The sequence below is a fragment of the Coffea eugenioides genome, chromosome 4, assembly GCF_003713205.1.
Source record: "Coffea eugenioides isolate CCC68of chromosome 4, Ceug_1.0, whole genome shotgun sequence".
Classification (NCBI taxonomy): domain Eukaryota; kingdom Viridiplantae; phylum Streptophyta; class Magnoliopsida; order Gentianales; family Rubiaceae; genus Coffea; species Coffea eugenioides.
This window is the reverse complement of record NC_040038.1, coordinates 10,365,938-10,430,427: the sequence shown is the minus strand read 5'-3', so window position 1 is coordinate 10,430,427 and position 64,490 is coordinate 10,365,938. Positions and strand designations below refer to the sequence as shown.

Genomic DNA, 64,490 nt, shown 5'->3' with positions numbered 1-64,490 from the left:
AGTAGGAGTAGAAATAAATGTATAATAGACTATTATCGAGCGTCGAAAAAAAATATCATCAAATGATGATAAGACTAAACAAAAGGATAATAAATGCGAGTGTGTAGGTAATCAGGGCAGTAAATTAAATGTAATTCAGTCGTGCTGTGCTAACGAGCGATCATAAAAAATTAAAAAGAAAATAATTACTTCTTCTATTAATTTGGAGTTTTTTTTTTGAAGGATCTATTAATATAGGGTTAATGCAAAAGTCGTCTAAAAAATACGGTCTCAATTTTGTGAGGATTATACTTCTTTTTATTTCATGAGCATAATTTAGCTGCTACATCTATAGTTGCTAATTTTTAGGGCATTTGAAAAATTAGTACGTGTGAATCGGAGAATTTTGTTAAATTTTTTAATGCATAAAATATTTACTTATACTATTTTATAGTATGTCATTGTATTTGTTGTTCCTATTCTAAATCTTGTTCTATGCTTTCTTTAATCAACTTAATAATATAATTAGTGTGTTTGAATAACAAATTATTTACATAAATTTATCTGCTTGCATCATAAACATATTTCTCAATCACCTTTTTCTTTCACATACATCACATAAAAAAAGTGCTACAGTATTTTTTTCAAAAATTATCCCAAATAATGTCCTATCCAAACATAGTATTTTTTTTTCTTTTCACATGTCTGACAAATTAGATAAATAAATAGTATATTCAATGTATCGTGTTTTAATAGGATTGAACTTATAAACAAACTGCTAAAATCCTAGAATACACTAGAAAAGACTAGCCCACGAATGTAGAAAACTCCAAATTGGTTAATTCAAAGATAACAAGTCCCAAAGCTTACATTGGCATTTTGAGCCATCCAATCCTTGTCTTACCACTGCTAATTAATCGTGAGTGTGTATATTCTTAGGATTTTACTTCTTTTAATCGGGTGTTTATAAAAAATTCAAAGTGAAAATAGTTATTTCTTTTAACCTAGATTTAATTAGTCTAACACATATGGCCACAATTTACTATCTAACACACTCCTTTTTGTAACATATACATCATACAAAAAAAAATTACAGTAGAAATTATTCCAAATAATTTACTATCTAAACACACTCCTTACTTTAAAAAGTAGAAATTATCATCATAATGCATCTTAGGGCTTGTCCTTTAACATCAGCATAAAAAGTCAAATTCAACCTTAAAAGCAACAGGGAAAAACAACTGAAAAAATCGAAACAATGATTTCTTTTCAGAAGAAATCAAGATGTGACAAGACAAAACAGAGCAGACGTCTTCCATATCCAATATTTTCTCTCAAGATCCAGCTTTGAAAACTGCGGCGCCGTTTTGTGGCGCAGCCTTACAGGCTTAAGATAGGGCGAGAATATGGGCCTTAGCTTCTTACGTGTCCGTTCCCGCAGCCAATTGCAGTCCATATTGCATCGAGCGCCGTCCAAAAGTGGTGGCCCAGTTATCATTTCCCCTCTGCTTTTACCGACGTCTTTTTTTAAACCTTAATTTGCTTACTTTTCCGTCAAACTAAATCATTTAGTTTATAATTTTTTAGGCATTATTCAATTATTTCGGTTGCTTTTTAATTTTTATTGCGACAATATCTGAACAAATAAAGTTATGTATTGATATTTTTTTCTCCAAGAAATTTTTATATTTTACATAAATACATTTTCAATTTTTTTATTTCACGTACATCAAATCACTGTGTTACATTTTTTTTTATAAAAATTTCAGAAAATAACAATCTAAACGGGTTCTTAATTTAAAATTTTTTAAATTAACTTTTGGAGGTATTTTTATTTTTATACGAATTTGAATTTGAAATGACTTGTTAAAATATATCTCATATAATTACATCAAATGTTGCAAAGAGAATTTCTTTTAAAAAAATTTTTCACTTTTATTGAATGGTTTTCAGAAAGGATAATGCAAACCTGCTGTGTCGGTAATATTTTGTGGCTATTATTTTTCTTCTTTGGCTGCAGTCTCAAGTAACGAAAGCCATCTCCTGGCGTGACATGACATCTGTCCCTTCTACAACTTTCATGCAGGCTACTTATAAGAGCTGATGAATCACGTGCTCTTAAGGAGGTTACTGTTAAAAATTCTGCTTGAAATCAAGAAAAATAGAAAAGAGAAAGAAAATGTGCAGAAATTCTTTTAGTGGCTGTCTCTAATCTTGTCTTGTCACTTGTGTCAACGAGTCTGCATTTCTTCAGAGGCCAAATTGAACAGTGAACACTTTGTTTTGTCTATCAATGGAAGAGGTAAATAGAGTGTTAGAGTGACGTTTTCTCATTCACTTAAAAAAAAAAAAAAAAAAAGGCAGATGTTTTTGTCCTCTGTAAAGACTAGTAAGCTAAGAGGAAGATTAGGAATTAAATCCATTGAGTTAAGAGTTCGAGCTCGAGCTCTTTTCTTCGGGTCATAAGATAAATATTAATAGAGGAATTAGAAATTTGGTCTTGCATGTGTACGTTCCTTTTCTTATTAAAAACGTGTGTTTGGATGGGAGATTATATAGAATAATTTTTTAAAAATAATATCATAACACTTTTTATAGTGCGATATATGTAAAATAGAAAGATGATTTAAAAAATGAGTTATAATGCAATCAAAATTTTTTTTTTTTGCAGATTAAAACATACCAAAATATAAGCTTTTCTTGAGGTTTTAGCTCAGTCAAAATTGTGTTTTTTTTTGGGGAGACTTTGAAAAAATATTATTATAATATGTAGTATATAATTGATATATGCGTAATGAAAAGATGAGGAGAAAATGTGTTTGGAGATTTTTTAAAATCTAAAAAGAAGTATTTGACTAAGTGCAAAATCCAATAGTTGAACCCCTTTCGGTTCTTCGATCATTTTTGCAAGTCTTTTATTTCAATTATTTCACGAATCGCTTTTTCAAGTTGATTTCTCTTCTTTTTCTATTTCTATATATTTTAAGGGCACAGTATTATGCTGATGCCGACTTCGTTATGCCTTATCTCTTTGCTTTTCTTCATATACCTAACTCTCAACCAAATGCTACATTTCGTCTTCATTTTCAAAAAAGAAAAAAGAAAAAATGCTGCTTTTGAAGATCATCCTTTCTTGAAATTCTTGCACACATCTTTTCTGCCTTCATTCAGTTTTAATTTGCAATAACAGCCAAATTAGAAGCCAATTTTGACTAAGTAACGTACTTAAGGTCAAATCCAAAAAATGGACGTAAAAGAATTTCATAATCTCTGTCCAGTCTCCAAACTTGCCGACTTACGCCGCTGCTCTTTCAGCCAGCCTTCGTAAACCAAAAGTTGCAGGCCATTACTCAACCAAAGTCAAAAAAGCATTAGGATCTTACCACTTTAAATAAAAAAGACAAGATTTAGGGGAATTTAAGACTGGTTGACTGTTTCATATGAATGTCAAACAATCGACTCTTGGAGCTGATGAATCAACCAACTGCCGTTGACTTTTTCTATTGGAAACTCCACTATAGTTAGACATTTGTACCCGGGGATAATTTGACAATTTCACTAACCTCCCTATAGTAAAATGATTATAATATCATTCACTTATAAATAATTTTTACAAACAAAAAAACTCTACAATTACAACTAATTTTTTATTTTAAAGCAACTGCTGCCACACAAACTAAACTCTTGTTCTATCTCTCCAACTCTTTCTCTTATCTTCTTTCTCCTACGTCTCATAAACCACTATTTTTTTGCAAATAGACATACTCTTTTTTTTGTATTCTTTTTTTTTTTATAAGTATTATTGAATCGAAATTACAAAATGACAAGTTGTCGGATTATATTTGTTGTCAAAATAAATGAAGGTGCAAAAGATGCAGGTGATACTGAGTACATACAAAAAAATAAAAATGATAGCTAAAAAGGGAACGTGGATTAAAGAAGGTTACGGTATTATGCCCAATTGAGTAAAAAAGAATTTTGAGATATAAAAACTACAATCAGATTTGCCTAGAGACATGGGATGTGGTTTCTAGTGTTACTTTTGGTTGCTCCATGTTGGTATTTTTGGTAGGTTACATTATTTTAGTAAGGGTTAAAAACAAAAAAGCCCCCTGTGATAAACCTAATACACAGAAAAGCCCCCCATGGTTTCAAAATATACAACACGACCCCTCATGCTTTGAACTAAATTGTAAAGGTGACGGAATCCGTTAAATTTAACGGAAATGACATATTGGAACCTAAAAAAAAATTTTTATACCTAATTTTTATCAAATATACCTATTCTACCCCTTAACTCTCAATTCTCTCTACTTAGAAAATAAAATAAATGATTTTTTGAGCTATTTTTTTGTTGAATTATATCAGGGTATTTTGGTCATTTTGACCATTTCCGTTAAGTTTAACGGATTCCGTCACCTTTACAATTTAATTCAAAGCATGAGGGGTCGTGTTGTATATTTTGAAACCATGGGGGGTTTTTCTGTGTATTAGGTTTATCACAGGGGGCTTTTTTGTTTTTTACCCTTTTAGTAACAACAAGATTGAATAGTAATATTGGTCAATTCAAACATTGAATTTAGGCAAAAAAAAGGCTAAATATTAGGTTGAATGCAAACTTTAATTATCACAGTTGATTTGCAAGGGAAGCTTTGGGGTGGCAATAGTAGGCTGTCAAAATTGTAAGAATATTGGAATTAAAGTGAAGTGGTTCATTAAATTCGTTAGAGTGGTGGTTATGTCGTTTACAATAGTTGCAATATGAAAGAAATTTATTAGTTTGTTTTTCCCCTTTCTAAGTAACAAAGGGGTATTTTAGGATTTTTGAGGAGAAAGTTAGCATATTGGGTTTATATTGTTACTGAAATACTAATAATAGGGGAGGTAGGTGTAATTTTTTAAATTAGAAGCGAGCTTCCTGCAATAGTCAGAAACCTCTCCTGAGGTTTCTGAAATTATCCCTTGTACACGTAAGAACCCAACAAACCCTTTTGAGATCGCAATATTAATAAGAAATCAAGGATAGCCTTGACCAGCATAAGGGCCAAAATTGTCGACAACTTTGCTAAATCGATGGTGCATCGTTGGGGGTTGGCGGGTAGCATTCACATTAGACATGGAATGATACTCAAGCAATCAATTTCTAGTGTTCTTCCAACGTTCCTTTTATAGTTTTATGTGTGCTTCAGGCATTGCTCGATGAAGCCCGGAAGCATCATGCAGAGCAAACCCAGAACCCAATGAGACTTCATAGGAATGGAAACTTTAGGAAGGGCAAACAACACTAAAGCGCTATAAATATTACTACTTGCTTGGAAGAAGAGCTATAAATATTACTACTTGCTTGGAAGAATTCGATCAATGACAATGATATTACAATGATATAGTACAAAGTCTTAAAATTACTTGGAATCGTATTTGAAATAATTACCATCGCATCTTTGTGATATGATACATGCGAGATAAGAAGTTGTGTTGAAAGACGAGATGCGTTTGTGATATAAGCAAATAATTTTTGGTCAAATAGTTGCTATCCAAACACACCTCTAGCACTGACTCAATTGTCTAAAATCTATCCAATTAGGAGGGCACAGTAAACTAGTTATATTATTTCTCTTTTCACTCTTCATTTCCCTATTTTTCCCTGTTCGGGTAAGGGATCCTTTTCTTTTGCCCCCTACACCAGGCAATGCGGATTATGAAATTCAAACGGATAGAACATGAGGGCGATTTATTTGCAGGCCGTAGACTACAGCCATGATCAACCTATGTGAACAGATGACAAACTTTAATAGCACTTGATCGACAAGTCTAAGCAATACCTGGCAAACAAAAAGGAAGAGGGTGAACCTAAAAGGGATGTCACCATCAACTGCGGCAAGGATGATAAACCCACCATGTTACATTGGTCAAAGTTGAGATATCTACTACCAAGCATCCCACTCCACAATTATGAGAGTTCCATGATAATACAACACACGGAGGCAGTCAAAGCGGGCAATTGCAAGTTGCATCACGACATCTCTTTCAAAATTAGTCCAGAGTATAAGAAAGTTACAACAAAACCTAGATTCTGCCAGCAAAAGTTGGTACATGTAGGTGCGGTCACCTTCCCAGCTTTGAAAAATCATGCATTACTCATTTGCGCCTTTCAAGCGGGAAATCAACTCATCCTGTACAGATAGATAATCACAAATCAAGCAAACATGCAAGAGAGATTTCCAGACAACAATAAGCAAGCTATTTGGCTACTAATCCACACAGCCCAACTTCCAAAAACCCAAAATTTCAAGTCGCAAAGCAGAATATCCATAGATTGCATCATTACTATTTCTAGAACGAAATCGTGTTTGTTTTCTCACAACAAAAGTGGTAGAGCTATGCCCATTTTGAGGTGATATCTAAGACACAGAGTGGATATCCAAACTCAAATAACTACACTACATACATGTGCCTACTCACTGTGCTATGGCTTGGAATGAACATGACTTTATCTTCTACAGTCACTAGTCGAACATTTATCTCTACTTCAGTATTAGCATCTAGTATTCCGATAATCATTCAGAATCTAAACTTCAAAAACAGGTCTCTCAACCAAAATGCAAGAGATGGACGATGGAGATGACACTGAATTCTAGGCGAGTCAGACTTTATTTCAATCAAAAGTAAAAGGATACTTGCCTTTCTTCCTTTCAGGGAGAGACCTCTCTCCTTCAGAAGAGCACGAATTCTCTCAACCGTTAAACTCTGCAGATCCCTCTCAGGCAAGCGTGATTTTGATCCCTCTACAAGCTCACACAAGATAAGGTTCATCAAATGTCTAACATGAACCAAATAAAAGAGCAAAAACCCAGCCTTTGTATAACCTTCTTACAAGTGAATAATAATAAGAATACTAATGACACCAACAACGATAATAAGGATGGTAGAGTACAACATGACAAATAGCTTTGCAGAAGGCATATTCCGTAATTGACACATGCCTTCATCTTCTAAACAATGAAAGAGAAATAATGGGCACATCTGCTAAAGGAACGTGACACTCTTGCTTAATAAAATACATACGCTCTGAAGACAATAAACATGTCTGTTAAAGGAAAACCTAGTGTGGACGTTTGGTGCATTCAGTGATGCTAAAAAAGCCGAGGCTCTTGGACTGCAAGGCAGACCAAAAATGCAGTCTTTATTCTTGATCACTGAATTCCTCAGGGAAAAGGGAGCACAAACGCAGCCACTAAGCCTATCACCAAAATGGTGACCATTTTTCACTCGCAACTTCATTTACTGCCAAACAATTTCGTAAGTGCATTGTACCAGCAGAACATTCTCATTCTGTAGAAGTTATCTTCTGGTCCTGCATTTTGCTAAAGATAATAAGCAACTGAACAATTCGTACTCACCTTGCCGAGAAGCAACCTGACTGATGGTCATTGCCCTTTTAGCCCTGCTGTCTAACGCTCTATCAGCAGTCCTGAAATTAGAGATCGCGTAAATACTGTGACAAACATTGTAACCATGAAGTGATTAAAACACCAAGGAGCAACCGCTAGATTTTATCCAGAGGAAGAAAAAAAAAGCAACTGCAATTGTTATAACTGCAAAGCAACTAACAAAATCCTGAGAGAGGAAAAGAGTTAACCTTTTTCTAGAAGATTCATTTGATGCATTAGCCTTTCCATCTTTTGAACCGGAATCACCCTTTTGTTTCTTCAGCATTAATGACCTAATTAATATGTTTGTTTGGTTTGTCTTTATGAGTTGCTCCGCTGCATACATAGTAGTAACAGAGTCAACAATTCGGTTATACTTATATGGCTCAGAAAGCACAACTATAACAATGAAATCATGCAAAGCCTTTTCGAACACCATCTAGTGTCTAATATAATTAAAGTGGAAAACCAATGCAGCAGCTTCTCATAAAATGAAAGAAGCTATGTCCTTGACTAAGATACGTAACAATCGAATCTTCATGCACCACACAGAATCTTGTCTTCACATGCAAATTATGTAATAAAGAGTGAACTTTGTGTTAAATTTGAATCAAGATCTAGGCTTCCTGAACATATAAACTCGACTTAGCTAAGGAAGCTACAATCCTTTAAGTGTCCACACCAAAGTTAGGTTAGCCTAAAAGTTCCTTACTCACAATGCAAACAAGGCGAGCAGAGGAAAATCCATTGGACAAGATATTGAATCTTCTAGTAGTTTAAAGATACATCATGTACCCATAACAGAATATTTGTCACTTTCTACCACTTTCATTCCCCTATTTTGTTTGTACACAAGGCTTAAATCACCTAATTCATCACAATCTTCTACAAATATTTCTGTTTTTTGGTTCACAAGTAATACCATAAACTAATAGTCACTCTCCCTTAGAAAGTCAGACAGTATCGGTACTCCTTCCATGAAGTAAGAGTATTAGCCATCTAACTGGGCAAAAAGACCATGGTGTAGTTTCAACAGCTAATATAGATAAGCTAAATTCAACAAACCCTCAAGGAAACTGTCATGCGAGTCATATTTCTTGCTCTAACCTTTCTAGTGTAACATCAACTATGGCCAAAACTGTCACATCATCTTATCTACACGATAATTTGGTTTTTGAATCCTGATATATATGCATTTTTTAAATAAGAAAGCAGAAGTCCATCTCATCTTAATAGTCCACTGCACCAGCTTTCAAAAGTAATAAACCAAATACATTCTATATAGTTAACGAAGAGGACCTGGTGGTGCTGTATCATGATCGCATATGTAGACTCGCATGCCACCCTGCACAAGTTTCTTACAAAAGTAAATAGTAGAGTTTAAACTGAAAAGGAGAATACAGAATACGGATGCATATTAACATTGTAGAACTGCATGTCTCATGTCTGGACGTCTACAAAATTGTAAACTACTGGATATGGATATTCAAAATGTGATATACCAACAATTAAAGCATAAATGTAACAATTCTTCCTGCAATGTTTAACTTTTGAATGAGTAAACAACCTTGACTTTAAAGCTGAATCATCTATTACAACCATACATAGTAAAATACTTCAATTTTACTCTGCCAAGAGCCTCTCAAAAATTGTTAACAAACCCCTAAGTTGCAGTCCTATCAGCGCATATCAGAATTGCAGTATCATCAGTTAAAACAACAGTGTGAAATACTTCAATTTTACTCCGCCAAGAACCTCTCAACTATTGTTAACAAACCAACACTACCTAAATTGCAGTCCTATCAGTGCAGATCAGACTTGAAGTATCATCAGCTAAAACAAAAGCGTGAAAACAAAGTCCATCCTTCTTGTTCTCATAAAACACGCCACACTACTTAAGACAACCTCTATTACCATAAACAAGGTAAGAATCACAATAACACAATTATTTAAGCACACAAGGCCATGAATTAGGTTCACTACCAACTAAAAACACCATAAAAATGGCCGCTAAATACCAATGTTGTGAATCAAATTCAAACCATGAAATTAAAAAAAAAATCCCTTTTTTTCCCCTCCAACACTGATTAAAGAAAAGCACGTAATCAAAATCCCCCACAACATCAAACACAAATAGCATACTCTTCAAACCTGAATAGCAAACAGTTAGCATCTAATTAACCTCCCCAAACCCTTAACGTCAATGGTTACCGTCCCTTCTTAACTCCATTTTCACCAACTAATTCTCACATTAGCAAATGCTATACAATTTTCCAGACTTATACGAACTTAAGCAATTTTACTACATTATACATTTAACTTTAGTACCTTAAATTACAAATTTTTCCAATCCAAAAAAAAAAAAGAGAAAAATCAAATGCTTAAAAAGGGAAAACTTATGACGAAAAATTGAAGTACCGGATTGGAAGAGAGGACAGTGGAGGAGAAGAGGCCGCGAGAAGGAAGGTTGGAGAGAAATTCGGCGGCTCCGCCCGTCGGATTTTGATTGTTGGAATCGGACGGCAGAGCTGAAGAGCCCTCCATTTATGGAACCAGGAAAAACTACCAGATGAATTAAATCAAACCTTCCTGCAGAAACTAAAATTAAAATTAAGGGGAAATAGACATATATGAAGGGGAGGGGCAGAGCCGAGGGTTAGCAGACAAGAGTCATTATGTGTTTACTATAGAAGACGACGATGATATGTGGAAAGACTATTTTACCCCTTTAGATGCATGTTGCCAACTCATCAAAGATTGGCATGTTGGATAGTTGACATGGTGGTGGGGACTTCTCTCTGATGATGTGGCAGTGGATGACATGGATGTGGGCCAACCTGAAAACATCATAATTGGGCCGGGAAATAATATTAGAATGACAATTTAATTCATCTAGTATTCGATTCGATTTGCTTGTATAGGTTTTGAGATGAAAATAATATTAGTTACATGTGAATTAGGTGGTCGCATTTCAATTTCTTTTGTTGTTAGACAGTTTAACAAAAGAATGAAAGAGAACTCTTAATTTAAAACTTAAATAATATGATTGAAAAATTGAATGTAAGCATATGATACATATGAGCGATATATTTTTTAAGAACATTAATACGAGTTAAAGAGTTTTTAGATTCTATTTAGGGAAAATGACCTGTTTCATTCCTCACATTTCGTAAAAATATTCTTTTCGTCTCTCACATTTAAAACGAAACAAATTGGTCTTTCACATTTAAAAATCCAAGTTTTTACATCATAGAAATAAACTCTCAGTTGTGAATCAAACCATCTAACAACCCGATTACAAATTTTGAAGGCAGAATTGGTAGATCACTCGCAAAAACATATTTCCAACAAATAAATTAAAGCAATTAAAAAATCTTAATTAAAACCCATTTGTTTCTTCAAAAGAACGAAATAGTGCTAAAGCTCTCAAGCACTAAACCCTTACTGCAACAAAACTGAGGAATATGTCTAAGGGTTTAGTGCTTGAGAGCTTTAGCACTATTTCGTTATTTTGAAGAAGCAAATGGGTTTTAATTAAGATTTTTTAATTGCTTTAATTTATTTGTTTGAAATATGTTTTTGCAAGTGATCTATCAATTCTATCCCCAAAATTTGTAACCGGGTTGTTAGATGGTTTGATTCACAACTGAGAGTTTATTTTTAGGATGTAAAAGTTTGGGTTTTTAAATGTGAAGGACCAATTTGATTCGTTTTAAATGTGAGGGACGAAAGAATATTTTTACAAAATGTGAGGGATGAAACATGTCATTTTCTCTTCTATTTAATTTTAAACTTGCTTTATATAGACAATGTATAGGCCAATTATCAATTTGATAACCTTTTTTTTTATTTAATGCACAAACTAATAAGCCTCTCGTTTATCTTTTGACAGTATATTCGAACCAAAAAAAAAAAACTCACATTGTATCTAAAATTTTGCACATTCAAGGGCTTCGCCCGAGGGGCTGTTAAGTCCAACCCTTACTTACCTCTTTAAGTGTCTAGTTGGGCTCCTTGTAATTAAGATCACATGGCTTGCTAATCACTTGGGTTTAACTAGGATAAGTTGTTAGGCTAGTTGTGCTCAATAAGAAGAAATTACATTTGTTTAGGGCTCACAGAAGATGTATGTACATAACGTATTTATGATCTTATATGTTTCAAATAAGCTTTTTTATGTCAATTGTTATCTCAACCCGCAAATTCACCATGTGATGATAGGAGAATTTTTGTGTACATTTACTGCAAACTCAACTATGCCCATAAATCTTGCCAAGTTTGGAATGATAGTGCGTTGGGTCATTCTAACAAGGTTTACACATCAAGAATGATCATAGTTATTAAACTCGGCTTGGAGCTCACCTTGAAAAGGTGATTGAGTCATCGGTTCAACCGTAGGTTGCATAATAATTATATTATATAATATAATAATATAATTTAAATTATAAAAATAGTAAAATTTTTAGTTGGCGGTTCAATTGGAGGTTTTTTCTCAGTTCATTGTTTGAACCGATGAATCATTGATTGATCAATGAGTTTATTGTTTAACTAGTTTAATTAGCAATCCAATCCGATCTTATGATTGGTTCACTGAATTAATTGGTTCACCCACCAGATCGAACCAAATTTTATAACTATGGGAATGATAATTTGATCATAACCTAAATGACCTCAAATAATATTTGGGTAGATTTGATATACATGCTACATTATAATTCATATGGTACATTCAAGAGTCACATATTTAGGATGATGTACGATGATATAAGAAGAATGAATGATGGTAAGTGATTAGTAAAGTATGATGATACAAAAAAAAATTATAATGACTTTTGAATATATCACATGATCTACAAGTGATCCCTATATCTTATACAGAATTTTCCTAAACTTATAATCTTGTTGGAAGTTTGAGTCAATGCTCTTTATTAACTAAATCTAGCTCGAACAACAACATTTCTTTACAAGATATCATCGACAGAAATCAAGGTCGAGACAATGATCTGAGTCGACTTCATGCATATCAGCTCAAATGATGTTGGTACCAAGCGTGAACTAGCAAAGTCTACAAAGATATTTTTGCATACACATCAACTTAGAATAGATATATATATATATACGTATATAATACACATGTCCTAAGAAGAAAAGAATTAACTTAGTGCCACAAGAGGAGTGGACATGATGCAAATCCGGATAAGTCGTGGCTTTAAACTAGTAATACCGTGGGTGGTATGGATAAGAAGAAGCCGAGTAGGACTGGGGAAATTATAAGTGAACTTTGACCATACAACTCCATCACAAGTCATGGATCTTGGTATCAGATTTTCAACACGTGTAACCATATGAAATGATGAACGTCCGAGATTTTACTTCAAGTTCTAATCCTTGATCTGAACTCGTGTGAGTTGCGCAGGATTCAGGAACGTTCCTTTTTGTCTTAAGTCTCATCATTATTTTATGCAATTATTGTCACTACTCAATACCTATGCTACGAAATGTGTCAATGTTCCATGAAAGTAACAAGTATCTAATTCTTGTCTGTAACTATCTGATTGCTCTGCGGAGTTTGCAAGAATTGATAGATTAAGAGGAAAAGAGGAGGGTTGTGGGTGTGTTTTAGTGAAGATTAAGGAAAGATGATGATTGAAGAAGGTAGTTCAACTCCAAGAAGCCCAGAAGCCAAGGTGGGGATGCAAGTGGAGGATTTATGGGATGTTCAAGAACCTCAGTTGAGTCCTACTGAGAAGCTTAATGCTTGTTTTGAGAGCATCCCAGTTTCTGATTTTCCTCCTGCTCCATCTTCCCAAGGTGATCTCAAACTCCCCTCTGATTAATAAAGAAGTGAACTTTATAGTCGGGTACAAATTTGAGAATTGTCTGTGCAAACATTGAGGTCCTTAGAAAAGTGTTGATATGAGTGGTTTTTCGTTGTTCTTTGATCCCTTTTGGATTAAAGACAGAAACTTGTAGCATGATCTCTAAGTTTACCGTTAATTTTTGAATTTCAGGATCAGGGTCTTTGATCTCATGCTAATGACTGTTGTCTGATCGATTGAATAAGTGGAAATTGTTGTATGTGAGAGGTAGTAGTTTTTTCCTTAGGTTAATTCTCGTTTATCTGGTTTGGTTTCTAAGTCAAAAATGGGATTGAATTGATCAATAAAGGAATTGGAACTGATTGTGTTGTTTGTTATGTATTCTCAGTTGGTATTCATCTGTTTTATGCTACTTTGTTGAACAAAGGTATGAGGTAATGTTTGAAAATCTACACAGGGTCATGTTTCTTTTTTGGTTGCAAGATGATTGTTTATCACACTAACAGAATACCTAATATAATTACAAGAGCAAGATTGAGAGTTGGAATGCATTGCTTTTAGCAGCAGTGAATGCAGGTCCTCCAATCAACCTCATTTAATATTTATATTGAGGAAACTCAAAGGTTGCACCTTCTGTGCAATACTGGCTTAATCCATAATGTCCTTGGAGATCCAGTGATTTTATGTTTACTTCCATTACATGCCCACACTCTGCACCAGGCTCTAATAATGAGCATTTTTTCAAGAAAATGAATGTGAGAAAGAAAAGTAGGTGGCACTACACCTGTTCGACTTATGTCTTTATGCACTTATCTGCCTTTAAAAATGCTTAGATAAACAAGAATACCCCACATTTGATGGATGCCAAATTATTATGCTTGTGCTAATAATGTATGTTATCCACCAAAGCATAAAAGAAAGCAATTTGAATGATCAATTAATTCTCCATAACCCACTTCCAGGTCATCTATAGTCCTCCTAACCATGCTTGATTTCAGAATACTAGTTAAATACTTGAAATGTCGAAGAGCTTTAACCCAAAAAGAAGATGGAACATAAAAAGATATTTTGTAGGTTTCTCAAGTAAATCAATAATTTTAAAATATTTATGATCATGATAATAGAGATCAATTTCCACATTCAGTAACTTGTTATTGTAAAGATAAGTATGAAATTCATCACTTTTTATAACCAGGTGCTCTTTGAGACTGAAGAAATGACATTGCTTGGATGATGGAAAAATAGACACCATACAACCCTAATAGTTGTATATAGAAAGGTTTTTTTTTTTGTTTGGAAGGGGGGGGGGGGGGGAAGTGGACGTTATTTTTAATGTTCTAGATTATGCCCAATCTCCTTCCATTATGGTGCATCCACCATACAATTTGATGGCTGCTTTAGAAGCCATTGTCTCCCATCAAAGCACTTACGTTATCTGTTTCATATTTGCGTATTTGTGATGGTCCCAGCTTGGTTTGACTTTATCAGCCTAGGGGCTAAGATTTTTTTCTCCTTCTTGTTTTAGTGGTTGAGATAAACTCAGATTCCAGCTTGGCTGAAGTGGTCAAGTTACTAGCCCAACATAAAATCCTGAGTGCACCTGTCGTGGATGTTAAAGCTCCTGAGGATGCGAGTTGGATTGATAGATATATCGGAATTGTTGAGTTTGCTGGGATTGTTGTATCGATCCTACATCAGGTTTGTATTTGTAGTCAAATTGCCTCTATTATGAAATCATATGTTTCTGCAAACAACTTAGGTTTGGTGTTTCAATGGAATTTATCATAGTCAGTTTTATCGAGCCACTAATTCTTAGGAAATGGAGTTGTGGACTTAATTATCATTCAGATTTTGGAAAGTTGTCACTCTTAGACCTTTAAACTTTTCTCTTGGAATAATCAAAATCCTCAGTTTGTCTCTTGGTTTAGTTTATCATTCTGAGGCATGACTCAAGAAAGGGCGGAATCATTTTCTTTGAACCAGTAATTTTCTGTGAACTGTTCCATGTCGTTCTCAGATAATAGGTTTAACCAATTTCTTGGTTTTCCAACACATTAAATACTACAATAATGAGCTTGTCTAATGGTAATAGTAGCAATTATCCCCAAAAAGAATAAAAAATTCAAGATAGACAGAGTTCTTCAGTTACTGGAGTTAAAATTTGTTGTTTCTTTTTTCTTTTTGTGTGTGTGTGTGGGGGGGTTGGGGGGGGGGAGAATGGGGTGAAATCATTGTTTCTTGACGTTGTGCAATATAATTCAATCTTTTTCACCAGAAAGTAAGGCTTTTTGGGGATTTGGCGGTGTTGTTAAGTGTTTTGGTGATCTTGGGTCCTCTGGCTCCGCTAATCTGATTTGCCCCTGTGCCTTGAGCAAAACTGCAGATTTTAACTTTCAGAAATTTTTCTTTCCATGGAATATTTTATTATATTTAGCAATGAGCTACTGGAAAATTTTTCCAACTGGATTGTTCTTCAATTTGATCTTTTTATTCCCTTTGATGTTCAATAATGTTTCCGTAAATTATTGTCACCTGTGGGGCATAAGTTAAAAGATGTATGGTCTGCGCTTCTTTCTGCAGTCAGAAAAAATGGATGGATCTGCTGCATTAGCTTTTGAGCTGTTCAGTGAATCTGAGGATGGCATTGGTCCTGCTGTTGCTGCGGCGGCTAATGGAATGTCTTCCCCAAGATATAGAAGTTTGCACCCTGAATCTCCTACTGCAACTTCTGGGGACTTTTTTGAGACCTTGACTTCTTCTGACTTCTATAAGAACACAAAGGTTGTTTTTCCTTCTTATTTGAAGTTGAATCTTTCAGCTATTATTGATTATAGTGTAGTTCTCAAAGCTTTTGGTGTTATTCTTCTTGAGACATTTCTACTTGCATTAACTGATGATTTCGCAGGTTGGAGACATATCAGGGTCATTCCGCTGGGCTCCATTTCTCGCCCTGCAAAAATCGAACTCTTTCTTGACAATGCTTTTGCTGCTATCCAAGTACAGGATGAAGAGTGTTCCTGTGGTTGACCCAGGGGAACAAAAGATTGATAACATCATTACTCAATCAGCTGTCATTCACATGCTTGAAGAATGTGCTGGCCTTCATTGGTTTGAGAGCTGGGGTTCAAAGAAACTATCTGAACTTGGTCTCCCTCTAATGAAGCCCAGCCACATTATTAAGGTACCAGACTTGGTTACTTTACTCGATGACATCTAGCAGTATATAGTTTTTGTCAAGATAGTTGATATTTTCTTTCCCAGTATGTGTGTATATATATACATATAGCAATTCCAGATTCGGCAAGGAACAACAATGTATTTATGAATCTTAACATTTTTATTCAACATATATCTTCGAGTAAGTTGTCCTTTTGCAACATACCTGCTGCTTCTTCCACTGTGCAGCACAAGAATTTAAAAGGAAACAAGATATAGGTTTTAGCAATGTGGAATTGGTTTGGTGTATCTGAGAAGAATAATAATTTGGACTGTATTAACTTTCTTAATTTTTGTTCTCTTTGGTTTCTTTCAATTCCAAACGATGACATTTTTGGCATCTAGACATGGATGCATGGTTGGCAATAAGAATACAAGCTAAATCAGACCATTGTCTGTTTGAATTTCTCTTTAAAGTTCACCTTTGCGTAATTTGAACAAGAGATCTTTTTTTATTCATTTTTTCTTTGGCCACAGACATTACATTTGGTACTTTTTGAATTGCTTTTTCTGGTTTACTTCATCTGGACTGAAACTTGGACTCGCTCTCCTTTCTTCATCTTATTTTGATGAAATTAGTTGTATTTCTAATTTTCCCACATTAGTTTCTCCCTTATAGATGACAAGCTAAGGTCACGTTCTAGTTGCACTACCCAAAACTCATAGTAAAAGAAGATTTATGCCTCGCTTTTCAAAGTTTTTCTTCGTCTTCAATGACAAACATCCAGTTTTGTGCAAATATATGGTGCTATCTTTTACGTACATTTTTCCTCCTCTTTTTGTAGGTCTATGAGGATGAACCAGTGCTTCAGGCTTTTAAATTAATGAGACAAAAAGGAGTTGGTGGGATTCCTGTTGTTGCAAGTAATGGAAGAAAGGCTATTGGTAACATAAGCATCAGAGATATTCAGTTCCTTCTACTTGCACCAGAGATATACAAAGAATTCAGGTCTGTGAACAATTTAGTGCGTTTTCTCTTTACAATGTTCATGTTCTTTATTGCCTGAATTCTCAGAAAAATTATAAGATGGGGAGAAATTGTGAGGTCTGGAGTTAATTTTAGAACATGTATGGCAGTACAAACTTGCTTTTGTTTTGTATGCTTCAGTAAATGGAAAGTGTAGAGGCTGTAATAGAGCCGAGACTTTGGGCAGGTTGGCAACTTTGGTCTAGCTTAAATATTTCTACTAGATATATTGGCATCTTTGTAGTGCATTTACCCCATAGTTCAAAATTTGAGAACCTATACAAAGTAAAAACATATACACACATTAGTAAATTGAGGTTGAATAAAAGGTTCATGTATCTCTATTTCTGAGGAAATGACTAAATTTAAAAGCTGTACGGGGCGTCTACTTGTTCATGGAGCGAAGCTTCAAATAACATGAGACTGAAGATCTACTTCAATTCTGCTTTCATATACCGTAAGTTAGCAGTTTGGTCTTAAAAGTGTACTCTACTAAGCAATCAAAACTATTGGACATTCAGTTTTTGCTTTTTGGTTTGGTTTATTAATATTTGAGGGACTTTACTGGGTGCTTTTCCTGTTCAAGTGTTGGTACACAAGTGACTTTACCCCTATTTATCAAATACTGATAGTGTATGTGCTATTCCATTTACAGATCTATCACGGCCAAGAACTTCCTGACAGCAGTTCGAAGCTATCTGGAGGAGCATCAAAAGGATTCCCCACTCTTGAAGAACATGGTAACATGCACAAGAGACAGTACACTTAAAGATGTTATTATGAAGCTTGATTCCATGAAAATCCATCGGATATACGTCGTTGATGATCTGGGAAATCTAGAGGGGGTGATCACGCTAAGAGACATCATTTCAAAGCTAGTGCATGAGCCCCGTGGTTACTTCGGGGATTTCTTTGATGGTGTCTTACCATTGCCAGCAAACAGCAGGGTTTAACATCAGGAAATTCACTGGCAATTCCTCGATGGTGATACCTGTCTCTCTTATGGAGGATTTCAGAATCTAACATCCTTTGGCATGTTCATTTTCTGTGCTTTTGTTGCTCAAAAGCGGCTGCTGAAAGTGATGTTTCCTTTTAGACGAGTTTCATGTAGTTAGTGACACCTTTATTTCTCTCTGACGTGTTGCATAGATGACTTCCAGCGACTATCTTTTCTTAATAAATTGACGAAAGATTTTTAAGTATATTTTGAGTACCAGATTTTTCTTCAACACATCTTCCTTTTTCATATTTTCATCAGATTAACATACCAAGTAGCCTACAGGCATATCAACATCAAGTAGTTTTACCTGTTGTAGTTTTATCTCCATAATAATCACCATACCATGTGAAGTAGAGGCATATTACCCAAGCCCTGGAATTTTATCGCCTTATCTGTAGAACAAGGTGTTGCTGCTGTGGTAAGCAATTGTGTGGGAAAGAATAGCTATCCAAGTATAGGCATTCTTCAAACATCACTGTGATTTTCAATTTGAAGGGCGTGTTTTCTTTTTCAAGAACAAACAGAACAGTACCTTTTAATGACATGTTTAATAGTTAGCAGTTTAACCATACTGCGTGGAAAATAAAACTGTAAATTGAAAAGTATGACAATGAGGAGATGATTGCTGCAGTTGATACAACTTGAGTTTATGAAAGCAATGACTGAAAAAGATTAGTACAAACCAAAGTTAGTCTATGGATTAAGAGTAAATTATAGTAGCTGGCATGCTTGAGAGAGAGAATTTCTTTAAGGATTTGGGTCAAGTGTTTGCCCCAAAGGTAAGAAATAAGAACTATAGATGTTCCTACGAGTTGGCAAAAAATGCCCACAATATTCGAACAAATCCAATCTGAAAACTAGGGTTCGTGATTGGCGATCCGCACTATTTGATCGGATCAAAAGAGGGTCACGTACCGGCTTATATACAGAGCAAGTTGGGGTCAAAAAGAATTAAGAACCTACGGGTATCCAACCTGCCCCACACATATATATTTTTTATATTTATACACATACTACAAAATAATATTTTTAAAGCTAACTAAATAATTTGATAGAAAAAATTGCGCTACAAATATGAGAGGCTATAGTTTGCTTAGAAGATTTATTTGTAGATGTCATGATCTAATATTTTTTAGAAAAGAGTTTAATTGCTATGAAATGTATATTTAAGAAAAAAGGTACTACTTATTTCAAATTTTCATTGATTTTGAATTTTTTAATTTTTTTTCTTTTTCTTGTAGTCTTTTTACTTGTTTGTTTCTCAATAAGAGACCATTTTTTTTTTAGAAAAAATCTATGTTGAATTTTAGATGAATATATAAAATACAAAATTAAATTAGTATAAATTATTTTTTAAAAACATTAAATGATGAGTAGGAGAGCAGATACCCATTGACCTGACTCTCTTTCCGTGAATATCCGATAATCGAGTAGTCACTGATATATGAGACGAATAAAGATCAAAAAATAACTAACCTGCCAAGTGCGAATTCGGTCAGCCAAATGGTGCACGGAACTAATATCCAACCGTGCATACCCCAAAGATGTTCTTGAAAGACTTCCACACTACACGTTATTGAATTGCCTCACACTTGGATACACTCGGTTTTTAAAGATCGATGACCTAGATTGTGCCACATCATTTCACCAAATAATATAGCACAATCTGGACCATTGATACTTTAAAAACTGGATCTACCAATTTTAATGCTATTGAATTTATTGATGCTTTGAGGTGGTTAAATCATTTGATTTCAACGATTAGGGGAAAAAAAGAGGAAAAAAAAACTGAAATGAAATGTTAATTTTAATCTGTTTTATGAAACAAATTGTCAATAAGTCCTGCAAAACAAGTATCACGTTCGTCTGTGGGATAAATAAAGCACTCAGTAGCATATCAAACTGCATCATATAGACAAAATAGAAGCAAATAAATATTAATAATGCAATAAGACATTGACGACAGAAGAGCAAAACGGGATAAACACAGCTGCTGTTTGTTCTGTATTAACACTGCCACTGGCATCTATATCCCGGTTACAATCTCAGCATTCGAAAAATTATCACGAATACCAGTTTGCAACTTCGTGAATCCAAAAACAAGCCTGAGAGCTTTTCTTACAATTCACAGCTCCAGACAATGGCACCCACAAAAATTGTATGGCAGGCAAAATAATTACAACCTTTTGGGTATGAATCTACTTGACGCAACTGCACAGCGCAAGCCACCGTCAACTCGAGTAAATCTCAGCCACTGAGCTCTGAAAAAATAAGCGTTGTTTTGAAAATCTACATCGCAGCTTAACTTCTTGTAAGCGTTACTTGCCAGATCTCCTAAAAAATGCTAATACGCCTAAACCAGCAACTAGAGCAGCTCCAGCTGCCACGGCACTGTACGCTGACGCCCATGCATCTTCATGAGCATAGTCCATACTGACGGAGCCAGAACCTTTCCTATGACCAGGTCTTCCTGAGTAAGCTAAATGTAATCTTAGTCCCTGTTGAAGTTAAAAATGGTTAGTGTCATTAACTGCTCACCGTTGTAATGAGGAAGAACATCCAGAGTCAAAATGACAGAACTGTCTTTCTAAATGGTAAAGGAACCTATGTGCCACACCAATTACAAGATTCTCAACTTCAGATTTTCTGACCCTACTATGAAAACCCAAGTATACCTTCCAACCAGCCGACCTTGCATGGTCCACAGCTGCTACAAGATCACTATCTGATGCAAGTACCACCTTGTCATGGTCTTCATCTTCATACTGCGGCACAATTATTATATAAGAATAAGAGCATTCAACAGAGACAAAGAAGAACTAATGCGTTCACTGAAGGAGATTAAAAACAATGGTACTTTTTTAGCACCAAAGAAGAGAACAAGGAGTTGAGCCTACCAAAATCTGAGGAAGGTTTTTGCGGTCAATGTCATCACCCACTCTTTGAATAATTGAAGTTATAAGATCTGTTAAGCTACGTGTATCTGAACTCAAAACCAGAAACAAAAGGTTAGGTCCTTGGAGAATTATACGTCTAATTATATTTGTAGAAGTTCATGTGTGCTGAACAACTGATTTATGTATACATGATTGAGAGCTAAGTATGTTTACTTTGTTATCTTTATTCCTACTACTTGTCGATAACGATGTGAAAGATGCAGCAGGGATTTAACTGCTTAATACGAAGAAAAGGATAAATTTAATGGCTGCTGTCAATTTCTCAAGACCTTGTTTTTTGTTCAAAATGAATAGTAGGATTATCACTTGACAAGCAATGAATCAGCAAAACTTTCATGTGACAGCAATACTGATTTCCTTTTCGTCATCAAGAAGGATTGAGCCATTTTAGTTTCTTTACAGATAACAAATTCACAAAGGATCCATGTTAAACTTTTAAACATTTCCTGATTGTGAAGCGAACACACATCTGGCCTAAGTAGAAGACAAATCCACATAACTATCATTTTTGTAGATAATATGAGCACATGAACCCAGACAAACTAATGTAGCCAATTTATCTTTTCCCACAAAAATAGTGATTTGAGTTTACTTGTCATCACCTTTATACCTAACTACAACATTAGAAGTCTAAATCAAGTTCTAGTATATTTCAATTAAGTTATAAACGATCACAAATAAATATAAGTAGGTGTGCAATGGATAGAAGCTAGGTTACAATAAGATTGGTGCACTAAGGGCATTTTTTGGATTAAGGCACTGAGTGGGAAACTAAAAAGAGAGGAATAGGAGGGCTTTGGTCTTCTTTCTCTTGATTGACTTTCGAGGAAAATGAAAACATAGAGAGGGGGGGGGGGGGGCAAGGGAGGGATTAGGACTAGTTATGTTGCTTGTGTTTGGTTCATCCAAAAAAAAAAGAGTTGGAGGTAAAAGAGACCTATTTGTAATGGAAATTATATTTACTGCTAAATTAACAGGGAACTTTCTTTCCCCTCTCCAAACACTATGTTACTGTTTGCTTTCAAGCAAATACATAAAAAATGAGGAACAAAAACCAGTAACAGAACTAGGCAACTAAGCTATCCAAACGGCATCGAAGGAAACCTACTTTCCTTTCCTTTCTTTTGCACTGTAGTAGTACCCAGGGTGTCTTGCTAAATGTGAAACATGATCTTCAAGATAATAATTGCCATGAATGGCGTCTATTGAATATGACAAATACATACCACAGTTGAACCGATGCATTCTTCCCTTCCTGTCCTGAATTTTGAAAGCAAATGTGCCTGGCATGCTTGACGAAGGACAGGGAAGAGATCTCCCTGTGTCTGCCCCATCAGAAGCCATCTTTAAGGAACCCTCACTGAAATGTTAAACAAAAATATAAGAGAAAAAGTGTAAGCAAATCCTTATATGTAAAGAAAGTCGTCCACCTCCGGGTTTCCTCCTCATCATCAGGAGCAAGTGCCATGGCAGAATCCCAAAATTTTTGCATCATAGTGTTTGCAGCCTCTGTACTAACTCCAGCAGTATTTCCCACCTAGTTAAGGTGCAAACAACAAATATTAACATTCTTGCCACAAATAACAAGAGCACACTTGAGGAAGAGGAATTTGATATTCAAAATGTATTCTTTCAATTCCACTAAATCTACTAAACAACCAACAAAAGCAGAGATCTCTGTTCCATATAAATCATATCCTTGAAACAATAAGTATATAACTGTTGAAAATGAATTGCACATAAGATAGGAAAGGAAGTTCTTGTACAGCCTAGTTCTACTGAGTTCTCAGAAATAAATGGAAGGAACAAGACAAGAATATGCAACTAAAACGGAAAAGAAACAATCCTACAGAATTACTAGTTCTTAAGTTTGTTTCTAATGTACAAGGAACCATTGCCATACAACCATTCATGTCAACCTCATCATAACAAAGGGAATAAACTGGGTCTGGATGGAATAAAGAACTAGCAAAATGAAATTCTGGAACCAACTAAAAGGAACTCAAGGACTTCATATGACAAGAATTTGAGACATTATATCATCTCTTACTGTTCTAGCAGAAACCCAATAAACTATGCCTTCTCACCCTGGTGAACAACAATGAGACTGTGAGAGATAAGACACTCAAATTACTGATATAAATTCTCTTTATTATCCATTAATTTGTTGATCCAAGATGTCCAACATCACATCAGGTAACAAATTTAAGAAGAAACCACACCAATTCCAGAAAGACAGCATTCTAAAAGTTTCCTACTTAAGAAACCGGGGAAATGTGGAGTGAAGATGATGAAAAGAAACTGCAGTACTACGGCTGTCAATGAACCGAGCTGCTGGGTCAGATGCTCACTTGAGCTTGGTCAAAATTGAGATTGAGTCAAGCTCAAGCATGCTATTTTGGGTTCCACAAATATATTCTCCTTAACACTGTAGATGATAGTATTGCATAACTGGTGATTATAGTTTAGATCATCTTTTGCTCCCAATCTGAATAGGTAATAAGGATTATACAAAGGAAACTAACAGCAAGGTGATAACAGTGAACTCTAATTACTACCATGGGTCTTTAAGTGTAATGAAATTTAAGTAGACAATTTCAATGCAACAAAATCCAAAATCTCAAGAAGACCTAAGCTGTCAAACCCATCGAGCATGGTACACTGGAGAAAGGTAGAATAGAACTTACAGTCGCTACTGCTGCATGAGTAATATGAAGCACATCTACAACAGCAACTACAATTCCATCTGATTCAAAATTTAAAATGTCACAAAACTTACAAGTAAACAACAGATTATTTACTCGCATCAAATTTATGTGACAAAATAGCGTACATGGATAAACTTGTAAATGATCATTATGTGGTCATTCATGAGTATGAATTTACCTCTATCAACAACAGGAAGGTGTAAAAATTTTCCATCATGCATTGTATGCAATGCATCAACAATAGGTGTATCGACTGTTGCACATTCTGGATTTGGTGTCATAACCTATATCACAAATTTCACAGATTTTCCAGAGGACACATCAAGAGTCAGACCACTTTATTGAGACAGAGAGAGAGAGAGATAGAGATAGACCTTCTCCACTAGAGTTGAATCAGCTGGAAGATCTTGTGCTATAACACGCATCAAGATGTCCTTTGAACTGAAAAATTTTATAGGGACAAATCAACTTAGTGTTCATTAGTATATACCAAACCCTATAGTTAAAACTTGAATCTAGAAAAAGGAAACTCACGTAAGAATTCCTCTCGGTTTATTTTCAACTGTTATAATTGCAGAGTTTGTTCGCAATTCAAGCATCTTCTTTGTTGCCAACAGGACACTATCAGTTGGTTCAACTGTAACAACCCTAGCAATGAAACAATCAGCATGATAATGTCACCAACATAGAATTAATGTGTGTAATAATTAAAGCATTCAATAACCAAAGGTCCAAAACATAACTAAAATATGTAAGTAAAAGTATTACCTACTTTGAATTCTCAGGAATAATTGTAGACAGGGAGGGCCTAAACATCCGCTCTCGAATTGTTTCAATGAATGTATTAGAGCCTGTATGTCAACCAAATTAAAAGAGTGAATCAAATTATCACAGTGAGGGAACAGATTTGTTACTTGAGCAACCAAGAAACCAATGCTCGACTCAGGACCAGGCAGATGTTTGGCCAAAAGAAACAAGAAAAGGAAGGAAGGAAAAAGGGCACACAAAATAGACATGAAAGTCAAATCTGGTGAAGTTCTCATTGAGTAACATCCTGCAACTAACCAGAAACAGATGCTCCCCAGTGCTTTTCAACACCTTCAACAGCAGCTGCAATTGCCTTTCCCTTCTCAGCTGCTCTTTCCATCCGAGCAATAGCATCATACAAACATTTTGCTATATCAAGTAAAGCAATAACTTCTCCATTTTCCACAACAGGCAAATGCCTAAATTTTCCTTGCACCATCTTTTGCAATGCCTCCACAGCAAGTGTGTCAGAAAGCACAAATACTGGGTTTCTTGTCATAACTTTTGAAACAGGAGTCTCCTCGAGATTAAGCTCACGAGCAATTACTCTTGTTGCTATATCCTTCACTCACAAGAATGAGCAGTTGTTAAGATATGTGAAATCAAATAGAAGTCTAGATTCAAGTGAATGTAAAATTTAATTTATTTTATTAGTAATTATACTTCGTCGTACTACCTAAGCAACTATGTTCAAACCTTATCTGTCAAGATTCCACACAATAAGGCATTTGAGTCAGTAAGTAGTAACGCATCAACTCTACGAGCGGCCATACGCCGGCAAGCGTCATAAATACTTGTAGTATCAGGTACTGTCAGAGCTTTCGACAACCTCAATCTCTTTACTGTCCGCTCACCGGTCAGCCCCCTGCTTAACAGGCCGTTTCCAAATTATATCCAGTGATACTAGCATCAAGCAGAAGGCAACAACTCTTAAGGAAAAAAACTCAAATCCCTTGATTTCATATTACCGAACTTCAAAAGGACACCTCACAAATTAAACTGCCGAATGAAATATGCAGCAGAAGACATAGGATTTAAATATCGGATGTTTCAAATTGAATTAAAAAAGCAGCCTCAAATACCAATCAGGATTTCATCATCATTCATGTTCCAAACACTCAAGCAATTTGCGATTATAATTTCTCAACAACCCAACAACAGCCAAAAACATTTTTTTCCCTTGCCTTTTCCATCTAAAAACAATGTGGCAATGACAGCTAAAGATAAAATTGCACAAAACGCAATATTCAACCATATCCATATCCGCCAAAGTCGGAACACGAAAATGGAAAATTAAAAATAGAAAACAAAAGTACATACATGGAACGAGAAGACGACAGAGATTTCCGGTGAGGAGATTCGGAGCCTCCATTATCGAAACCCGCTCCGACAGCTTTCTTCCTCATCTGCGAGCTCAAAGATAAGCTTCTCCTTGACGATGATCCCCCGCCTTGACTCGTCGTCATTCCGATATTGGAAAACCCTAATTAATCAAAACTCAATCCCAAAATGACTATCAATCTTCCAAAAAAAAAAAAACAAACAAGCCCAAAAAATCACATTTCAAAAGGATAAGAAATACATATTCTACCTGAGAAGAAAGTCAACGATCAAAGAATAAGGATTGGATGAGGGGGGGAGGGGGACGACCGCCGGTGAATTTTCCGGGAAATTCAAAATATTAATTCAAATTTCCGGGGAAATTGCAGCTCTGGTTGCAAGGCAATAGCTATGAGAGGGAAAGGCTGGAGAAGGAAAGAAATGGGTGAAATGAATAATTTTGCTGCTTTCGTGGATGCACGCGTGAGTTCTACGGGTGCGGAATTGTGCGAAATTTTCGATTTACGGAATTTTGGCCAATGGAGATATGCCAGGTGGACGAATCTGGTCTTCCAATTTCATTGGACTGACAGTTAGGCTATGGTTGATATGTGTTACCGTTCAAGCATCTAATTCCAATTCGGCCCCTCCAATTTTTATTGGTATAATTTTTATTTGCGTTGATTTGAATTTTGTGTGAATTGCTACATACATGTTTTGGTGATAAGCTATAAATCAATTTTGGAAAATATTGTAGTAGCATAATTTATACTTGGGGTGATCTAAATTTTGCAGGAATTGCAACATATGTGTTGCGGTGATAAGTTATAATTCAATTTTACTAATATGATATATTATCTAACACGGTTAGGGGCACAAGCTTTATAAGTAGAGCATGAAATTTTATGATTTTAAGTTCGATAAATTTGTGAAAATTTTTATATCAATCCAGAGCATTATTAGGCATAGCTATTAGTTGTTCATGAACCAATGATAGAGTTTGACGTTCACGTATAAAGGTTTCATTTGATTTAATTTATCATATTAAGTGAACCCCACTTAACATGTAAATTAGCATGTGAATTGCTAAATACGTGTTTTGGTTTTGGTGATAAGATATAAGCCAATTTTAGTAATATTAAATATTAGCTAACACAGTTAGGGGCTAACGTTTAATAAGTAGAGCATGAAGTTCTATAATTTTAAGTTAGCTAAATTTGTTCATGTTCTTAAGCGACTATTAAAAGACAATTTAGTCATTGTATATACTATTTTAAATGATTGTAAGGACTTCCTAGTAGTATACGTTATACATTAACATTAGCGAGATTGGTGAGCAAAAATAAGGAGAAAGAGCTACGAGAATAGAGAAGGAATAAGGGGAAAAGGGAAGTCCAATAAGGAGGTAATTTACTAATTTAAAATTCAATAATTTTTATTCCATTATACGTGCCTAATGTAATTTCATATATTTTTTATAAATTACAGGTTTCTACATTCATTTTACGGTTTGTGATTAATCATGTTCGAATTGAGTTAGACTCCTTATAGAAAAAACTCTTCCGATATCATCTTTTCCATTTTCATGAGTTTCAAACTTAAGACGTCATGGTTAAAGAATCTTGCACCAACATCCGTTGGTCAATTCCCAATTTGTTAAGACGCTAAAGAGAGCATATGATATTGTATATTTATGTAGCATTATAGACCTGCATTAGGTCACCATGAGAGTTAGGTTTCAGAGATTCCGTAAGAAAAAGGAAAGAAGGGGTTGGAAGGCAACCGTGTCCGTGTGTACAGACGGTAAAGCCTACAGCAGTTGACTACGCATGCCTTGAGTCTAATAAAAATTTCTGAGAATAGCAAGCTAGGATTGACCGGATAGCATTAAAATACCTAATTTATTAGCAGTGTAATCCGTACTGTGTATGAATTAAAATTATAAATTATAATAACAATAATAATAAATAACTTATTTAAAATAATTCTACAAAAAAGGTTAAAACTTGAGTATTAAGTGGGTAGATTTGGATCCCCATTTAGACCGAATCATACAATAATGAGTACTACCATTAGTGACAAAGAAACAGAAAAAATCTGCCCAAATTCAAAATCTATTTTTGCTCAAATAAATATTTTGGCTCTACTAATAATAGTAAAATCAACAAAATATATTTTTGCATTGAAATTCTTGACCAGAGAAAACTAAATTACAAGTGTGAAGTTTGGGATAATTTTTATCTTTTGGTAGATTAAAAACGCCTCTGAAATAGAGCTTCTCATTGTTATGCCACAAAAATAGAACTCGTCAAGATTATATATTTGCATTACAAGTACATGTGGCACCAAATACATTAAATAAAATTATGCTGACCTAAATCCGATCATCAAAACCTAAACCCTACTTTAGCCACCTTTGCCGTTGCCCATTTTCAGGGAATAATTTTAGAAACCTCCCCTAAGGTTTATGACAGTTTCACTGTCCTCCCCTCAGATTTTCAAAACATCATTAACCTCAAACTAACGTTCTTATAACAAATTAGCCCAATTCAAAAAAATTAATAATAATAAAAAATGATTTCAAGAGTAAGAAGAATATTTCATACCAAACATACCCCTTAACTTATTACTAGTTGATTATCAAAAGGAAGTATTAGTTAAAAATAGATAATAAAGACTAAACTCTAACATGAGTGTAATAGAGTTTAATAACAATGACTATTTTTCATAGTACTATATAAAATAGCAAAATCAAAGTATAGGAGAGGAAAACTTGCTAATTTGGAATCAAGATTTACACGAAAAATTTCTAAACTCTTATAGTTAGTTTAGGAGCTGTGATTTGATGAGAAAAGAAAAAAATGTGACAAAAAAGACAACACTCTTTCTAGCGTTTGGAAGTTTTTGAGGGGCAGAAAAGGATAAAAAGTGTATAATTTGGACGGATGAGCTCTTACTATTATGGTTATCAAAGTTTTCCGCCCAAATGTGGGCGGAAAGCATCGGAAAAAGCTAAGAATGCCTAATAAAATTTTCTAAGTACCAAAATTGTCCTCAAATATGTATTGAACAAATTTTTATTGACATATATATATATCCAAAATCATCTCTTTTCCTAGCTTAACTTCCAAATAACATTATCACCTCTTCTCTTCCTTTCTCTTATTTTCTTTTCTTTCATGACTTAACATTTCCCATCTTTTCTTGTCTAACCTAAACATCCAAATTAGCTATTAGTATCAAAATTTGCAAGATTTTGAAAAGGAATTAAATAAGACAAAGTATGACCTTTTTAAGAAAAAAATCACAATAGATGGCTAATGATAAAAAATATAGATGGCTAATGGTTAAAAATATAGAATATGCTAAAATATGTTATGTTTTTTTGAATTATTTCTTTAACTTGCGAGGTCTATTATTTCACGTGATTAACAAGAAATTTCCATCATTTGTAATTAAAAAGAAAACCAACTCTCAAGCAATGTTTGGATTAATAAAAGGTATAATTTTAATGGAAAAGCAAATAAATCAAAGTAGAAATTTTTTTTTCTAACCATCTTGTTTGGATTACTAATACAAAGAAAAGAAAAGAAAAGAAACACCCAATATTTTGGAACAGAAAGGAAAGAATATATTATGTGCAGTTATATTTTATCTATAACTTAATAAAATCTAATTGTAAATATATTTTAATATTTTACCTTCTTTTTGTGTATTTTCATATTTATCTTGTTATTCTTATGAAAAATTTATGAAATAATAATATTTAAATAGGAATTTTAATCTTTTTTTTAGGAGAAAGAAATTACATGAATTACTAAAATATAGAAAAATAACTTTAAAATATTAACAATTATCATTATAAAATTTAGTATTCAAGATTTCAAATTTTTTTTATATTCAAAATCTTGGTTAATTTAGTACAAGTGACTAAATTGCTTATCTCCATATAAATATGTAATATTTCCGAAGTTGTAAGGATAATAAAGTCATTTGACCATCCCTGAAGTAAGTATTAGACCCCAACTGGCTTATGGGGGAGGTAAGTGATATGTTCAAAAATTTAGGGGAGGGTAGTGAAATTGTTAGAAACCTCAAGGGAGGTTTCTGAAAATTATTCCCTTTTTCTGCTTCCTATAGATAGAGGAACTTAGGGTTTTGAAGGAGACTCAGTAGGGTTTTGAAGGAGACTCGGCAGGCAGCAATGGCGCTGTACCTTTTGTACGAATCAGCGTCGGGTTATTCACTGTTTTTAGCAGGTGGGTTGGATGAAATTGGGCAGAACACGGACGCTGTTCGGAGCTCCGTTACTGATTTCAACCGCTTTGGCAAAGTAGTACAGCTCGCAGCTTTTAGCCCTTTCGAGTCCGCTCTTGAAGCTCTTAAACAATGCAATTCCATTTCCGAAGGTGTTGTAACAAACCCAGGAATCTCTTTTTCTTGGTCCTGAACTTTTGTGTATTGGGGGAATTTAAATATCCGATTTTTATCAAATCTTGAAACTTTATTTGATTGCAGCCGTATGGAATGTGTATTGGATAGTTTAGGGGAATCTTTGCAGTTTCAGAAGCTTTTAGTTTTGTTTTCTTGGTTTCTATTCTGTTTGTTATTTATGGAAAAGGATGCAAATATGAAAGTGTATTGGTGTAATTGTTTGTTAAATGTCAATAATGAAGAACGGGAAAGTTAAAAGTATGTTGTATCCATGATTTTACAGAAGTTTCTTGCTACATTTTTCTGATGAGAAGGAGTTGATGGTAACATAGAGCTATGTGTTATCCCCACGAAATGAAGCATAGCCACTTGGGACTTTGTGAATGGAGTTTTGGAAGTTTTTAACTTTTAACGATTTTGGTGATTTAGGTGTTTGATCGTTGGTTTTAGTGAAAGTTGTTGTATGCTCTTGAATGGAGTACGGAGAATTCAACGCCTTGTTGTTGGTGATTATTCACCAACCAAGTGGCTAAATATTCTCATGGTGGTTGGAGTTTAGAGATTTAAGGTTGGGGTGGCAATGAGGTTGAGGGGGTTTCTTTGGGTGGATATGTTGGAATAAAGAAGTACAAGAGCTGCAAATTTCAGTTTTGAATGTGGGATTTTGTTGCTGAGATGTTGGCTTAGTTGTTACAGTTAAACATTTTTTTAATCTATTGTTTTTATCGGTCTTTTAGGTCTTTACTACTTGTGGATTTTCTTAGTGCATTTTTCTCCTTCCCTGTTTAGTGTCTTCGGAGGGTGTGATTTATGCGAATACATTGCTTCAGTTCTAAATTTTTGTGTTTTAGGGCAAATGACTGATGAGCTAAGGAACTTCTTGGAGATCAATCTCCCAAAAGTGAAGGAAGGTAAGAAGGCTAAGTTCATTCTGGGCGTTTCAGAGCCTAAGCTGGGGTCGCATATCCATGAAGAAACTAAGATTCCCTGCCAAAGCAATGAGTTTGTTCTTGAGCTCCTTCGTGGCGTGCGTTTACATTTTGACAAGTACATTAAAAATCTCAAGGTCTGCACTTTACTTTTTTGCTTTTTACTGGTTGACATTTTGGATATACTGCTAAGTTTTTGCCTCCTTCTCTTTCTTTATTTTTTTCATTTTTCATAGACTGGTGACTTGGAGAAAGCTCAACTTGGTTTGGGACACAGTTACAGCCGAGCTAAGGTCAAGTTCAATGTTAACCGTGTTGACAATATGGTTATTCAGGCAATCTTCCTTCTTGATACCCTTGATAAGGATATTAATTCCTTCTCCATGAGAGTAAGGTTTGTATTTGTCTTATTGTGCTCCCTTAAGGCCACTACTGTAAATTTACTCCTTGCTTTCTTTTTCCTGTAGTGTTTAATCATGTATTTAACCTTTGGGCGGCTTCAGTCTGATCAGTGTCTTCGTTCATGCTATGCAACTTGAACAACTAATCCTAATTGTATTATTGTGTAAACGTGGCTTGTAGGCAAAAGGTTCCCTTACTGGTCCTACTCCTTTTCTTGAACATCTTCATTTGAAACTTGGCTCTAGATTCATGAACTGTTTCCTATCTTATCATGATGCAGGGAATGGTACTCTTGGCATTTTCCTGAATTGGTGAAGATAGTCAATGACAACTATCTATATGCTAAAGTTACAAAATTTGTTGATGACAAGTCAAAGTTGGCTGAAGATTCTTTACCAGGCCTAACTGAGATTGTCGGGGATGATGATAAAGCAAAGGCAATCATAGAAGCGGCCAAAGCATCTATGGGTATATGAATGCTAAGTTTGTAGTCTTTTTCTTTGGTTAAATGCTGATTTCTGTAGTCGCCAAAACAATATTGATATGCTTTTTTCCTCATTTCAGGACAGGACTTGTCACCAGTTGACTTGATTAATGTCAAGCAATTTGCACAAAGGGTGATTGATCTTGCTGAGTACAGGAAGACACTCTATGATTATCTAGTTGCTAAAATGAATGACATAGCACCAAATTTGGCTGCACTCATTGGTGAAGTTGTGGGCGCTCGCTTGATTTCTCATGCTGGAAGTCTTACAAACCTGGCAAAGTGTCCTTCTTCTACACTTCAGATCCTTGGTGCTGAGAAGGCACTCTTCAGGTGTTCTATGTCTTACCAGCCTCTTTTAGTTAGTTGTTGCAATCCTTAAGACATTCAACTTGTTATGTTTGAAAGCCATGGCACATAATTTACAACTTGCTGCTCATATTACACCCCAACTTTTATGGGAAATGGATGAATATTAGTGCCTGTTCATGGAGCTTAATGGCACCAATTGATTGACCACCCTCTGGTTTCAGGGCACTGAAAACTCGAGGAAACACTCCAAAGTATGGTCTTATATTTCACTCATCTTTCATTGGTCGGGCTTCTGCTCGTAATAAAGGACGAATGGCTCGTTATCTAGCAAACAAGTGCTCAATTGCATCTCGCATTGATTGTTTCTTGGGTGAGTGAGGAAAGCATGTCTTTATTAGTTATTCTATCTACTCCACCGAGTAATTTTCTGCTTTTTCTCCCCCATTTACAGAGAAGAATACCAATGCCTTTGGTGAGAAACTCCGTGAACAAGTCGAAGAGAGACTTGACTTTTATGACAAGGGGGTTGCACCTCGTAAAAACATTGATGTGATGAAGGCTGCTTTAGAAAATTCTGAAAAGAAAGGTGTGTGGATTTTATTGCTTATTCCTTTAGTTGCTCATCCATCAAATGAATTGATGAACTTTTGATTCCATTTCTTCGAGTGAATACTTCTGGCTCTCTGGTGAGCCCAGAATGCGGTAACTTGGCTGTTAAAGTGAACATGACTTGAAATTCACAAGTCTCTTGAGACATGCTTTTTAGTCAAGCAATTACTAGTTTACCACTTACAGGTGTTTACTCGTTTTGTCTGCTTGGGTTTGCAGAATTGGAAATGGATGTTGATGATGCACCTGATGAGCCTTCAGTAAAGAAAAGCAAACAAAAGAAGTCAAAAGCCCAAGGTGCAGAAGATGGTGAAGCCATGGAAGAGGATAAAACTCCAGCTGTTACAAATGGTGATGCTTTTGATGAGCCTAAAACTGAGAAGAAGAAGAAGAAAAAGGAGAAGCGAAAGTTGGAAGAGGAGTCTGAGAAGGATCGGGCTACAGAAGATGCAAATGGTGACAATGGATTGACCGCAGAGGATGGAACAGCAAAGAAGAAGAAAAAGAAGAAGAGTAGGGATGAAGATGGAGAGACTCTAACTGGTTCTAGTGAAGGTAAAAAGAAAAAGAAGAAGAAATCAAAGAGCAAAGACGATGAATGACTTGTGTATGGTGTAATTGGGTTATAAAGCTGCTGCCTTCTATGTGGCCCTTGCTTATTTCATGTTGTATTTACTAGGAGAAGATTTATGCCCCTGTTTACTAAGTCAGCTTCAGGTTGCTCTAAGCTAGTACTTTTAGGTACGAGTAAGTTTCGTTTTCTCCTTTATGACCTCTATGATTGGTGGACCTCGTTGCTAGTGAAAATGATGGTCATAATTTTGGATTCCTTCTGCCAAATACAGCATTTGCTATTCTGGTTTGGACTGTTAGCCCTTGCTTGTATGATAATCCTATTTTATTTTAGCTTAAAAAAGTCTGCTGCCTGTCTTGTTTCGCTTATGATTAAGGCAGTACCAATAGCAGAGATCATAGGTTTTCATGAATGTGAACCAAAGTATAATTCCAGTACGTGCCAGAATCGACCATTGTTATGCATCCTGAAAGCTGCCTGCTTTCACGTCTGAATATTCAGATGGGATAGTATTGTGCAAAGTTTTCCGTTTACAGGACCATTTCTGTGTGAGGAAGGAAAAATCCATCATCAATTTTGCCTTTTGACCGGTGTAATGAAGCCCGCAGCCTGATAATCGTCTGGTCCTGATAAATTTGCCTTGCTTCTTGGTAGGAGATTTTGTATTCCAAGATGCAGCTCGATTGTCCTTGATTTATCAGTTCCATAGCTTGGTAAGGTCACTGCCTAAGTGATAGAGGAGTATATGGAGTTCTTGACTGTCGTGCCAATAACAAATTAATTGTTTCTCAAGTCAACTAAATTGAGATTCCATCCTCACAATAAGGTCTTGTTTGGATTGCTATTTCAAGGTCTTGTTTGGATTGCTATTTTTAGAAATTTTTGTTAAAAAATGTACTGTATCGATTTGATGTATATGAAGTAAAAAAAATGATTGAAAAATATATTCATGAAAAATATAAATTTTTTTTTTGCGAAAACTAATAATCCATTGTCTTAAGCAACCAAAAGGGTTGATGTTTAGGTTATTTTTATTTTGCACCCTTTAATTATAAGTTTTGCTTTGACTCTTAAAATTCAAAATGAGACACTCTAGTTCTTATAGTATAATATTTGCATCACTTTAGTCCTTAGTGCATAATATTTCTCCTACTTTAATTCCCTACACTATAAAATATGTTACATTTTAGTTCTCATAGTATAAAATTTTGTTCTATTTGAATATAATATTTGTCTCACTTTATGATTTTATTTAAGTGGAGCAAATTTTATATTTTAAGGATTAAAGTGTCCTATTTTATAGTTTATAAAGTAAAGTAGAATTTAGGTATAATTAAAGAGTGCAATACTAATGAAATATTAGTTTTGTTTGTGGTGAAAATATGTAATATAATGCCTTAGTTTTTAGAGGATCATATTTCTTGTTAATGTTTTGTTTTTTGTCATGAAAACATACATACATATCTATACATACATACATACATATATATATATTAGAATGAAAATAGAAGAAAAAATCGAATACTATTAAAAAGGGTATATATATATTACAATGAAAATAGAAGGAAAAAAATCAAATACTATTAAAAAGGGTAATTGGAAAGGGTACACAAGGCCATGAAAGTCTTTTCACATACAAAGACCTAGGGAATCCAAACATGCCGCAGGAAAGCACAATGCCCTGTTTTCCCCCCTCGCTCTATTCACCCACCCCTCAACTTCTTTCTTTTCTCTGCTTATTACTAACGTCAAAGCGTTGGAAGGTCCGCACCTACCCGCCACAGCTCACCAATCACGACGACACTTCCTCCTAACTCCTTTCTTCTTCTTCTTTTACTAGTTTTCTGCTACTGAACCTTCTTATCACATTCATATTTGTCGGCCCTTTTATCAACAACCCAAGGGTCAAAAAAGAGCAAGATCTGAAAAAAAAAAATGGCAGCAGCTGCGGCAGCCAATTTGGAGGATGTCCCTTCTGTGGATCTCATGACTGAACTCCTCCGCCGCATGAAGTGCTCCTCCAAACCCGATAAACGCCTTATTCTCGTTGGTAATTTTCTTTTGTTAAGAATTTTAAGTACTTTTTGTTCATGGATTTTAGATAAAATTTGCCTTTTTTTTGCCATGAAAAAAATGAAAAGTTTTGCTTTTTTTGTTTTTCTCTTTGTTTTTGCCTTGTTTTTGTGGGTCTTCTGTTTTTTCTTTTTTGAATACAGTTTTTATTCAATTGCATTGTAACTCGTGGGATTTTTTGTTGTTGAATGTGTTAATTGGGCTTTGAAATTTGTAGTTTCTGTGGCTGTTGGTCCATTTTTTTATTTGAAAATATGGTGTTATTCTCTTTTTCTGTTTCCCTTTTTGGGATTTGCCTAATTTGGGATTTGGATACGAAAAAGTAAAAGTAGATAGGATATTAAGATGCAAAAAGATTTCTGCTTTCTCAAGTAATGCAGAATTTAAATTGAATTGTACTTGAACGGGGATGGAAGATGAAACATGATGAGAAGTTTTTATCCGAACATTCAGAAGATTTTCTTTTACCAAATTTGTGTTAAAGATGTATTTTCTCCAGCTTTTGAATCACTTGCGCGTTTCAATTGGGACCTGTTGCTTTCCTGAACAGAAGATTACTTGTTAAGATTACAGAAGAGTTTGTATGAAGAAAGATCAGGAAAGATCTTCTTTGCATATCTATCATGCTTCCCTTGGCTGTTTTGTCTGAAAAGTTACAGCTTTTCAGTCTACGAGAGGAGAAAGATAGTTGTGGGTTCACGAAGGTTTTGTGAAAAAATAAGAAAGTTGAGATTATATATTTTTTCAGAGTTGGAAGGCAGCAGGCTATCTGAACTCCTACAAGTTTGTGGAAAGATACTGCTAAAGTACATCACTTCTTTGTTTGAGTTGCTTCAGTGTACAATATATATGCTTATTAAATTCAAATTGTGAATTACAAATTCCCATATTCAAGGAAAGGCCATCAGTAACCAATTTTGCATAATTTATTAGCAATTGATTTGCCCATAAGTTATCCAGATGTCAGCGAAAACAAAAAGAAGTGAGTTACATATGATTGTTACATGCATAGTAGTTAACAGTGCCCGGAGCATGCGGTTTGAGTGCAAAGACCAGCGAGCCCAATGTCAGCACTATTTCCTTGTTGCAGTGACTGACTTTTATGTAGCATAGGGAAAGCACAAAAGTGCAAAAGCTCACTTTTCCAATTTTACTTCTTTTTCTGCTTTTCTGTTCTTTTTTCTTTTGAGTTAACTGTTGATTAGTGACTTGGATCAGTTTTGAGAAGCATTGAGTAACTTATTGTAAGTAGGGTAAAAGCTGCAGTCCTGCAGTTTCTCTTTCCTCTCCACCATGACCTTTGATGGCTTTGTCTTCTCTTCAAACGATAAGATGAGGACATGGATAAAATTGATGAAGATCTTTAGATGCTTAATATTCTCTGGGTGTTGGAATGCTTTAAATTTTTAACCTGTGAAGATTTCTTCTCTACATTTTACTTTTTGGTCATCACTTAATGTCAAAATTTTATATGATTAGCATTTAAGCTGTTTTATGTTACTTTATTGTTAACATATGGATTTTAACTGAGGGTGCAATTTATGGTTAAAGTACTCTTAGCATGCTATGCTTTGGTTATGAAGCAAATCTTGGAGGAAAGATCTATATTATACGCTCAAATCTGTTTGAAGTTGCAATTCCTTGACTTATGTTTTTTAAAATTGACTACCTTATTGACTTGGACAATGTGAACCAACTGATTATAACTTTAGACTCTTGGCAAATGCAGAAGAGTTATTTTGATAACGAGAATGTTTGATGTATGCTTGTGTTTCAACCCTCAGTTTTAAAAATGCACACATTAGTAATATCAATTTTCTGGTCCTAACTCAAATCTGAAGTAGCAGATGGCTTATGTTTGTTTTCCCTCAGCATGAATGGTTCAATTCTGATGTTTTTTTGATATTTTTGATAAGTTTCAGTGGAAGTATTTTTCTTGACCATTTAGTGATTAATGTGTTGGAAATGGTTGCTTTGCAGGTCCACCTGGATCTGGAAAGGGAACACAATCACCACTTATTAAAGATGAATACTGCCTATGTCACTTGGCTACTGGTGATATGCTTAGAGCCGCTGTTGCAGCCAAAACCCGGCTTGGAGTTAAGGCTAAGGAGGCCATGGATAAGGTATACTATGTTTTTAATTGGTACATTTACTCGTAAATTTCTTCTGTGGTATGTGCTTGGATGCATTTGCTCATCTGTATATGGAATCCCTTTCTCTCTGATTTATTTTGATTGTGCTGCTTCTTAGGGAGAGCTTGTATCAGATGATTTGGTTGTTGGTATAATAGATGATGCTCTGAAGAAGCCTTCTTGTCAAAAGGGATTCATTCTTGACGGATTCCCAAGGACAGTGGTCCAAGCGGAAAAGGTTTGAATTGGTGCAGCATACAGATTTTATCAACTTCTTATTGATATCTAGTACTTTTACTGAATATGGGTACATGTGTTGATCATAACCATGCTATAATTTCTTCCTGTTCAGCTGGATGAGATGCTTGAAAAACGAGGTGCTAAAGTTGACAAAGTTCTCAACTTTGCAATTGATGATGCAATCTTGGAGGAGAGGATTACTGGACGCTGGATCCACCCTTCAAGTGGTAGAACCTACCATACAAAATTTGCGCCCCCTAAAGCACCTGGAATTGATGATGTAAGACTTCAAATTGTTTGTCCTATTTCAGTATTTTGGTTCTGTGACTGGTATCTGGATGCCAATCTATCTATGAGTAACTATTTCTGGTTCTGTGACTCTTGTATTTTAATGTCCTTGTGAATATTCCCAATATGGATCAAACTTTGGGACGACAATTAACTATTAATTCGTTGATGGGTTATTTGGAACCAGACACGCAAAGGCTGACTCTGTTGTGCATTTTTTTTTTCCTTTTTGGGTGAAGGTCACTGGAGAGCCTCTCATTCAACGCAAGGATGATACTCCTGCCGTGCTCAAGTCTAGGCTAGAGTCCTTCCACAGGCAGACTGAACCGGTATTCTTTCATTTTCTTATGTTTCATGGTTTCTTGACTGCTGATATTTTCATTCTCCTGCCTTGGTTTGCTTCTGTAATTGAACTGTGGCCTATGAAACAAGACTTTGATACATCATTAGATGCCTTTACAACTCATTTCATGTTTGAGAAAGTGTAGGTTTGATTTGTCAAAAATCATTTCACTAGGTTTATATCTTGTCTTTAAAATATCTCTTCCAGATTTCCATAAGTAGGACACAGAATACATTGAGGTAAATAATGGGGATGGAGATTTTGTTCTCAAAAGCTAGTTTTCTTTATATGCTTGACCTCTGGTAAATACTTGAAAGAAAATGGGTGTCATCAAAATTAGGCGAGTGCGAAGATAAGCACAAAAATAGTGAAAGGATATTAGTTGTGGTCTAACAATTGTTGGCATCCATGCTTCCATGTTTTGTCGGTTAATTGATACAGACAAATACTCCCAGAGGCACACTGTGTGGAGGCAGATGCTGTTGAACTGAACAATTGTTATTTCACTAGTTTTAAAACTCCTGGGTCTTAATCGTGCTGATTAACAGCTGTTGCACACTGCTATTGTATAATCTAAAGCAGTATTAGAGTGTGCTGAAGAGACAGAAATGGGTGAAATTACAAGCTTGCAGGGTCAAAGACAGATGAATTTTGAGATCTATGGCTAACAAGTATAAATGGCTTTTGCATTGTCAATATTGCATTGGTCCTTAAAAATTTGCAATGTCTATTGGTTAGTATCTATCCATGTAATAGTGAGGTTGTGCTTTGACTCAGTTAAATATGATCTGGGACGACCATTCTTATGGTTAAATCGGGTACTAAACAATGCCATATGGTGCTGAATAGGCTTAATAGGTAATATATTTGTTTCTGGTGCTGAGGCATTGGCTATAAGACGTCATTAAGAGTTCTGTGCCATGCTGCTTGTTCTGGACTGAGGCCTTGAATCTGCTCTATATCAACCTGGTTTACCAATTTGGTTGCATATTTTAAGATGTCTTTTTGGCTTATGCAGGTTATTGATTATTACAAGAAGAAGGGCATCGTTGCAAACCTTCCTGCTGAGAAGAAACCAGAAGAAGTCACGTCCGTGATTAACAAGGCACTCTCCTGATTGAAGAGGCTGCTGAGTTTTTCTGTTGACTAAACATTGAACTTCTGTTTATGTGGATTTTGGTCACATAGATAAAATACATCATTCAGTTACTGACGGACCTGCTTCCTTCGTGGGGTTTTTGCCTTTTTAACGCTAAGCACGCTTCGAAAATAGCTTTGGAAGAGCTTCTTACTCTTGAGTTATAAAATAAATGTAGACATTTTTCCAGAGGATTATGTTCCATTGTATTGCATTGTTTCGAATCATTCAATGGAGTTATGACTTTGATGCTCTGATCTTGTGGGAAATGGGGCTTGGGCCGTTTTACTTTTGTCTCATTGACCTTGTTTACAAGTGGAATTGACCTCGACACCCCAAATTCGATTGTTATTTTCTGGAGTTTTTGTAGAAAAATATATTGTAATTATTTGATGCATGTGAGGGAAATAGTGAGTGAAAAATATGTTCAAACAGGTGATTGAAAAGTTTGTTTCTTGAAAAGTTTGTTGAAGCAAAACGTAAAACGTTTTTTGGGAATAAAAATGGCAATCCAAGGAAGTTAACTTTCTGTAAAAAAAAAAAAAAGGTTCATTTTATATTATTTAACACCATGAACATAATAAAGGGAAATGCTGCCATATTTCCATGGGTGGTGCATTTTTTTATTCATGTGAGGCAAAGAAGCACTAGTCGGGAAACTTTTGAAAAGGCGTGGTATGGTCCATTTGGAAACATTTCAAAATTAGACGCCTGCCATAGGAAAGCGGGTTTGATGGTGGCTGACCATTGCATTTGCAAAAGTGTGACGCAGAGATGAAGGTTGGACAGATTCTATATTTTAGGGAAACATTTTTTTTTTTTTTTCAAAAGTGAGACTAATCTGAGAAAGTATCTAAATATAAGAATGTAATAAATTTGAATATGTGTTTTCAAATGCTAAAGTAGATAAACTTTAAATATAGTAACGTGTGTCTTATTCTATCAGTTAAGGCGTCGAGGGTTTCGTGGCTGCTGCAATTTGAGGCCTCCAAGGCATAGACTCTTTAAAAGGTTAATTCCACTTTACACCCTTTAATTATATCTAAATTTTCACTTTAGTCTTTAAATTTAAAAGGGGACACTTTAGTTTCTAAATTATAAAATTTGTCTCATTCGAGTAATTTCATTAAGGAAGTGGGACAGATTTTATGCCTAAGTAGGTATATTTTAGGGACTAAATTGGGATAAATTCTATACTTTAGGAATTAAAATAGACAGATTCTATATTTTCGAAGCTTAAGTACAATAAATTTTATAATTTAAAAATTAAAGTGTCCTATTTTAAAATTTAAGAACCGAAACGAGGACTCGGGTATTGTTAAAGGGTGCAAAGTGAAATTAACCCCCTCTCTGAATGACCACGTTCTAATTAGGACAGCTTATAATAATATAATGTTGCTTCGAATCGATTGAATTGATTAAATACGTCAAAAGATAGATCTATAAACTTTTCGACATGGATATGCGTGAATGACTTGACAATCTTAGTAGGACAATATTGTAGTCCACATCACATCACCTGCAACTGCTCCTAGCGATTTTATGTATTTTACACGTCGCGTAATTTTATTTATACAGCGCGTAATTTTGTTTGCACAATATATAATTTTAAAATAATTTTTGTGAGTCCCATACATATTATAAAAAATGAGATACAAAAAGTAATTTGAATCGTACAATTTTTTTAGATCAAATTTTAACCATGAACAGCTCAGAAGCGATCCATCTGATGACCGCTCCTACCCTTATCCACATCGGATGGTCTCATCTGACCGAAACCCCCAATAACTCCACTATACTTGGAACAAAAATGAGTCCACCTTCCCCCCCAGTCCCTGCATTTTTCACTTCTTGCACAGTCTTCTTTTGAACATCCCTCTGCAAACTTTAAAGGTATGTTCAGTTCTAGACCTTCCATTTCATTTTCCTTTTCTTTTTTCCAACTCAGTTGATGTATATCAAGTCTTATGCAGCCTTTTTTTTGGAATCTACTCTTGATTTCATTGCTTATGTCTTGCTTTATCCATGACTAATTTTTGCAATTGGATATTTAGGTGTATTTATGTATATCATCTGCTTCGGGATATTATCAGGTGTTTTAAGTCTTCAACTTTAAAAAATCTCGGATCATTATCATGTTGTGGCTTACTACTTGATCCAACATCAGTATCCACCTAAGCAGAGGAATAAACTGAACCAGTTATCCTACTAAATTTCCAATTTCAGCAGTTATGTTCTTCAATCATGCATGTCTTCCTAAAAATATTACTAGTATGTTTCCTAGGATTACAGTCTTCCTCTTCCTTATTTATTTCAGCTGATATTTTCTTCTGTGGTGGTAATTGACTAAGTTTTGCCATGTCAATTTGGCTTCAAATGTCTGGCGTCGTTATATCTTGCAACAATTAATTGCAGTGGATTTCTGGACAAAGTGAATATGGCATCATTTCGAGCATTCTTGAACAGCCCTGTTGGCCCCAAGACGACACACTTCTGGGGTCCTGTAAGCAACTGGGGATTCATTCTTGCAGTATGCTTCTCTCCTGTGAAATATCATATCCAAATGCACAATTCCTTAAGTTTATGGTAGTCAAATATGCATTTAGCCTGAGCCTAATGGTTTTGACAGGGATTAGCTGACACGCAGAAACCCCCAGAATTGATATCTGGCCAAATGACAGGAGGTTTTTCTAGATATATATATATTTTTCTAATCAAAGGGAAGACTTTCTGGAGTTGGGCTCTGATATCTTTGTGCATTTCATCATTCTGCAGTGCTGTGCGTATATTCGGCATTGTTTATGAGGTTTGCTTGGGTGGTACGGCCACGGAACCATTTTCTTATGGTGACTCATGCCTCGAATGAATGTGTGCAACTATATCAGCTATCTCGTTGGGCAAAGGGCCAGTGGTACGTGAGTATGTATTTGAGGGTTTAATTTTTTCTAATAACAAAAAGAAAGGCTTAAATCAGTTGATGACGATCTTTGTGTCTTTAATCAGCATTATTTCCTTGGGGTTTTTTTTTTCCTGGTACCATCAGCTTCTTTTTTGGCATAGTCTGTCCAACTGCCACAATTCTGTCTGTCCTTTTGTCTGAAGTAGCATTTTGTTGTTAAAAAGCATCACTAACAGGAAGTAAAAATGATGCCTGCTACCAAATGCTTCAATGGTTTTGTGTTTCCAAATCATTTCTAGAAATCCAATTACATTTTATATTTTTACCTTAAAAGAGGAAGCTTGAGAAGTTTGCTCAAGCTTTGATTAGATTGTGACAACATTCATGATGGCTTCACCTTCACTTCCACAGTGCACACTTCACTGTGGCGTCTGTCTAGCCAAAATAGTTGCATGATGTGGGGCAAATAAGGGAGTGGAAGAAAATAATTAGCACAAAAATGGAAAAAGGAACTGTAAATGTTTGAGAAACACCAGTTCTCTCCCTGCTTGAGTTGCTGAGAGGAATTTCGAAATTCTTCAGATTGATTGATACCTGTTACTGCATCTTTCCAGTTTTTGGCTTATTTCTAGAGCAGTAAACAACCAACTGGAGGCATCCATCGTTTATATCTACTGTACTCTGATATTCGTTAAGACAGGAAATTGCTTATTTGTATCTTTGCGTCTGGTTCTTTTTGTAGGTACTTACAGCACAAAGAAGACAAGCCTACAACATCTCAGTGATCTGGATCTACGTTTTATGTCTATATGCATATGTAGCATTCGAGGCGATCCTCATTCTTGCAACTGTTTAAACCATTTGTAGACAATAAAATGCACAGAACAGAAGCAACATTCTTTATCTTATATGTACTGATGTATCCATATGACTGTATAACCATTTCTATATTTATCTTATAGAAATGATGAAGAAGCTAGCAAAATGCAAGTTCAAACTCGTAAACCTTTTGGTTGCCAACATATACAATTTCACTTCAACTAAAAATTTCTTTAAGATTTCCCTTTTGTTTTTTTTTCCGGCAGAGGAGAGGTGAGACTTAAGAAGCGGAGATGGAGAGGAGGCAGCGGGGTTTGTGTTACGATACTCCTTGAAGCTTTATACACTATTTTGCTTTTCTTAAAGAAGGCAAGGAGCAATGGTCTTTCTTTCTTTTGTTTGTTTGACAGAAATACCAAAGGAATTTTATTGATCAACATAATGAATCTGCATCAAGAGCAGAGATGACAAAATCAGGAACCTCTCCAGACACAAGTATCTAATATAGAACAAGCATTTCTTGCTAACAACTGAGCTGCTACATTAATCCTTCTTGGTAAAGGGCTTTCCAATCAGAAACAACTCTGTGACAGCTTGCTTGGAAAATTTGATCCAACTGTCATATTGTATGTTGCTCATACCTCTTTTCTCTGCGCCAAAATCCCTCTCTACTCTTCCCCATCAGCCAATTTCCCTGCGGGAGACACCTTCAATTCGCTTTTCGGTTTTGTCTTGAGGCTGTGCTCGGTTTATAGAGATTACAGGAATTGTTGTGAATATAGAATCGTACCATTTCATATGGTTTTCGAAACCAAGAGCGACCAGAAACCACGACAAACAAAACAACAAAATACAGCGGGCACAACCGAGGTAATGGTCCGGCATAATTCTGCTGGACTGTTGTACATTTTACAATATTTGATATGCAAATTTATATAAAACATTACACCAACATATGGCATATCCTATCCTAACAATAATAAATGTTTGAGTTTATTGATAGGCAAAGCCTTTTTGGATTCAAGCAACAGTTAAGATAGTGCACCCATAGCTCCAATTCTACATTCTCATGTGTCCAGGACAAAATTGCAAAAAACCAACTGGAGCGCTTGCAAATTTCCAGTTTACTTGCCATCACTGCAATCTCACTTTTCCAAAGTCCCAACCATAGTAAGATCACTTAATTACTCAAGTCGTTTCAATAGGTTTGGGCAAATTATCCTCATATATATGCTTGGCATGCAAGTTTTGGTTCATTCTTCTACCTGTTCATTGCTCATGTCTTCAACGTTTTCATCGGCTAATTATTCTCTTGCTCAAATTGACTGTCTTGTCCTAATGGTTATCTTGTGCTTTTTATGGAAGGCAAAGAATCTCAAAGTTCATTTCGAGGATTATTCATTTTCTGTTGTAGAAAATACAGATTAACATTAAGGTTCATTTTTTATCCATAATCCCACTAATTCAGATTCAACAATGAAACTGCAGGTTAAGGTTCCTCATTAATGTTCACAGCAATAATTGAACATCAACATGCTTATCAGATAATTACAGATTGGCACAGATGATATACTACTGATGGCACAAAAGGAAATATTGTCACAGTCGAAAACTATTCTCAATGAATTTTATAACTTCAATTATTTGCATGATTAGCAATATTGGCGATTTCGATATGAATCAGCCGAGTCGTAGCCGGAACTGATTCCTGAATCGCAGATATTACCATATCCACGGTGACTCGTTTTGATTCAGCCGATATTAACCAATTTGAATCCGTAATGTATGATATCGGCCGATATATCCGAATTTACTTAAAGTCGACTTGGATATTTTTTCAGATTGTGCATTTTTTGGTATTTTATAATTTTAGTAAATTTTTCAGATTTTTTGAAAATTTTTTTGTGCTATAATGTGTGTATCATCTGATATTCAACCGATATGCTGCGACAGATATGGAACAACTGAGATCATGATGCGACCGCTACCCGACGGCGAACCATGATTATTTGATGAAATAAAATCTACTACAGAATGAACAACCAGATCTGCCTAATGCCAACGAAAGACTTGCAAAAGAGATCGATGTACTGCCTCCAAGTGAGGAAATTTACTCAATCCTCCTCTAGGAAACAATAATATAATGACAGAATACACCATAACAGCATGTCTACCAAGTACCAACTAAAGCTGCACTACTACTGCTTCCAGCAAATCAAACATGAAGCATCACCATCTTAGGCTCCATTACTCCAACAACAACTGAGTCCAAAAAATGAAAAAGAATCAGTTGCCTGGTTGACACTATAGCCTGACCACCTCTTTGAGCCCCTTCTACTTCCTTCTCACCTGAAGGCACTCCCGCAACAACCGCAGAAACCATTGAGCCACCAACATCGACAGGAAGCCACCTGCAAGCAACAACACCCCAGCCAAATGAGCAAAGGTCGGGTAAATCAACTTTCAACCATGACAATCGCGCTTTATGGATACCATCTTTTGCCTAGCCAATGTTATAGCATCGACTTCTTGATACTTTTGTCAATGTTAAAGCCTCATCTCCATGCACTCTGTGTCTGGTAGCTAGAACAATTCTTTGGTCAAGGTTAACTAGCTCTTGCTGGCTTTTGATGGCCTGCGGACAAACTTCATAAGGCCTTGTGTAAATGTACCTTATCTATGAATCTGAATACATGAAACTAGTACAAATCCCTGCAAAACTTCAATTACTAAGACACATTCTTCACCAAATCCCTGCAAAACTCAATCGAATAAAAAAATTCGGGTACCCTCACATGATGCCCAAATCAACTACTACAAACAAAAATCACATCTTTAACAAATAAAAAAAAAAAAAGAATTCCCATACAACAAGATAATGTAATTATATAACTAAACATGTGACTAGTGCAATAATCTTACACAATTATACCTCCACGAGTCGTACCTGCCTGATTCCACGGCGCAGCAGCCATGTTAACAGCCCTCTTTAACCAGCTATCAACTCAAACATTTGATGTCCTAAAAAGAAGTCCACCGGCCATGTTAAGGATCTCAAACCAGCTATCAGCTAAGTATTTAATATCCTAAAAAAGTCCTCTCTTGTTATAGAGTATTATCTTTGGGTAATTATATCCCGGCGGCTTATTGATTAGTATTACTTTTAATGATATTGGCATCCCTTTCGAATCCTACAACAACTGCGATGGAGGAAATAAAAGACACAATAAGAACAACTCAGCTTTTCCTCCCACCAGCTAAAACTTAAAACACATACTAAACTAAACACACTTACGTTAATGGCGAAAGCACCAAAAATAGACCCCAGAAATGGGCTTTGCTCAGAGACGAAAATCTTCCACAGCCTTAGACCACCAGTTCCATTACCACCACCTTCTGAGCCAATTTCCATTACTGAGTACACTCTCTCCCTCCTCCATGCTTCCACCACTCCCACCACGCCGTTCCTCATTGACTCCGCCACCGACCACCGAATCTCTTACGCGGACTTCCTCAACCAAGTTCAGTCCCTCTCCTTGTCCCTCCAGTCCCATTTCCCTTCCCTCTCCCAAAACGACGTTGCCTTCATTTTCTGCCCTCCATCCCTCCATGTCCCAGTTCTCTACTTCTCCCTCCTCTCCCTCGGCATTATCGTCTCCCCTGCCAACCCTCTCTCCTCCACCTCCGAGTTGACCCACATGCTCCAACTCACTAAACCCAGCATTGTATTCACCACTTCCTCCCTCTGTCACAAGTTCCCGGAAACTTTAAAATCTATCAATAGTGTCTTTGTAGACCAGCCGCAATTTCAATCCATGCTCTCGGACACCACCACTGGCAGTGGAGTGGTGGGAAAGCATGCCGGCCGTGTCATCAGCCAAAATGACACGGCCGTTATACTTTACTCGTCCGGTACAACTGGTGAATTTGAAGATAATGCTGAAGATCTTCCTCGTCAGGTGATGCTGTTTTTCTTGCCGATGTTTCACGTTTACGGGTTTTTTGGGCCAATAAAGGCTGCGGCGTTGGGCGAGACAGCGATTTGATTTTGAAAAGATGCTTGAGGCGGTGGAAAAGTATAAGGTGACATACATGCCCGTGGCGCCGCCGCTAGTGGTGATGTTGCTTAAGTCGGATTTGTTGAGTAAGTATGATCTTAGCTCCCTGCGCCAACTTTTATGCGGTGGTGCGCCGCTGGGAAAGGAGGTCTCTGAGCAGTTCACGTTCCGCTTCCCCCGCGTGGAGATTGTTGAGGCACGTATCTCTCTGTCCATTTTTTTTTCCGATGCATTTTGGGTTGAATCTTTTTGCTGTCCCATGGTCGACGATTGCTACGGGTTAGGAATTGGTACGATTACATGTTTTCTATGCCAACCAATGCCACTAATATTGCGTCAAGTGTCTTATTATTATTTACACTTTAATTTTCTAATAATTCAAATTAGTTTGGTTTAACACCAAGTTTTCTCTACTCTCTAAAACTTTGAACCAAAATTCACCGACCGGTCTAATTCATATACCAATACTTTTGAGTTAATCACTCACGATTTGTTGCTTTGGAGAAAAAGATAGTTGATGTTGATGGTCCATCAGGATATATAGGCTTCCTTCTTGCTTTCTTCGAACGTGGCATCCCTATTTCTTGATGATCAGTACTATTTTCTTCACTGGGTGACCTCAGTCCATGGTTCGAAGACTTGGCCGAGACCGAGACGTCTCGGCCGAGTCGTAACCGTCTCGGCCTAGGCCGAGACGATACCGCGACGAATCGAGACCGAGATACTCGTCTCGCCGAGAAATCGGCCGAGACGTCACCGCGACGGGTTGTCACGGTCGAGTCACCCCGAGTCATCCCGAGTCAAGGTGAATTTAACAAAAAATCTATAGAAAAAAAGCAAAAAAAGAATTAAAAAAGGGAAATTCGAGGACCTCTCTACTGCCTATATCGAACCATGGCTAGTACTGATGATCCTTCATACGGGGAAAGAAATGCGAGTGATGGGAAATAGAAACAAATTTGCCACAGTACTATCACGTGAAAAGATGCGTTTTCTTTTCCACCTTGGAGGTGTACTACCTTCACTTTACTTTGAAGGTACTACCTTCACTTTACTTTGAAGGTACTACCTTGAATAGTCCACGTTAAACATACTACCTTCACTTTACTAAATTATTGGACTAGTAGTGTTGCAGAACGTGTAATCCTTTCCGTTTCCTTCAATTCTTCTTCATGGTAACTTAACTCTGTCTTCTTGCCGAGCTTTGGAATTCCGCCCTCTGAAACAAAGTAGAATGTTGCAAAAAGATAGTGCCCAATGGAGTCATTTGGCCATACCTTCACAGAGATAACCCAGATGGTTGTGATTCATGTCCTTTTTGCCTTGTCAAGCTTCAGCAGGTAATTGATTTTCTTATTGTACCTTCAGATATTCTGCTTGTAAGGTGCTCTAAGATATTAGAGTTATTAAAAGAAACTGATCCATTACAAGGGCCAACTGTAGTTTTCCCAGACAGTCGTTTCACTTATGATATGAATATACAGATTGGTTTAGGATAGAGTGTTCATCAATTAATAACAAAAGTAGTGGTAGCTTCAGGATTCATCAAGTGAATAGAATAATAGAAAAACCTCCCATCGTACTCAGTCTTCATGAGAGTGGGGACATAAGTACTGATGGTTTTGCAATGTGTAGACTAAATAGTAGTAAAGAGATGAATAAAGCGAGGGAGGGGAAATGGGAGGTGAGTCCCAAGGTTTTGGGTGAAAGGGAAGCAGAAAGAAATGGAGTGGATTTGTTTACAGCTAGAATGAGGTGGTGGATTCTCATCTGAGGGCAATCACGACATTATTGCTTTGCTCATGTGTTGTTCAGTTGATGCCAGTAGGGAATTCTTGGGGGCCTAGGTTGTTGAATAGCTGGCCGTCCTGCTCTTCCCTCCTGCTGATAGGTATCCCCAGGTGGAAATTAGCAATCTGCATTCACAAGTGACTCCAAAGCGTGAGTAAATCGCGTCTTTTTACCGGCTTTTTAATGGTTAGCAATCTTGGAGGTTGGATTTGTACTTTGTTTACTAATCCATTGCGATGCTTACTAAATTATTCTTTTTTCCAAGAATAATTTTTCCTCTATAAATTTAGTAATCCTTATGTATAAAACAAAAACTTTTGTAATTCTTGGACGACTAGGTTGCAAAGTGAGTGAAAAATCATGTGTAGTTATATATATATATATATATATATATATATGATGGTTAACAAAGAAATTGAAGAGATATGAGAATTGCTTCCACTGTACGTGTATATTTTTGTGCTAATAGAGAGGGACATTTAGTATTATCTTCCAACTTATTATAATACATAATCATCCTGGTGATCATGATCATGAACTAAAAACTATAGGAAGATGGAGAGCTAAATTATATGTTTAAGTTAATCACCCATCAACAAACAAAATGCCGAAGTTCTTATAATAAATGAAAAAATGATCATTGTTGCAGGTTTACATTATAGATTAGATGTTTAACTTACTAATATAATAAAAATAAATTATTATAATTATAAAATGTTAGAAACTGCTTGTTGTATTTTTTTTTCATATATCTTTAATTATTTTGTGATGTATTAACCATTTATATTGATATGTGTAATAGTTACAATGACGAGCAAGGATATTGGTTGGGAACATGGTAAACCCGTGGGAGGGAATAGAAAAATTGTGAGATGCAATTATTGTGGAAAAATAATGCATGGTGGCATTACAAGGTTGAAAGAACATGTCGGTCATGTCATAGGACAAGTTGAGCCTTGTCCAAGGGCCTCAAGTGAAGTTAGAGATTTAATGAAAATGCATCTAAAGATTGGTAAGATTCAAAGAGCTACAATAAAACAGAAAAAAGAAGAAATATTGAATTCTTTCCAACAAGAAAGTATGCATGGTAATTTCAACATGGTTGGCGACGAGGAGGACGAAGCCTTTTTTGAAATTGATGAAGAAAGTCGGATGGCGTTGGAAAAAAAACAAATGAAGCAAGCAATTAGAGAGAGCCAATACTTGCAATTTTTAGACGAACAACGAAGGCATTCGGTATCTGGGAGTCGACCTTCTATGTTTATGTCAGGTATGATTTGTAAACTAAAATATTATAACAAATTTGATACTATTTTATTAAATATAATTACATAAAGTTGCAATTTAGTCATTCATTTTTTATTTGTTAAATATTGTGAATTTTAGGGAATATGGGTGTTGGCACTTCAAACCCAACGACTTCTGAAAATAAAAGAGGATTGTCACGTAATTTCAGTGTCAGACAAGCAGATGAAATGACAAGCAGAGGAATTGAATCACATATGTTTCCTTCGAAACAAAAATCAGTCAAATTAATGTTTGCGAAGGAAAATATAAAAAGAGTTGGTAAGGCAGTTTCAAAGTTTTTTCATTTCAATGCTATACCATTTCATGCAGCTGACAATCCTTATTATCAATCGATGATTGATGAAATTGCCAAAGCTGGTTCTGGTATTAAAGGCCCTTCAGCTTATCAAATTGGAAATGAATATTTAGATGAAGAATTTGAAGAGCTTGAGAAATATCTTCGAGATATTTATGATAAATTTTCAACTTTTGGTTGTACACTTATGTGTGATGGGTGGAGCACTCGTACAAAACATCCAATAATAAATTTTATGGTATACTGTGATAGGCACATGATATACCATAGTTCAGTTGATTGTACCAATATTAAGAAAACTGCTGAATATATTTTCAAGTTAATGGATGAGGTAGTAGAGGTTGTGGGGGAAAAAAATGTTGTGCAAGTTGTGACAGATAGTGAATCTAGTATGAAAGCTGCTGGACAACTGTTGATGAAAAAAAGAAAAAATCTTTTCTGGTCACCTTGCGCTGCTGCGCATTGTATAGATTTGATGTTGGAGGATATTGGCAAAATGGATAATGTAAAAGAAACTATTGCTCAGGGGAAGAAGATAACAAGTTTCATATATAACAGTGACAAAGTAGTGAATCTGATGAAGACATATACAAAAAAAAAGGGAACTGCTACGTCCAGGTATCACTAGATTTGCAACTGAATTCATTTCTATGGAAAGTCTTCTTCGGCATTGTACAGAACTAAAAAGAATGTGCACCTCAGATGAATGGGCAGAGTTTAATAACACTACCAAGAGAAAAGCAGAAGCTATTAAAGTAGCTGAGTTGATATTGTCAGAGAAGTTTTGGAAAAAAGTTAGAAATGTGTGTGCAATAATGGAGCCTCTGGTCAAAGTTTTAAAAACTATTGATCAAGATAATAAGCCAACATTGCCAATTATTTATGAGGCAATGGATAGAGCAAAAATGGCTATTCAAAAGTCGGTGAAATCTTGGAAAACAATTTGGGAAGTGATTGATAATAGATGGTACAATCAACTTCATCGGGATTTACATGCGGCAGGTAATTTAAAATATTACATCCAATTTAAATATGTAATATTTATTTATTTATTTATTTATTTTCTAATTTTGTTATTTTATTGTATTTAGCATATTTTTTGAACCCGATCCTTCAATATTCTGGAACTTGTGAGTTTAATCTGGATGAAGTTCGAAGAGGGTTAAAAAACGTCATTGCAAAGTTGGAGCCAAATTTAGATGCACAAGTTGATTCAATAAATGAGGTATTCTTTTGATTATTTTATTTATTTATATTAATCAACAAATTTTAAAATTTTAACACTTGTGTATACATTATTTTTGTAGATCAAAATTTTTGCAGACAAAAAGGGAGGCTTTGGAAGTGCTATTGCAGCAAGAGCATTACCAAAATCTTTACCAGGTTTCAACTTAATTCATACTTACATAAACATCCAAATCATATAAATGAAGTTAATATTTTTATAATATTAAAATAATAATAATAAATGAATGTTATTATTACTTTGTTTGTTTAGCTGAATGGTGGCTTAACTACGGTGAAGATGCGCCAAATTTAAGGAATATTGTAGTGAAAATATTGAGTCAAACCTGCACATCCTCTGGTTGTGAGCGAAATTAGAGTACATGGTCATTAATTCATACAAAACTACGCAACCGTTTGGCAGTTAAAAAATTGCATAAATTAGTTTTTGTGCATTACAATATGCGATTGAAGGTGAAAAATTTGATGCATCAAAGAGATACTGATGATTTCTACAACCCAATTGACTTGAATCACATTTTTCACCAAGATGATATATTGGATGATTGGATAAGAGAAAATGAACAACCCACATTGCCTGAAGATAATCTGGATTGGTTGGATAAGGGCATTCATCAAACTGAATCAGAAAGTAGTGAATATCAAGAACATGACAACGATGGTTTTGGTGATACATTGTCCCAATATATTACCAAAAGAAATAAGAAAGGTCTTGCTGCATCCTCAAGTAGGAAACAAAAAAGTAAGACTAAACAAACCAGTAAGCAGACTGTTCCGTCATCTTCAAATAAAAGTGACAGCAGTAATGATGATGATGACAATGGTGACAATGGAGATGGAGGGAACAATTCTTCCAGGCATAGTGGTTACAATCGAGATAGCCAACAACCAGGAGGTATGTCATGGGCTCAAGGACAAGATAATTATTATGCCACTCAAGATACTGATCATGGCTATCGTCATGGTATAGAAGCACAGCGTCAATTCCTCAATGATTTAACTCAATTTTCAAGTGAGGATACTTTCTCTCACTATTCAGGGTCACAAAGATATAGAGGAGTCAATGATCAGATGTAAAATTTGGGTATATACTCAACTTATGAGCATGAATCTAATCAAAACCGTAGTACTAGTCAATTGGGATATGGCTATGACCAATCATATGGAATCACTCCTGACTATTACAGTGGATATCGGCCATTTGACAGACCTGGACAGGTTGAAAGGTCTACTAGCATTCATGGTAGTGGATACTATGAAAAAGAAATAGATAAGTCTCATGATGGTTCTTCTTTTGATTCCAATAACATTGGATTTTATGGTCATGATTCTACTGCATCATATGGTACCAGCGATAGTGTTAACTATCGAGGGTTTGGATACTACCATCAACAAATCATCTCCAATCCAGAAGTTCTTCCGTCCAATGATTATGGAACATCTAGTCAATCCTCACATCCAGTAAATACACCAGATAACTCGTTTACACTACCTACTCAAGGTCCTATGCCACTTCCACATCTGTTTTACCATTCATCGACCAATCACGATGATTTTGAACCACATCATCATTCTACTTGGTATTAACAGGTACGAAAATATAAAGTACTAGTATATCTTTTTACATATTTACCTTTTATCTAATATGATTTCTTTTTATTTTTGGCAGGAGATTGATCAAAATATTCCAACTTTATGCTATAAATAAATCTTTAGTTTGTATTGTTAATGGTTGATATTACTTTTGCAATTATTAGTTTTAAAATTGTGGTCTATGTTATTTTGATTTTATTTGTGATGCCATTGTTTTAAATAATTAAAAGTACTTATCGTGTGTAATATGTATAAAAATAGTACATTTTACAAATTTTCTTTTGTTATTTTTTATTATTTTTGTTTAGCATACTTTTTTTTATATTATTAACAGTTTTTAGAACATTAAATGCTTTAAAATTTACATCTCACCGAGACCGTGACCGATATGCCGAGACCGATGTGGAACGTTCCGGGCCGCGACCGCGACTTTGAACCATGCCTCAGTCTCTTCAATTGGGGTTTCTTGATTATATCCCCATATGAGAACAGAACGTGATTACCATCATCTTCTTGATGTTTGCCTTCAAAATCAAACTGGGATATTGCTAAAGGAAGTTCCTCGGACAATAATGCGTGGTTGGAGCCGGTCTTCCTTCTGAACGATCTTTTCCCTTTTGTGAAATTGTCATCAATTTTACCAGCAAGAAGCTGCAATTTACCGACCCCATCTGAACCATTGCCCATTGATGATTCCTCTGTTTCTTTTTCAGGAAGAAAGTGGAAATATTTCGCCTGAGTTTCCTTTCTTTTTCCTCCTCATCCAATTTGTTCCTCTCTACTTCTGCAACTGCAACCAAGATATCAAATTTACCCCAGTTCGGGTACAGTTCAATACCCGAATAATCAAGACGGCGTTCATCATCATTACTACCGCTCTTCCCCATCTCTTTATTCAATTCTTCCTTCTTTGAGTTTTCAACGACTGGAATTGAAAACCCTTTTTCAAGAATCAGCAACCAAACTCGAGAACACTTGTTTAATCGAAAAAATAAACACTGAGAATTCGACTTATCAAGAATAAGGAAAAAGTTCTTCATTTCAAAGCAATCAACGACGAAAGAGTTTGGAGGCAATTTTATTTAGGATTTTCTTTTTCTTTTTCCCGAAAGCAACAGATCGTGAGTGGTTAACTCACAAGTATTGGTATATGAATTAGACCGGTCGGCTAATTTTGGTTCAAAGTTTTAGAGAGCAGAGAAAATTTGTGTTAAACCAAACAAATTTGAATTATTAGAAAATTAAAGTGCAAATAATAACAGGACACTTGGCGCAATACTAGAGGTGGCATTGGATTGGCATAGAAAACATGTAACCGAGGATCCCAAGTGGAATTGGTATGCTTTGCAGTTTGCATCAGGGGTCTCTCTAATTCATTCAGTCTAATTCGGTTAATTTTTATAACTTTTGGCATAAATTCCTACAATTTTAGTATAATAGTGAATTATTTATATAAATTCACAAAAATTTATGTTTATTTCCAAATTACATAAATTTATACCAAATGTTGTAAAAATTACATAACTGAATGGAATTGGATAAAATTTTAATTGAAGATGTCCGGATTTGTTTTATTTAAAATGCTTTATAACTGAGATATTTTTTTTCAAAGAATTTATAATATTTTTCCTTGTCAACTAATAGTACAATAATTTTTTTTTACTTCCATTGTATTGAGTTTCTCCCTATTTTAGGTTCATTGTCATCTTTTTTTAAAATTAATTTTTATAACCATAAGTGATTAAGTGTAACTATAAGGAATCAAAACACTAATCAAAAGAAATCGAAACTTAAACTAGGACTGGAGAATCCAGAACAATAATCACAACTGTTTTTACAAGAGTCCGTTTCGATTCTACCTTTTAAAGGAATTGGCAATTTTTGAATTAGTTTTGAAAATGTTGCTGCCCCTAAGTGGGAGCTCGAGCTAATCGAAACCAAATTACCACATCCTTGTGCTATAAATTTGTACCAAAAATGGATATGCATTATCATTAAGGGTGGTAACGGGAGTGGGTGCCTGCAGGGGTAGAAATGGAGTAGGATGGGGCGGCAGTGGAGGTGGAGGTGCGGGGAGAAAATTTCCCCCTGTCTTAAAACGGGGAGGGGTGCGGGGCAATTTATATTCGCCTCATCCTCTGCCCGTCCTCCGCATACAAAAAAATTATATATATATATATAATAATAATTTAGTTATAATTCAATTCTTTATATTTAATAATATAATTGTATACCTCTAATGACTAATAAGTAATAATGTATTATTTAATAAGGTAACTAAACTAATAGTACTATATTATCTATTCAGACTAAACGTAAACTAATAAGGTTTCCGTCTTGACAGTTTGTTAATTTTATTTAGTGTTGTTTACAATTGTATTTTTATAAGTGAACATACAATTGTGATTTGATGCTATTACATTTTAGTCGGATGTTTTAATGTCATTTTCATGATATTGATAAGTTGCTAATTTTCTTTAATTATTAGTATTTGTAACTTATTGAATGATCTAAGATTTAATACTTGAGTATGTGTTTATTGAATATTTTAAAATAGAATCAATGATAAAATTATCTTATATATGAGCAGATTGTTGAATATGATAAGTTGATTTCTTTTCTCGCGGGGGAGATCGTAGGAGAAACGGGAAGGGGACGGGGTAGGAGACCGGAAGGTGAGAGAAGGAATTATTTGACAATGGGGCGAAGGGCGAGGCGAGAGATACTTCCCCCGCCCCAACCCTGCCCCGTTGCCACCTTTAATTTTTGTACTCGAGGCTGAGGGAGATGGGTAACACGCTACGGATTAGTTAGTATTTGCTAATAAGGACAAATTTCTGCTTGATTATTAGGTCGGCCATGTTTTGTTTTGGATTTTCTTTTTCAAGTAACAAATCAGAACTTAGCAGTTCCAAATGATGTAATGTAATAAGATGTAGTTCTAGTTCCAAGTCAAGGTTCCTTTGCACCTACAAATAACAGAAAAAAGGTAGTAACACAATTAGTAATTAGTGCCGACCTTTTTCTCAACAACGTGCTCTTGCAATCATACTTATGAAATAAATATAAACGTGAGATGTGCACTCGGTAATCATAATCAACCACTAATCAAAAACATAAAAGGAAGTGTTTGTTAGTATTCTGGATTGGGAATCGAAATCAGAACGATAAACCCCTCTAGGGGTAATGGGTTTTGGTCGTTTCCACTTGTATGTTCGCTTTTGCACTGGAATAGGTTTCCTCAACCAATGAGTTAATCATTTTGAAACTCAAAGACTTAAGTGGAGAATGATATGAAACAAAATGTAACATTTTCATTTTCACAGTGGTCTACCAAATAATAGGTATGATTATCATCACTTTTAGAACTAATATCTGATCCTCATAACCATGTACCAAACACCTCCTAACACCCCCCTAGGTATGCTTTAAGATAAATGTACTAGGCAATAGGCATCTCCAATCAAATTCTTGATCCTTTTCTGTTCAATTGATCCAATTTTTGAAAGCTTTAGAAATAATCTTTAAATTAACATACCAAAAAAAATTTCTACGCCATGTAAGAATTACAGTACTTCCTATCCAAGCATTTAGTTTACATTCCATGATTCGATCATGTGCACTAAATGTATTGGTTGTTTTTGCTTCTAAAATTTGTTTCTGCACTGTATTACCGGAAAGTGTGGAATTCCTCCATGGTATCTGCTTAAGTACTTTGATCAGAAAAAATATTTTCCTGGTATCCACTTTGCCACTTCAGGATAAGGATATTTCATGATCTGCAAATTACAAAATTAGTTTACTAAGTGTAGTGGGGCAAATTTCCCAGTAGCCACGTATCAGTTCGGACATGATGACCTGTTAGCTCGAACGGGTCAGTTCAGCCAGAAGGGACGCCAGTTCGTGCGTAGCCACTGCCTCTCAGTCGGATGGGCCCGATGGGCCGCAGCTCCCGAACCTTTCGGTGACAACAAGCGGAGCCTTAAGAGGAATCCCTCTCTAGTGGGATTATTAATCCTATAAGGAAACTACTACCCACAAGTCTATAAATACAGCACTACAAGGCAACACAAGGTACGTCATCAACAGCACTTCCCACTGTTACTTTACTCTCAAGCTCTTAATGACTTGACCATCGGAGCTGCTCCGGGGAACTAGCCCCGCCGTTCGTCCCTTTGCAGGTCGGTTCGCTTACCTCCCCTGCGCCTCAGCTCGCTCCCTCTCAGTTCGTAGCAACTCAGCTCGGATCGCATTCTAGGACTGAGCTCAATTCGCTCGATTTCTTCCCATTAGCTCATCCCTGACCAGCTCGCTCAGCTTGGATCGCATTTTTGGCAGTCGCATCAATTGGCGCCGTCTGTGGAAAACGTAATTCTTCTTTTGCAAAAACATGCCAAGGATTAGATCTCAGAAGAACGCTGACGGATCCAAGGAAAACGAGCCAAGCGGCCCCCAAAATCCTCGTCATAACCCAACTCCTGGAGATGAGGGGACGGGGCTCTCACAACTCCCGCTTGAACAACTGGTACGGATAGTTGGGAAAAACCTGCCAACCTTCGAAGCAATTATGAACTATCTTAAAAGGCAGACAGGAGGCCATCAAAACCAGAGGCCCAAGGCATGGAAAGCGGGTGGAACCGAGCTATCGGGATCTAGAACGGGAAGCCTTAACCCCCGGTAAAAGCGGGCGCGGAGAGAGCTTACGCGTGAACAGGTCGAGGTCCAGGAGCTCTTTCATAGGAACTCCCGAACTAAACACTCAGAGCCCTTCCAGGGGTTGACAAAAGGGGAGCTCTCCCACAGGAGAGAGGAGTACCAGATACAAGACGAACTGGACCTGTTGCTAGATCCAGAGGCGGACAGATATACCGTCTCTCCATTCGTCCCTGACATTGAGAACTACCCGCTGCCTGCGAAGTTCAAAATACCGACCATGAAATTCTACGACGCGACTACGGATCCGGAGGATCATCTGTTCGCATTCCTGACACAAATGTGGCTATAAATGGCCGCCGATGCAGTCAGATGTATGACCTTTCCAATGTTTCTGGAGGGAAAGACACGCCAGTGGTTCCAGGGATTACCCCCCAGGTCAGTTCGGTCCTTCAGTCAGCTTGCGCGACTGTTCTCAACTCAGTTCATTTCGTCGCGAGCCTTTTCCAAGAGCACTGCTCACCTGATGACAATCCATCAAAAGCTTGAGGAGTCACTGCGTGAATACATGGTGCGATTCAACGACGAGTTTCTCCAGATCCAAGATCAGGACGATAAGGTCGTCATGGCCACCTTCATCAACGGACTGCGCAAGCAGAAACTATACACCGAGTTCGTGGAGAAACCTCCCAAATCAGTTCGGGAGATGCTGAATCGAGCTCACAAGAAAGCTAATGCAGAGGAAGCCAATTGCTTGAAAAGCGCACAAGAGAGGCCAAACAGGTCGGAGAGGCTGGCGTTGAGCTAGCTGAGGCCAAATAGGCCAAAGAATCTCCTGCACGAGCTGAGGCCAAACAGGCCAGAGAGGCTCCTGTGCAAGTTGAGGCCAAACAGGCCGGAGAGGCTGGCGTTGAGTTAGCTGAGGCCAAATAGGCCAAAGAAGCTCTTGCGCGAGCTGAGACCCAACAGGCCAGAGAGGCTCCTGCGCGAGCTGAGACCAAACAGGCCGGAGAGGCTGGCGTTGAGCTAGCTGAGGCCAAATAAGCTCCTGCGCGAGCTAAGGCCCAATAGGCTAGAGAGGCTCCTGTGCGAGCTGAGACCAAACAGGCCGGAGAGGCTGGCGTTGAGCTAGTCGAGGCCAAATAGGCCAAAGAAGCTCCTGCGTGAGTTGAGGCCAAACAGACCAGAGAGACTCCTGCATGAGCTGAGGCCAAACAGGCCGGAGAAGCTGGCATTGAGCTAGTCGAGGCTGAACAGGGCAAAGAGGCGCTGAACTAGTCGAGACCGAATGGGCCGGAGAGGCTAGCACTGAGCTAGCCGAGGCCAAACAGGCCGGAGAGACTAGCATCGAGCTAGCCGAGGCCGAACAGGCCAAAGAGGCGCTGAACTAGTCGAGGCCGAATAGGCCCGAGAGGTGTTAAACCAACCAAAGCCAAACAACTCGAAGAGACTAGCGCCGAACTAGCCTAGAACAAATAGGTCCGAGAGGCGTTAAACCAACCGAGGCCAAACAAGTCGGAAAGGCTGCTGTAAGAGCCACGATCGAAGAGATCGAGGAGGTTGTCGAGCAGGCCATCCTGGCCTGGACATCGTATGTCGTCAAAGCATCAAGCAAGGAAGGGTGTAGAGTCGGACTCCTCCTAATCAGTCCTACGGGGGAAGAACTGACTTACACCCTGAGGTTCAACTTCAGAACCTCCAATAACGAATCCGAGTCGCGCATGGGTCTGGATCCTTTCGTGCAAATATATGAACTATTTTGCATAAGTTGGAAGTCAGTTCGCGTGCCAGCTCGGGGTCTGTTTGCGCAAGTGTATTTAGACAGTATGATAAGAAAGACATGAATGAAAAATTTTGCTAAGTATAGAAGAAACAAAAGTCTATTCAGTCCACAAGAGTCTATTTACAAAGGAGGAGTTCATATAAAAAACGGACTGGTCCTACTCAGTTCGGTCTTACAAATTACTCGAGCAAGGGCCGCAATCGTGGAATCATAGATCCCACACCGAACTGGCTCGTCGCCTCGAAATTTGGTCCAGACTCATGCGACTTTTCGATGACTCTAGACTCAAAGGGGGGCTAGTGTAGTGGGGCAAATTTTCCAGTAGCCACGTGTCAGTTCGGACATGATGACCTGTCAGCTCGGACAGGTCAGTTCAGCCAGAAGGGATGCTAGTTCGTGCATAGCCACCGCCTCTCAGCCGGATGGGCCCGATGGGCCGCAGCTCCCGAACCTTTCGATGACAACAAGCGGAGCCCTAAGAGAAATCCCTCTCTAGTGGGACTCTTAATCCTATAAGGAAACTACTACCCACAAGCCTATAAATACAGCACTACAAGGCAACACAAGTTACGCCATCAACAGCACTTCCCACTGTTACTTTACTCTCAAGCTCTTAATGATTTGACCGTCGGAGCTGCTCCGGAGAACTAGCCCCGCCGTTGGTCCCTTTGCAGGTCGGTTCGCTTACCTCACCTGCGCCTCAGCTCGTTTCCTCTCAGTTCGTAGCAACTCAGCTCGGATCGCATTCTAGGACTGAGCGTAGTTCGCTCGCTTTCCTCCCATCAGCTCGTCCCTGACCAGCTCGCTCAACTCGCAGCAGTTCAGCTCGTATCGCGTTTTTGGCAGTCGCATCACCAAGTTTTCTAAATACCATGTTATTATTGGTTGTAGATTAATGCATTTGGACTATATCATATGTTCTTCATCCAACAAGAAAGCCTACTAAGTTTCGGTTGTTTTTGTTGTGTTTTGTTTGATCGAGTGTTTCGGCAGCTGTAACAGTATGTTATACGACGACATGAATTCTAAATGATAATTCTTTCAGTTTAAATTGGTTGCAGGGATATGGAATGACTGAGGTCGGGGGAACAATTTCACGGATGTTAGGGCCTGAGGAGACTAAGAAATATGGATCTGCAGGTCGCCTGGATCAGAACAGGGAAGCCAAGATAGTAGATCTTGATAGCAAAGAAGCTTTAGCACCTGGTCAGCGAGGTGAACTATGGATTCGAGGGCCTGCAGTCATGAAAGGTGAATATTCATGCACCCAATTTTGCCGTTCAATCTTATCATGGGATACATTTTAATAGATCATGCTTTAGGACAACATCCTTCAAGTAATCAAAAGGCTGCATTTTCAACCTTATGCTGCAAACTGATCAGGGTAATATCGAAAATGATGCCATCATATCACTTGTGATCCCATGGTTTTTCATGTCCGTATATAGGGCTGTGCTTGTGGAATTCATCAGCGTTTACTTGCTCATGTTTGTTTGCTCTTGTAGTTGATTTGGAGGTATTTCTTCACGTTGATACTGATATAGGAAAACACAAGAGGACCTTATTTTTTTTTTTTTATAATTTTCTATAAGAGGACTTATTTCTCTCATAGTTTGAAAATACTCTAATTTGTGACCCTCTTGAGTGATAGTTTACCTAGTAGAGTTATATTATGCTATCCTTTTATTCTCATGGTCTCTTTTTGTGTTTTCTTGAGTATAAAATGGTGCATATGCCTGAGCTACCTCTACAAGAATTTGATATCTTAAATCCTCTCATTTCTATTGGAGTTGTTTAATTCATTGAGTTCTATCCATTGGTTGCCTACTACCCTGACGTTAATTACCAGTTCTAATTTATTACCTATTCCAAATGTAAATGGCTTTCTAAACCTAAGTGCTTAGTAGTAAGGGATTGTATCAAACTTCAAACTCAGAGAGTTAAATGGTGCATCCTAACTTCTTTTATGGTATAATTGCCTTCTTTTGATGATACTATTTTTCTTGGCCTTAAATATATTCCCTGTATGATCTGTGTTGTTTGTGTTGCAATTATTTTCTATCTTCTCAATCAATAGCAGAGGGAGACAAAACAAGTTTCAGATGAAGAAAATTAAAGTCAAATTTATCGACCGACATGCACTGTCATCAAGAAATTGAACATATTAACTTTGGCATTGTCTTGCAACTTCGGTTGTGAAATGGAGAATCATGGAGTTATTTGCAGGATATGTTGGAGATCATCAAGCCACTGCTGAGACCTTGGATTCAGAGGGCTGGCTAAAGACAGGAGATCTCTGTTATTTTGACTCTGATGGTTTCCTTTACATTATTGACAGGCTAAAGGAACTCATCAAGTATAAAGCATATCAGGTGCATAACACACCCCTCAGTTCTGTCTCTTTTGTGAAGCATTTCTATTTGCAGTTGCAGGTGCCATTCATAGCTTTAATCGTCCATTGGCTGATGAGGGTTTGCAATACAATACAGGTTCCACCTGTTGAGTTGGAACATCTGCTGCAATCGATTCCTGAGATAGCTGATGCAGCTGTAATCCCGTATGCATCTCCAACTAAGACGTGCCTTTATTGTTCAGCCTTCAGAATCTCAAGAGCATGTTTTCACTGGTATGTATCAACTCCTAAGTTTGACTCCCTAGTGTTGTCTAATTGCAGATATCCTGATGAAGAAGCAGGTCAGATTCCCATGGCTTACATTGTTAGGAAACCAGGATCACATATCACTGAAAGGCAAATTATGGATATTGTTGCACAACAGGTACTTTTACCTCTCAAAATTCTGTACAATTTATCGACTCGAGAGCAAAATCATCTTAGTAATTTCATAAAAGATAAAATACCTCTTCAAAATTTAAAATAGGATTTTGATGTCTACAGCTAGAGGATTGAGCAATAATTCCAAAGGAAAATTGCTGCAACTTCTTGATGTTGATAGTCACAATTTTTCCTCTAAATGGTAGCTCTTACTTTGTCTTCTCATTTTTCTCTCGTCGAAGGTTGCAGCATACAAGAAGATACGACACGTTGCATTTATCAGCTCAATTCCCAAGTCTCCAACAGGGAAAATTTTATGGAGGGAATTGCTGAATCTTGCTACTTCTGCTGCTCCAGCTAAATTATGAGGGCAGGAAAGGCTTCTTTCTTTAGATTTTTGGCATTGTGATAATTAATAATTTCTTGGCTTGTTCTATTTTGTACTCATTATTAAAACTCTAAACTACCACCACCTCTAAATTGCATACTACAATTTTCTGGAAGAGGTTTACAGGAAAAATGTAGAGAACCCAAACAATTATCTAGTGCCTTGGGGGCATTGAATATAAGAAACTTTGGAAGGAGACTTGATAAATCTTTTAACATTTTGAACCATTTCATTTTGGTTAATTATTCTGTGTGTAGTTCCCTTTAATTTGATTGTGTCATCGTATGAAAGCAATTTCTATTTCTTCCAGTTAATAAAGTGCCCAGAAACCACAGCGCGTCTTGTTGGATTGATTTCTTAGATTTGTTGTATTTATTGATTTCAAATTTATACGTATTTATATTATATTGGTGGTATATTTTTTGTTATTAGTGCAAATAGTGCAAATTGATTGAATGAAATTATCTTTTTTATAAAAAAAAATACGGCAACAAGAATATCACAAAAAGGAAAGACTCTTCTTTTCGTAACTATCTCTGGTAATTTTATCCTACAAGCTTTCTAATTATGCCATTTAGTAGTAAAAAACCAGACGGGATCCTCTGTCCATTATATCTGTCCATTTTTCCTATCCAATGCAAAACTACGTAATTTCGCTGATTAATACTACTGATGTGGCACATAACATTGAATGCATATTTATGGGCGTTTGGTAAATGGG

The 64,490-nt window shown here is 36.3% G+C and overlaps 6 protein-coding genes and 1 pseudogene across 8 annotated transcripts; 5 read left to right on the top strand and 2 right to left on the bottom strand.

Annotated features, from left to right (window-relative positions):
• Nucleotides 1–5,807: 5,807 nt before the first annotated feature.
• LOC113767974 lies at nucleotides 5,808–10,068 on the bottom strand. The gene is made up of 6 exons (XM_027312182.1): nucleotides 9,828–10,068; nucleotides 8,709–8,754; nucleotides 7,619–7,745; nucleotides 7,380–7,450; nucleotides 6,661–6,764; nucleotides 5,808–6,152 (listed from the first exon to the last, which is right to left on the bottom strand). Exons 1-6 carry the CDS (start codon nucleotides 9,951–9,953, stop codon nucleotides 6,114–6,116), a joined length of 513 nt encoding a protein of 170 aa, XP_027167983.1. The 5' UTR covers nucleotides 9,954–10,068; the 3' UTR covers nucleotides 5,808–6,113.
• A 2,761-nt stretch (nucleotides 10,069–12,829) lies between these two features.
• On the top strand, nucleotides 12,830–18,615 carry LOC113767655 (SNF1-related protein kinase regulatory subunit gamma-1). Its single transcript, XM_027311821.1, has 6 exons — nucleotides 12,830–13,220; nucleotides 14,754–14,926; nucleotides 15,809–16,009; nucleotides 16,134–16,409; nucleotides 17,230–17,393; nucleotides 18,067–18,615. The coding sequence occupies exons 1-6, from the start codon at nucleotides 13,049–13,051 to the stop codon at nucleotides 18,362–18,364; spliced, it is 1,284 nt and encodes a 427-aa protein (XP_027167622.1). The 5' UTR covers nucleotides 12,830–13,048; the 3' UTR covers nucleotides 18,365–18,615.
• A 1,765-nt stretch (nucleotides 18,616–20,380) lies between these two features.
• Nucleotides 20,381–26,653, bottom strand: LOC113768570 (CBS domain-containing protein CBSCBSPB5). The gene is made up of 14 exons (XM_027312983.1): nucleotides 26,475–26,653; nucleotides 26,204–26,366; nucleotides 25,580–25,748; nucleotides 25,142–25,445; nucleotides 24,849–24,927; nucleotides 24,611–24,724; nucleotides 24,451–24,517; nucleotides 24,255–24,360; nucleotides 24,056–24,114; nucleotides 22,799–22,905; nucleotides 22,595–22,728; nucleotides 21,309–21,394; nucleotides 21,087–21,176; nucleotides 20,381–20,909 (listed from the first exon to the last, which is right to left on the bottom strand). The coding sequence occupies exons 2-14, from the start codon at nucleotides 26,347–26,349 to the stop codon at nucleotides 20,730–20,732; spliced, it is 1,641 nt and encodes a 546-aa protein (XP_027168784.1). The 5' UTR covers nucleotides 26,350–26,366; nucleotides 26,475–26,653; the 3' UTR covers nucleotides 20,381–20,729.
• Nucleotides 26,654–30,377: 3,724 nt separating this feature from the next.
• On the top strand, nucleotides 30,378–34,289 carry LOC113767668 (nucleolar protein 56-like). Its single transcript, XM_027311838.1, has 8 exons — nucleotides 30,378–30,612; nucleotides 31,489–31,703; nucleotides 31,803–31,960; nucleotides 32,249–32,436; nucleotides 32,533–32,785; nucleotides 32,986–33,134; nucleotides 33,216–33,350; nucleotides 33,593–34,289. The coding sequence occupies exons 1-8, from the start codon at nucleotides 30,408–30,410 to the stop codon at nucleotides 33,973–33,975; spliced, it is 1,686 nt and encodes a 561-aa protein (XP_027167639.1). The 5' UTR covers nucleotides 30,378–30,407; the 3' UTR covers nucleotides 33,976–34,289.
• Nucleotides 34,290–35,650: 1,361 nt separating this feature from the next.
• On the top strand, nucleotides 35,651–40,524 carry LOC113768487 (adenylate kinase 4). The gene is made up of 6 exons (XM_027312866.1): nucleotides 35,651–35,997; nucleotides 38,001–38,146; nucleotides 38,274–38,393; nucleotides 38,508–38,675; nucleotides 38,923–39,012; nucleotides 40,045–40,524. The coding sequence occupies exons 1-6, from the start codon at nucleotides 35,883–35,885 to the stop codon at nucleotides 40,141–40,143; spliced, it is 738 nt and encodes a 245-aa protein (XP_027168667.1). The 5' UTR covers nucleotides 35,651–35,882; the 3' UTR covers nucleotides 40,144–40,524.
• A 1,425-nt stretch (nucleotides 40,525–41,949) lies between these two features.
• On the top strand, nucleotides 41,950–44,083 carry LOC113768390 (mitochondrial pyruvate carrier 1-like). Of its 3 annotated transcripts, XM_027312726.1 has the most exons (6): nucleotides 41,952–42,057; nucleotides 42,219–42,257; nucleotides 42,580–42,694; nucleotides 42,794–42,848; nucleotides 42,940–43,075; nucleotides 43,806–44,083. In XM_027312726.1, the coding sequence occupies exons 3-6, from the start codon at nucleotides 42,602–42,604 to the stop codon at nucleotides 43,846–43,848; spliced, it is 327 nt and encodes a 108-aa protein (XP_027168527.1). In that variant the 5' UTR covers nucleotides 41,952–42,057; nucleotides 42,219–42,257; nucleotides 42,580–42,601; the 3' UTR covers nucleotides 43,849–44,083. The 3 variants fall into 3 exon arrangements, with proteins under 3 accessions (XP_027168526.1, XP_027168527.1, XP_027168528.1); XM_027312725.1 differs by lacking the exon at nucleotides 42,219–42,257 and having other exon boundaries at nucleotides 41,950–42,057; XM_027312727.1 differs by lacking the exons at nucleotides 41,952–42,057; nucleotides 42,219–42,257 and adding an exon at nucleotides 42,276–42,435.
• A 3,098-nt stretch (nucleotides 44,084–47,181) lies between these two features.
• Nucleotides 47,182–63,749, top strand: LOC113768996 (annotated as a pseudogene).
• Nucleotides 63,750–64,490: the final 741 nt, after the last annotated feature.

Bases quoted from the DNA above. Each gene is read 5' to 3' on its own strand.
- LOC113768570 (XM_027312983.1), bottom strand. From the start codon at position 26,349: ATGACGACGAGTCAAGGCGGGGGATCATCGTCAAGGAGAAGCTTATCT. The intron at 21,177-21,308 runs GTAGGCTCAACT...ATTGTGCCGCAG, and splicing joins AAAACCTTCCTCAGATTTTG to TATGAAGATGAAGACCATGA. The intron at 20,910-21,086 runs GTATACTTGGGT...TAACTTCAACAG, and splicing joins CAAGGTCGGCTGGTTGGAAG to GGACTAAGATTACATTTAGC.
- LOC113767974 (XM_027312182.1), bottom strand. From the start codon at position 9,953: ATGGAGGGCTCTTCAGCTCTGCCGTCCGATTCCAACAATCAAAATCCG. The intron at 7,451-7,618 runs GTTAACTCTTTT...CTCTAATTTCAG, and splicing joins AATGAATCTTCTAGAAAAAG to GACTGCTGATAGAGCGTTAG. The intron at 6,153-6,660 runs GCAAGTATCCTT...CTATCTGTACAG, and splicing joins TCTCCCTGAAAGGAAGAAAG to GATGAGTTGATTTCCCGCTT.
- LOC113768487 (XM_027312866.1), top strand. From the start codon at position 35,883: ATGGCAGCAGCTGCGGCAGCCAATTTGGAGGATGTCCCTTCTGTGGAT. The intron at 35,998-38,000 runs GTAATTTTCTTT...GTTGCTTTGCAG, and splicing joins TAAACGCCTTATTCTCGTTG to GTCCACCTGGATCTGGAAAG. The intron at 38,394-38,507 runs GTTTGAATTGGT...CTTCCTGTTCAG, and splicing joins CAGTGGTCCAAGCGGAAAAG to CTGGATGAGATGCTTGAAAA.
- LOC113767655 (XM_027311821.1), top strand. From the start codon at position 13,049: ATGATGATTGAAGAAGGTAGTTCAACTCCAAGAAGCCCAGAAGCCAAG. The intron at 13,221-14,753 runs GTGATCTCAAAC...TTCTTGTTTTAG, and splicing joins TCCTGCTCCATCTTCCCAAG to TGGTTGAGATAAACTCAGAT. The intron at 16,010-16,133 runs GTTGTTTTTCCT...ATGATTTCGCAG, and splicing joins ACTTCTATAAGAACACAAAG to GTTGGAGACATATCAGGGTC.
- LOC113767668 (XM_027311838.1), top strand. From the start codon at position 30,408: ATGGCGCTGTACCTTTTGTACGAATCAGCGTCGGGTTATTCACTGTTT. The intron at 30,613-31,488 runs GTGTTGTAACAA...TTTGTGTTTTAG, and splicing joins ATGCAATTCCATTTCCGAAG to GGCAAATGACTGATGAGCTA. The intron at 32,437-32,532 runs GTATATGAATGC...TCCTCATTTCAG, and splicing joins AGCGGCCAAAGCATCTATGG to GACAGGACTTGTCACCAGTT.
- LOC113768390 (XM_027312725.1), top strand. From the start codon at position 42,602: ATGGCATCATTTCGAGCATTCTTGAACAGCCCTGTTGGCCCCAAGACG. The intron at 42,695-42,793 runs GTATGCTTCTCT...TGGTTTTGACAG, and splicing joins ACTGGGGATTCATTCTTGCA to GGATTAGCTGACACGCAGAA. The intron at 42,849-42,939 runs GTTTTTCTAGAT...ATCATTCTGCAG, and splicing joins ATCTGGCCAAATGACAGGAG to TGCTGTGCGTATATTCGGCA.